General features: G+C 33.1%; 1 protein-coding gene across 2 annotated transcripts; it reads left to right on the top strand.

The window, feature by feature from the left end:
• Positions 1 to 9,226: 9,226 nt before the first annotated feature.
• Positions 9,227 to 50,827, top strand: LOC129231224 (protein SEC13 homolog). 2 transcript variants are annotated; one of them, XM_054865486.1, is made up of 10 exons: positions 9,227 to 9,455; positions 14,857 to 14,952; positions 15,137 to 15,181; positions 17,333 to 17,448; positions 25,864 to 26,015; positions 34,083 to 34,213; positions 39,999 to 40,135; positions 43,864 to 43,984; positions 44,145 to 44,285; positions 50,642 to 50,827. In XM_054865486.1, exons 3-10 carry the CDS (start codon positions 15,140 to 15,142, stop codon positions 50,723 to 50,725), a joined length of 924 nt encoding a protein of 307 aa, XP_054721461.1. In that variant the 5' UTR covers positions 9,227 to 9,455; positions 14,857 to 14,952; positions 15,137 to 15,139; the 3' UTR covers positions 50,726 to 50,827. The 2 variants fall into 2 exon arrangements, with proteins under 2 accessions (XP_054721461.1, XP_054721460.1); XM_054865485.1 differs by lacking the exon at positions 14,857 to 14,952.
• The last annotated feature ends 10,121 nt before the right edge of the window (positions 50,828 to 60,948 follow it).

A 60,948-nucleotide genomic window follows, 5' to 3' on the forward strand; every position in this document is an offset into this window, starting at 1 on the left:
GACATGAACTCCTCGTTATTACTGTCAACTTAAGAATTCACGGATATTCTTAAGCAATGATATGATACAAAAAAAAAAAAAAAATGTGAACGATTCAGCGCGTATCAAAAAACTACCCAATGGATAATGTTTAGTATTGGAAGCTAGTGAAGCTAATTCAAGTACGATAAACAGAGACATCAGCTCCTCGTTATTACCATCAGAAAAATTCAGAAAATATTTTCTTTTTAAAATTTCTTTTTCAAGTAAATTTCAAAGATATTTGGCACGAAAAAAACTTCCCTGAAGACTAATAACAGTTCCCAATATTACAGAAAATTCCAGAATTATTATGTCTAAACAAGTTTTTAACATCTTTTATTCCCTACTGATACGAAACGATAGTCTGAAAAGTTACTCCGTGCTGAATTTTATTCCTTTTCTCAAGTCTCCATTTTTAGTTCAAATTCGAGACCATTTCAAAATAATTCTCTAATTCATGCATGTATGTCACTTTATATTATTCGCCTAAGGTAAAGTGAAATTCTCGCTGCATTACATTTGGCGTTAACTATTCATTTCCTGAATTTGAGCGTACGATCGTTGGACAATATCATTTATTTGCCTTAAAAAAGTGTTCCTTATTTTTAAAATTATATGCAAATACTTCCGACTTTTCAATGCATCTTGGAAACGTTTTAGCAGGAAGTAATTTTTTTTTCCACCTAAAGTTAGTTGCTTTTCTATCCACTTTCGCATAAAAGTTCATGAAATTAAATTAAATCACAAAAAATAATGAAAGATTGATGCCTAGCTTATTTTTTCGTATAATCATTGAATGCAAAAAATTATTTATTTATCTTAATCTAATTACTTTATTTGCTTTTTTCATTTATATTTTTAGCGTTCTTCATCATTTTCTTTTAACTTAAAACTTAAATATTGAAAAATATAATATGGATATGGAAGGTTTTAATAGAATGGAGCGTAAATCTATACTATTAAAACATTTGCGCATCTGTGTATGTGTGTAACACTATCTACTCTGTTTACTGGATCAGTACTGGTAACGTTTTATACAGGACATCCAGGGAAAGCCATTACGCCGTGTTTTACATGTTCAAACCTTAACTGGTCAGAAATAAGGGTTCCGACGTCCAGGGGTAAAAGCGTTAAAATTGTTAATTGTCACATGTCGCAGATGGCATTGAGCTACCGCAGGGAGCAAACGGGGGTTGGTGAGCGAAGTGAGAAGGGGGTGTTGCCCCCTAATATCTAAATTAATGGCAAAAATATACTTATGTAATAGAAAAAAGCTAGATTGAGTACGTAGCAATAAAACTGCGATCTGATTCAAAGAAAAGAGCAATATCAGTTCTTAAGAAAGAAAGCCTTCAAAAACTTAAATACATAGTAAATTCACTGTTGGTGACTGGGAAGCATTAACATTTTAATCACACTACAGATAAAAACTTTATGATTGGAAATGCTATGGTGGGGGTGATCTTGAAAGACGATCTTTTGAGAATCCACCGACAGTGTTCCTAGAATACCAATTACAAACTTGATATTGACAATACAACAAACCTGCCCATTTCTGGTTAGGGGTCCAAAACTAACCATTTGCTTTATATCACTTGTGTCAGGATTTTAGGACAATTACTCAGCGAGAAATTTTCCTGCGATCGTTTTCAATCGTAATCATTTTATTTTACTCATCACAATTTTGCCGTAATCGAAAGCAAGCATTTGTTGTTTCTTTTACTATTGGTGCAGAATATTGTGCGCAAAAAGAAAGTAAAAGGTACGCCGGTAGTATAATACTCCTCGTTAAAAGTTAACTCCTTCTCATCTTTATCTCTTTTCTAAACTCTGTTCGAAACATGCCTGATGTACTTGCATACGCAAATATCGGATGGTTTTCACAACAGCAGAATATCTGGCACAAAGATATGGTGATCGAGCCGCATCACTGCCTTTTTAGCTATCAAGACAAATAAAAAGCAAATTTTAAATTGAGCTTTATAGCGAAATGGGCAGCTTTAAATACCTTTGCTCCCTTTGCTTTTCAATTGAAATATTTATAGTTTGTATTAATTATTCGTATTATAAAGAAAATAGTTTTAAATAACTAGTAATCTAGAGAGGCTACTGAGACACCTTACGACACAGCGATTATTTGCCCTTGTGTCTCCGTTATCGAGATATAAGGTCTTAAAGTCTGCCGAAATTTAGGAAAAGCCTCAATTTAAAGACAATGGCGAGAAACTGAAGCTACTAGATTTCACCGTCTGCATGTCACAGGACATTATCCTGCAAAACGCGTGAAAGAAGCATTCCATTATTTCATCGAAACTCAATAAGTTTGGCAAATTTTCTTGAAGTTTCGGCAGAAATTAAGGCCTCATATTTCAATAATGGAGATACGACAGTAAATAACTTGTGCGTCTAGAAATATGTTTTATTGCTCACCCCCGAATGAATGTTGATTTTTTTTTTTTTTTTCGACTCGACCACACGTGGATAAGTGCCTAAGAGCGCGTAGACACGCGAAATATCCATTTTGACGATTCCCGAGTTAGTTACAAAGAGTTTTCTCGTGACGTCTATATGTACGTATGTATGTATGTGCGTATATGCATACGTGCGTATGTGCGTATGTATGTCGCATAACTCAAGAACGGTATGTCCTAGAATGTTGAAATTTGGTACGTAGACTTCTAGTGGGATCTAGTTGTGCACTTTCTCTTTTGGTTGCATTCGGGTGTTTCTAAGAGGGGTCTTTTGCCCCTTTTTGGAAGGAAATCATTGTTAATTTCGATGTAAACTCAAGTGGTGTTACAATTTGTCGGACACTTGGCGATATATCGCCCGTCTTTTGGCTGCCAAGTTTTGTCGCCAACTTGGCGACAAATTTGGCTTTTTTTTAAAATCTGGTTTCAATTTGGCCAATGTTGATGATATTTAGAGAGTAAACTATTGAATCACATTAAAATTACCAATAATGGAAAATGGGAAAATGACATTAAACTGGAGTAAAAGGAAGTCACGTGAGGCGCACATCAGCTCGTTTACATTTTAAAAGGTTCAATTTGCCGCTCCTAAACAAGTGCCGCCCGGGGCGAATCGCCCTTTAGCTACGCTCCTAGCTCCCTATTGATATCCCCCCCTCCCCTAACGTAAGCAGACCAGGCAGCACTGTGAAGTCTACGCAGATCCTAATCACAGCATTAAGACGCTGCCATCAGGGTAGATTTTCCCGCCTTTTTAATCATAGTTAATGATTCAAATCCTAATACGTCATAAAAATACAGCTCATATGAAAAATCAACACACTTAAACTAGGCTAACATTGTTTTTTTCTCTAACTTCAAAAGCTCATTTTTATTAGTAAACTTGTAAAAATTTAATGATAACATTTTTGTTCTAAATAAAATTTCAAATAGAATTTTACTTCCAGAACTCAAAGTAATAATGTAAGAAATGAAAACCAAACAAGAGCTCTGAAAATATACAGAACAATGAATAAATAACTTTAAAGGAAAAAAGCTTAAAATATACAAGAAAAAAAATGATTTAACTGTGGCAAATCACTTTTTTGCACGGGCCAGGGGGTGGGGGTTGGGGGGTCACGAAGTTCGTAATTTTTCCGGAGGAGGTCCGCGGAGTTCTGAAGTTTGGGAATTTATGTTTTAATCTTTTTACTGTATGAACGTTGAAAATCATAAAAACTATTTTTAAAGAAAAAGAACTTTCAATTAATCAAGTAGAAAGGTAACGCATTTTAATGCTAAGTGTACTAACAAGTGCTGTTGCGGAGAGAAGGATAATAGCATGCGTCGATAGAATCCTTATTTTGCAAATCGCTGAAAGTGCAATCGCCTTAATTTTTTGCTCGAATTCTGAAAGCCTTTCGGATAGTTGTTGTAGAGTTCTACTGTATACTTTTATGTATGGCACAATAATAAGAAAAGCTTTGAATTTTTAAAAACCATTTATTCAATTTTTCAAGAGTACTTTTGTCATTTACTCATCATACGTGTACAGGTATCCCTAATTCGTACCGTGTAATACGAGACTTTTTATAAATAGTTTTTTTTAACTTATTTTTTTAATCATATACACATTATAAATAATGTTGCACGAATCTTTGAAATAATGTAAATCAAGAAATGTGTACCGTGTTACATCGAAACCTTAAGGTTCAAATTTTATAATAGCTGAAATTTCTGTTAAATAAAACATACAAACAAAACTGGCAGCCAGAACATACAACGGTTCGAGAAAAAATATTATCATCTTTCTTTACAAAGAACAAAACGCAGCTGAACGATGATAAACAAAAAAATCTGAGCTTTTCTATAGCAATAAAGTTCGTCTCAGCAACAACTACCAAACAAAAGAAAAAAAAAAATAGAATTAATCTGTTTATTTCATTTTATATATATATGTATTTTTTTGGACTACATTATTTATTAATCGTTTGTCAAATTTAGCTTATGTTTAATCTTAATGTTATTTTTTTACAATGCATTAGAAACAAAACAATGTCTTTTCGTTTTTAGAACACTGATGAGAAAGTAAAGTGTCTAAAAGTTAAAAGTTAGTGTCTTACAGGGAAACCAAACTTTCGAGCCGAAGACGGACAATTTTTCGTAAAAGTTTAATAAAAACAAAGTAAAAACTTATTAGTGTTATTATCACACATCTTTGAACAGTGTATTTAACAAAAATGAAATTCTATCTTTTAAAATTCGTGTTATATTAAAACTGTGTAGTATTAACTTCAAGATTTGTACCGTGTAATAGCGAAACCGTGTTATAATAAGTACAAATTTGGTACCGTTTAATATCGCAACCGTGTTGTAGAAGCACCGTGTGATATGAGGAACGCCTGTGTACACATTTGTTAGTCTCCGCTTTATGAGATTACTTCGAAAATAATTTTGATAACTAACTAAATTTGCAGAAAAATGTTCAGGGGTTGATCCAGGTTTTACTTTTTGAGTCCCCATTTTGTGAAAAAGCAAATTATTTTTGTGATTTTTTTTTTTTTTTTTTTTTTTTTTGAAAATGAAATTATTGTTAATTGCTAGGTTATATTTCAATTTGATAGATAAGGGCACAGCAAAATGATGCTTGTGCAGCCTTTTAATTACACAATATGAAGTAGAAAAAGGGAATGGTTAATCTCCAAGTGACAGAATCACAAAAACCGTTTTTTGAGGGTTGCCATTGCCACTTTGTCAAACTGGATCACCACGTGGCGAGGGGCGACCCTGAAATTGACTTTTATTTCATGATGCGAATGAATTGCATTTACGATGTGGAATTCTGTGAAGGGCTGCTTTTAAGATGTGAAATTTTGTGAAGGGGCCGCTTTTACAATGCAGTATTTTGTGAAGGAGTCACATAGCGGACATAATTTGGGTCTGGGTCGACTACTGTTTTATATTTTTAAAACCAATTCTATATAACTAGATATTTATTTTGGCAAGCGCAGGTTCGCATACAGCTAAAGCGGGGCCCCATCTTCGTTAGTTTGGTCGCCGAGTCTCGCCATTCTCCAAAACTTGTAACATATATGTGTCTCAGATTCCAAGCTCTAGTTCGCGACTAGGCTGACATGGCCTCTGGTCGGCTATGGGAGAGCAACAAATGTTGTTCTCTAATTTTGTGGTTATCCCAATTAATAATGTTGAAAAAAAAGCAAGCATAGTTTTAAAAAAAACATGCGGTATCATTGCGGTATATTTTTGCTGTCTCACTGACATTTATGCTGTTGGTCATGATGACACTTGAGACTCAGGAGACATTCAGCGGTTTTTTGCAGAAATTTTTAGATAGAATTTGAATTCACAGACAAATTTAAATTTTATCCAGATCCTGGTTGGTCTGATTTCAATGGAATCCATCAACTTTTAAACAGCAAAACACGCGAAAAAAATTAAAGTAACTTCAATTGTCAATGGAATTTTTTACCAAAACAGCGATCAATATAATATCTTCTGATTACATTATGCAAGCAAATGAAACTAACTTTGAAATAAGAACATCAAACCAACATAATTGAAATAACATTCTACCTGTCACAATTCCAAAAAGCGTAGCACACACAACAAAAAAGGTCAGCACCAGAGTACGTTAAATTTTAAAGTTACCAGCACTCTCTTTTGCTCCCTACTTGATTATCGATGTTTCCATAATAAAGTTCGCTTGATGCAGTAGCGTATTATGTTGACTAACTTTATATTCAAAAGAACAATGCTGGGATGAAAACAAAAAAGAATTGTAAACAATTTTTTTTTTAAACTTTATTTGATTCTTTATGGCTCGGCTATAATGCATATTCAATAAAATCAAAAATTAGAACTAAATAGAAGACTCACCCGACTGCCTTTTTATTTATTTATACAGAAGCTATTGCTTCACATACATTGAGGATGCGCCTTGTGCGCCTTGCCTCCGGACATACACAAGAAAGATTTACATCACTAGAGAAGGAAATAACACCCATGGCACCGGTGGGAATCGAACTTGCAACCTCCGGCTTAGAAGACGAAGCTTGTACGACATAAAGCCCTGTATCCGTCTCTTAAGTGGCGACACACTTTGATCTATGCACTGCGTGCCGCTTTCGACTGCGATTGGAGGTGAGCAATCACGTGGGCTCAGTCCGCCATTTTGTGTCGCTGCCTGTGTGATTTCACTGTGCGGAATACCAGATATTTTCTCTTTGCTATTAGTAATTTTCGTCAAAAGCTATTTTAAATGTGAAGATGCCTTGGTGTAGTGCATTTGGATGTTCAAACAGTTCAAAATCGGGTCACAAGTTGTATCGATTACCTTTGGGTAAATGAAATGAAGTGCCGCCTCATGGGTTATGTAAATATTTTATCATAAAGAACTGACATCTGTTTGGTATTTCAAATTAATTTTATTACATATACCTACTCCATGTATGTATCATGTACTTTTCGCACATTGCTTAACGTAAAAAATAGTTTGAGTGTAACATCATATCAAATTTCAAACACTTTTCCAATAATAGTGAAATACTGTTGCAAATACAGATATATACTGTTTTTCAATTCAATTCTGTGCAATTTCAGATACTTTTTGAAACTATTGTTGAAATTGTAATATTTTTTACTTTTCATGAAAATGTTTGATAGTTTGTTGATTTTTATGGTATGATAAGGATATTCACTAAAATCATATATAGTTCCTTCAAATATTGTAAAGCTTAACTATGTAACGGCACCTAATAAATTGCTAGCAGCGGTAAAATATTTGCCCTGTTTTTAAAACTGATAGTTCTGAGTTTAAGTGAACAAAGCCGTCAAAATTTAAATATGCTAATTATTTTTATTTATTTCTAGTGTAAATTTTCTATTGTTTAGTTAGTTTCAAAATGTATCAATAACTGTTGCAAAATTGTTTTAAGTAAACATAGTTTTGCTTTTAATTGTGTCATAGGCATGAGTTTCAGTGTGTTGCCAAGTTATTCATCTATTTTGTGCTAAAATCTCAAGATATTAAAACTGTGAAATTATTTATAAAAAAAAAAAGCTTCTTTGAGATTGCAGTAACATATAACTCAAGCCAATTTATACAATTATATGAAGATTTTTTTAATTTTTTTTTGTCCGGAAAAATGCTGTTTTCGTTTAATTATTACTTCGACATGAAATTTTTTCAATAAAAAAATATATATGATTTATTCTAGTGTCTGTTGATTTATTAAAATTCATTATTGCAATTTATAACAGTTCGTCAAAGATGTAATCTGCACCCTTTTATTTGAATTGCTATTGATATCAAATGATTCAATTAATATTATTTTTTTAATATTGATTTAAAACTGGTTAAAACACTTTATTATGATTTTGTTGATATTTTAAGAACTAGTAGTATCTTTAAAAATCTGGTTTAAATGAAAGGCATTTTTTAATGTAAAATCGTCATGAGAAACAAGCAAGTGTTGGTAAAATGCAAAACAAAAAAAAAAAAAAAAAAATTAAAGAGTCCTGCTGAAAATAAACCTTATTAGTTAAGGCAAAAAGAAATTTTGCGATTTTTTAGATGTGAATAATTTTCCATAAGAAAACTACACACAATAGTAATATAAATGATACTGCTTTACATGAATAAGTTCAAACTCTTGCCCAAGTTACAAACAATTCATAACATAGTTAATTTAGCTCACTACTTTTCTACTACACCAAATTTCTAATAATAAATCGCATATTCAAAACACTTCAGGTAATTTAACTCAGAAGGTCTTTATGGTGGGAAAAAAAAAGAAATTACTCTTAAAAATATCGAAAATTCCTTCGAAACACATTTTTACTGATATGCGGTTTAATAATAAAAAATACATTTTACTAAGATAAAATTCAACATTTTTGTACGTATATTGTCAGTTACATAAGTTACCCTTAAAAACCTGCAAACATTCGTTGTTAAAAAGATACTTTTCAATGAGTGAAACTCTGTATTTTTCTACTATTGAGATAGGAAGAAAGTTGCGGAACGACACAAAATGGCGGACGCTGGAGCGTGTCGCCACTTATATAGAGACGGATCGAGGGCTTTAGTACGACAGAGCCACGGAGGCCCCCGATTGCCTTTTTGCATGCCTTTCCTTTAGACTATGGATTGAGCAAATGACAGGCATGGAAGCTTCTGCATTTTACACTACAACATGATCTTCTTCCACTATTCGCACATTCGAATGCCAAACAGAAGCGTGGCATAATGAAATCTTTCTCTCAAGCTAAAAATATAGCATGAAAACAACAAAAACAAATCCTTAATTCTGAATTTTAAACTCGAACTTTCACAGTACTTAGCATTGATATTCGAAATGTAAACCCTCGGATCACGTGGTTACGGGCCTTATCCCCTAACCTCGAATCCAAATCGTGAATGGACCACCCCATTAGAATGCTTATGGATAGCAACCAGAGAACTAAAAGATCTTCTGGACGTTCTATACTAACACAGCCGACGTTAGTGAAGCGACTGTCCATAGAGTGTTTTCATTTTCAATATGGAACGCTTCTGTTTAGTCTCTGGTAATTCTGTTCGAACGCGACAAAGATTATGACGTCACCTGAATAGACTGAATAGACCTCCAGTTGTAACAGAACTTTGGGCCTCTAAGGAAATGTGCTCACTCCATATTTTATGTATCTCTGTTATTAAATGGCTACCCACCAATCGTAGCGTCTGTACTATCCTTAATTCTTGTTGTGAGCCAGTGTCTACGATTTGCCTAGAATTAAATGTGTACAAATTAATAATTATGAGTCGCTCGCGCTGCATGCTGCAGCAGCGTTGGTTTTCTGTACCGTTTATCGTCTGTTCATCAGCTGCCTGCCATGTGTTTCATTTTTCATTTCTTATCAATCCCGCCCAGCTCAGTTACTGACCTCCAAAAGTGAAGAGAAGCTAGATCTAGTCTCGAAATGGTATATTTATTTCAGATATGTTTCATAATTAGTTTTTATAATTTGAAGTTAAAAAATATTTGAATTCTGTTTTAAAACTCTTGTGTGCATGAAAGAATTGCGATTTTGAACAAAATTTATTCATATCCGGTAACTTTAAGGTGTTCGACATTATTTTATCTTTTGAAGTTGTGATTGTGTATTTTATAAAAGTTTTAAAAAATCGTTTAATTCATTTATTTAAACTTAAATTATATACATGTTTGCATGCTTTCTGAATTTTATAAATTTTAAGTCGTATGTTAGAAACTGTGCAAAATCGGTTCGCATCATTGCTTAGTTTTTGCACTAATTTGCTTCGTTTTATTTCAATTTTTTTTTTTTTTTTGCCTCAACTTATTAATGGTATCTTCAGTGAAGATCTTTAAGAAAATGAAATAATTTTCAGTGGGAAGTTTGGATATGTTCCATAGATGTTTTCCCAGCTTTGGTACTGGCATACTGTCATTATATCTTCCCTATGTACATTGGATATTTATTTTATTTCTTGAACAAAAGTTTTACCTTTTCGACAACAAAAAGTAAAGTGAGCTGAAAATTCAGCTTTAACTCTTCATAATTGCAGGGGTGCCTCCCCCTCCGCCCTTAAAGCAAGGGCGCATTCCCCTAAATATCGCAAAGATCACACCCTCCCCACCACCAAAAGTGAAAAAGACCTCTCAAAACAACCCCCTAAAAATTTCAATGGCACAGTCTGTGCCATGACCCTTCTGCCCCCCCCCCCTAGATATGCACCCCTGATATTTAAAAACTCACCAACCAAAAGGTACTGCATAGATTCAAATGGACTTTTTTCACAAGTAAGCCTTGCTACACAAGCTTTCAAATTATATATAGCGTAAGTGAAGTTCGGTGTGCAAAATACAGTGAAAGCCTCTTGTGCAAAATTAAGAGGTTTGTGATGAATTTTTCGAGTATATGTCTCAAAACGCAGCTTTTGGCAATCTTTGATCTTTTAATGTGAAAGGGGGGGGGGGGGCGCTGAAATCCCTCCGTTAATTCGGATCTGGTTACCAGCTACCAAAGCTGGTTCAAAAAAATTTTGATATTGAAAAGACATCTCGTTCTGAAAGGCCAGTTGAAGCTAATAAAGACATACATGTAGTAAAGAAAATGATTGTCGCAAAATGGTGAATAACAACACCAGTGTGTGTTGAAAGTTAAGTTTTTCGGCTCTCCTCTGATATGCCCCCCTCTTGGCGAGATTTTAATTTTTCGCTCGATACGAAAATCGCCAATAAGGCGATAACTTGGCAACCCTGGTTTTGCAACTTGAACGCTGGAAAGTAGTTTCTCGAAGTCTTTTTGCACGTGTGTGTGTGGTAGGAGGTAGGTGCTCATATGTTCCGCTCTTAGGGAGATTTTAAGTTGAATACTCTAAAATAAAGTTTCAATTCAAACTTTATTTTAGAGTATTCTTTTTCTTGTTGTTTTTTAATGTTAATTTAGTTGAATTTTCTATTTTAATTATGAGTTCGGTTTGTGATGTTGTCCAAATGTATCAATTGAAATTTTTGAATGAATCTTCTTTTTCTTTTTCGTCAGGTCGTCCAACGTTTGGACGTACCAGAGTCCTAAATAGATTTTTTATATATATATTTTATATTTAAATATTTTTGTAAAGTAATAACAAAAAATGGGATAATTTCCCTAAGAGCGGAACATATGTGCACTGCCTCACGTGAGGAAGTAAAAGAAAAGTAAATAAGGTAAGTGAACATATTTTGAATTATTGTGTTTTTAGTGTGTTTCTGGTAGTTTGTATTTTGGTCTGGTTGGCATTTTTGTAGCACAAAAATGGTGTTAATTTCACATAAAATCTGTGACTTTATTGTATACTGAACGGAGGAGATCTGTGACTTATATCCGACTGTGATGTATATTAAAAGTCGGAGGGATAACGGACCGAGCGGCAGCGAGGTCCTGGCGAGCCCGAGGTCTCATAGTACTTTCGTAATGAGACCGAGGCAGGGCGGGCGAGCCGAGGTCTCATTACGAAAGTACTATGAGACCGAGGGCTCGTATCCCGGAGAAACAACGGAAAAAAAATTAATGCATTAATTTCATTAAATAATTAATGACATAATTTGAATTTTTCCTGTTGGCGCTAAAAAAGCATCGCTAAGAACGATGTATGACATATGACGTCATACATAGTTTTCTTGGCGACGCTTTTTTGGCGCCAACAGGAAAAAGTCGCCAAGAGGGGGGTACGAAACAGGGAACCCCGCTCTGCTATGCCATCTAGGGCTTCCAGAGAACGGACCTTTCGGCCGGGGCCCCCTTACCCGTAAGGGAACGAGAACTAAACCACTTACGACTCTAGACACCGTGGACCCAGGTACGGACTTGACTCCGGTGGTGCCCATTGCCTACTCACTGTTCCACTCGATAGCCATTGGGCAGATACAAATCTGCTCAAACGCAAGTAAAGAGTGGTCGTTTTACATACGTGGATGCTACACCATCGTAAAACCCTCCCCATTTACCCGGGCTTGGGACCGGCATAGGGACGGGCCCGGTCCCCCAAAGACCAGACCCCACCTACGGCTGGGTTCGCCAAGAGGGGGGTATATCAGATTTGTTCCAGTTTTTCAATTGTTATAATTATTGGTTTGAATTATTTACGGCCATTTGAAAAGCTTAGGGTTAAAGTACTGTTGGGAAAAAACGAAATTACTTTCCAAAAAATCCAATAGTTTTCAGGGGATTCTTGATCTGATTAAGGATTGATAAGTGTGTGGGATCAGTCTAGAACCTGTTGCTGGTTGGAATTTTTATATTTGTACTTTATAAGTACTAGGGCTGAGCGATGCATCTCCAAAAGCTGGTATGCATCCTACATCATTAAACCGGTTTAGAATTTTTCCCTAAACCGATGCGTCAATACTGCTCCAATGTACAGACACCGGTCAGTGTTGCTGTCGTTTTAATCTCTAATTTTTTCTCACTTTAATGTTAAATAGCAGTGTGTCAGTTCAATATGGTTTAACAATGAATATGCGAAGAGTTAGACCTTCATTTTTCCCAAAACATGCAAGAGCTGCACATGTGTAGTTACAGACGAAAGATATGTTGGTGAACTAGTAAGTTTATTATATAGTCACTTGCCAGAAAAAAAGCAAAATTTAAAGAGCAAAATCGCAACAAAAAATGAAACACGTAAATGAAACACGTATTTTGGTGTTGCAGGAAGTGCAGTTCTTAACACAGAAGTCTCACGGCTCAGTAACTCGTAGTGTCACCGACTCCCCCCCCCCTAAAAAAAAGAAATTTGTAAATATAAAATTCATACAATTTTTAGAAACAACTCGCCTCTAATTTTGTGTCATAACTAAAGTTTGGAAAACAAATATAAACTGAATCCATTTTATGCAAAATTTGTCCTAGATGATATATGTAACCTCCACCCCCCCCCTGCAATATTGGGCACTCTATTTTTGTTAAATTTGTTAGATTAAACATAATTTAAGATATATTGGTGGAAATTTTCCGAAATAATTTATATTTTTTATAAACCATGAAATCCTCTTTGAGTCTCACCCGGTGCATCCCCATCTCCTGCTACTTATTACAAGGAACCTTTTATTGATGCAAAAATATGTGAGCTTTTGGATGACATGCATGGCTTTGTATCCATTTATGTACATCTTTTTGCATTGAAAAAATAGGTTCATTGTAATACAAATACAATACAAATACAAATGTGACGACCAGCAACGGGCACTGGGCCCAGCTAGGCTGGTCCTAGTCAATTAATTAGTCCCCAATGAAGATCAATGGCCCTCTTAAAGCTATCCACTCCTTTGCTCATTACCGCCTCTTCCGGTAAGCTATTCCAAGTGCCCACAACCCTGCTAAAGTAGTAGTTTTTCCTGATTTCCAAGTTAGCTTGAGATTTAAATAGCTTAAAACAATGACCCCTTGTCCTGCTTTCCCCGCAAAAATTTAATCCATTTACATCTTTCATTTTGATAAATTTAAATAACTGAATCATGTCCCCTCTGACTCTCCTTTGCTCCAGGCTATACATGTTAAGCCTATTAAGTCTGGTATCATAATCTAAATCAGAGAGTCCCCTTACTAATTTAGTTACCCTTCTTTGAACCCTTTCCAATACAAAAATATCTTTCTTCAGATAAGGCGACCAAAACTGAACAGCATACTCCAAATGAGGTCTTACTAAACTCCTATATAAAGGCAGAAGAACTTTCTTAGATTTGTTTGAAATAGATCTATTGATGAACCCAAGCATTTTGTTGGCTTTGTTACTAGCAATAAAAATGTATTTTCAAATGTTCTCAAACATCATATAACTGCGTGCTTCGAAAATACACTTCAATAAAAGACTTACCAACTACTTATTATTATCGCCTGTTGCACTTTTCGTCTGATGCGTAAAATATTATTATTATTAATATTATTATTATTTTTGAAAAATAATTTCAATTTTAAGAAGTATATTAATTATTAAGTCTTGTGTATGCTGCTCTAGTCGCCATGCTGATTATCTATGTTTTTGCGGGATGATTTGTTTACTGATAGTAAACAAATGCAGCCCTGCGCATGATGAATCACCGGAAAAATATAAATAAATATCTAAAATATTAATTGATTAATTAACAAAAATGTCAGTTCAGCGTTGCATATCCTCCATCAAATTGCAGAAGTATACCTTTTTCGACCATATATATATATATATATATATATATATATATACTAAAAATAGAACATTAAATTTTGTTGCAAATATTACCTCTCTTAGTGTGTTTAATCGTCTCACAGAGGTAAAGCATCTCTCGAGGTCCGGAAACACCGTAACGTGGACGCGAAAAGTGAAATTTCACTGTGCGGGATCTCAACTTTCTTGGAACCTAACATATTTGATTCAAAGAGAACCAATGTACTTGGAACATTAAATTTTGTTGCAAATATTACCTCTTAGTCTCTCAAAACTTCTCTCATATTTTTCAATAACTTGTGCTTTTAGCAGTGCTTTGAATTTCTTTCTGGTGCTTAAATCTGTTTAAAAAAATTAAACAGAAAAAAAAATTAACAGGTTGTTAAAAAAATTAAAAAAAAAAAAAAAAAACTCACATTATGATGCATTGCTACATTGCAATGTAAGGTTGGCAATGCAACACGGTGTAGAAATTCTTTCATCGCCCAGCCCTAATAAGTACATTTGTGAACCATGATTTAGACGGGCCAGTAAAGTGTCTTTCTAGTAATTAAAAAATTTTGTAAAAGAAAAAAAAAAGAATTATAAAAATGCAAAAAGAAATGTGTTAAAAAATATTTTTTGCAATTAAAAATTGAAAGCATCTGTCTGGGTCAAGCAATTCCTTTGTTATTCTTCCAGGACAAGATATTGTTTGATTTTTGGAGAATCACCCATACGTTTAACAGCATACTAGGATTGGCAGTATGACTCAAAAGCAAGGGTTCTAGGAAGGAGGTAATCTCCTCCCTGCTTCACCCTTCACTCTTTCCTTCCTTTTTTTAAATATTTGCATGAAGTTAAAAATTTTACTTTTGTTACCGTCTTATAGTATTTGCTCAGTTGGCAGATATGTTTCCTAATGTTGCATGTTTCTTTTTATCATCATGTAAAATTTAATGTACATAATTTTCTGTTTTAGGCAATGCTCATGCATGATGTTGATGCTGGTCATTCTGACATGATAGTAAGTTCTTGTTTACTTATGTCATGTTGTACTTAAAAAGTCATACAAGAATTTCTTGCGTAGTGTGGTTAATGAATCCTTGAGATGTGCTTAATAGTTCATAATGATTGTGAACGTATGATACCTGAATGATCAAAGGACTCAAGCATGAAACAAAGGATGAATGAAACGTTTATAAGGTTTTTCTTTAATTCAATAGCAGAAAATGTTTCTTTTCTTATGAGATTGATGATAATTAACTTGCAGATGAGTGTATGTCCATTGCTACTCTTGTGACTGTTAGAGGAAATTAAAAAAAAAAAAAATGCTGTTTCATGAAGTTGTGCTTAAGACAGAATTCCTGTGAATTATATGAAAACTATCAGGAGGACAGTCAAGTTTCAGCTGTGTAATTATTTACCTTCAAAAAAATTAGTAACTCAATTTGTTTGCTGACATATTTATTAATTGTAGTTGTTTTTTTTAAAAGGCTAACATATCACTGAACTGCTACGTGCTGTCGATTAATATTTTAGGGATGACAATGTTTTGTATATAGCACCCCATAACATCCCTCCACAGCTTTCGTTGTGTTGTACCACTGAAAAGTAAATGCACTCTTAGAGCATTCACACTGTCACCTCTACTTGGAGTAGTGTCAAGTTCCACAGGATTGGCCTGTAAACAAATGGATCCAGATGTTTTTTAGCCATGAATCCAGATGAAATTTGAAAATGATGCCAATTGTGCATGCTTGTTATCTGATTATGAATGATTTGATAGTGCATTTGCTTTTCAGGGGGACACCGCTCCTACAACTGGAGTGACGTTATGTGATGCTATGGTATACAAAACATGATTATCCCCTAATATTGATCCACAGCACCATGACAGCCAAACAGCACATTTTTTGTCATGCTTCAGTCACATTTTCAATGGCACTTGTAGCAGTGCTCCCAGGAACCATTCTTTAACAGAAAAATGCTGGGTCACACACAGCAAAGATGTAAGGGGACTTTCTTTTCCATATTATCACCTTCTCTGACCTGCACAATTCCCTGATTTAGCAAAAGTCAAGCATATCTGGGGTCACTTGGGACAGTAAGCTGGACATTCGATGAGTTTGATCGAGATGATGTAGGACATTGTACGAGACAGTTACGCTTCAGAGCTCATCTCTATTGCCTTGGACATTCATGATAGAAGTGGCTCAACAGGGTGCTCATTTGGAATTTTTCAGTAATAAATGATAAATTACTTTTTCGTAATCACTTTTTTTTAATGTATGTAAAATTTTGTCCCATTCTGACAATTCCTTGGTGTTGCAATTTCACTTCCAAGGAGGGTATAATCTAGTTACAAATGAAGTTGCACTAAAAAGTGAAGATTTGATAAAAAAGTAGTTCATGAGCAAAACATTGAAGTTCAGGAATCAACAAAGATCCAGCTTTGTGGGTGTTGAATAACAGAACTAGAAAAACTATTTGAAAACTCAACTTTGTTCAAAGTGCTACTCGTTATTTCGAAGTAAGATAATTTATTCAGGTTATTATATTTCATCAAAATGCCTTTTTGAGTAATAGATGACTAATGGTGGAGCAAGCAACCTAAAAATGCTGGTTTGAAAGTAAATGTGCTATCTTTTGTAAACAACATTAAGCATTCTGGAAAAAGTAGATTACTGCATTTTTTTTCTGTTTTATGTCATTATATTCTTACCTAATAGGTCTGTTTCATGTTTTCTTCTTGTGTGTTTTTACAATAAATTCATCTTTACTCAATAAACTAAATTTCATAAGACCATAAGGCTATAAGAAGATAATAAAAATAATCTAATCTACTAATTTACATGCAATTGTTTGTTGTATTTTTAAAGTTTTCTCATGAATTAGGGGGGGGGACCCTTTTAATCTAGTACTTTTTCTTTCAAACTCAAAATTTTAGAATTGATAGTTTGGTGTCAATTTGAAAATTTTTGCGCGTCCCTTGCCTATAATTTGTGTGCTAATGTTGCAATAATTTTCTGAACTCTTACTTTGTAAGAAGTTAGTTTTTCTAATGATTCCACAGTTTGAGTTATTGATAGTAGTAGGATTGTGTTGGTATATATAATTTTAGCTTTATCCTTTTTAAAAATATGTGATGCATTATTTATGAATTTAAATTTTGCAGCATGATGCACAAATGGACTATTGTGGTGCCAAACTTGCAACTTGCTCATCGGATAAAACAATAAAAGTCTTTGATGTTATCAATGGAGCGTATAAACCGCTTGCAACTTTAAGAGGGTGAGATAACAATATTTGAGCTTTTCTTAATTTGAACTAAGCAAATGGTTGTTAATGTTATGTAATGTGCCTTGATTTGTTTAAAATTAAATATATACCTGATAAGTTTTTTCTATTTGTTTCTGCAAAGACATTTAGTAGGTACATAGCTATTTTTTCATATAGCTTCTTATCCTTGAACTGAAGAATGGGTAGTTCTGACTTCGTATATCTTCTATATGTAATCAAATTTTGATAAAAATGTCACTCCTGGTTACTACATAGCAGTGACCTAATAAATGGGGTGACCATATATCCAAATACAAAAAATGTCTATTGAAAATAGTACATGCATGTTACAAGACTCCCAAATGGTCCGCTTTTCCCTCCAAAGTCTTTTTTATGGTAAAGTTCACTTTAAACCACTTTTTAACATTTTGATCTGATTAGTCGGCTTTTACATTGTTTTTACTTGAAAATCAGATTTTAAAAGTTTTTCAATTTGTTAAAAGATACTGTACACCCAAACACACTTCCGCGGCGTGTGTTAAGCAAGGTTCGTATGCTTTTGAAAAACCTTGAAAAATTCTTGAAGAAAAGAGGTCATTTTCAAGTGTTTGAAAACCTTGGAAAAGTGTGAAAAGTTTCTTCATTGCTTGAATTCTTTAAAAAAATCATTGGATTGTGCTTGTAATTCTTTTAAATATTTCATCAGTTCAATTTTCTGAACATATATTCGATATGCACGATCGCAAAAAATTGCTTTCGTGTTTGAGGTTTCAATCCTTTTGCATCTTGTAAATATTTTGATGTTTTCAACAATTGGAAGTTATTTTGACATATGATAATTTAGTTTAGCTTATTTTTCATTTAATTTCAATAATTAACAAAGGAAATATTTTGGAAACTATGGACTTCGCAAATATTGCTTTTACTGTTTGAAATTTCAATCTTTTTGCATCATGTAAATGTTAAAATATTTTGCCCAATCGAATGTTATTTTCCCATATACTAGCTTAGATTAACATGTTTTATGTTTAATTAAGTAGAAAATAAATTATTTTATTTTATGGGAAACATGACAACATTGAACTTGGTTCATGAAAATTTACTTCTGTGAGCTTTCCAATTCTTTTGCACCTTCTAAATATTTTTATATTTTTGGCAATTAAAAGTTATTTTGACATGTTACATTATATTAACTCGTTTTAATTTTTATGTAAATAACTAAAAAATTAATCATTTTTGTGTTTAATTCAAGTTTTTTTAGTTTTGCAAACATAACATTAATTATTATTAGCTTATTTTCAGTTATTACTGGGTTTTTGGGGGGGGGGGGGAGAGGAATATTAAAATTGAAAACAATTGAGCACATAACATTTTAACGTAGCATTTGTATTTGAAACAAAGTGGAATTATATGATTTTATAAAGTTGAATTTATGTACATCTTTTCATTGTCATAATGTCTGCTAAAGGGGCGAATTTTTTTTTTCCCCCATAAAAGTTCAAAGCACTCATGGCCCTGCAATCATGGAGTTTTTTTTTCAAATTTAAGCTTTATGATTCCTGAAAATATACTTTGAATATGAAAATTGCAAAACTATGCCTCATGTGATCTGCCTCTGTTTGTGATTGAGTATTTCAGACATTTCAATACAGTAGATCTGCTTAGTGTGTCGTAGATTCATATCAGTTGAGAAGGGATATAACGCTAGTAAGAAGCATTACAAGACAGAAAAACACAAATATTATTTTAAACTAAAGAAAGATGAAGCATAGCTTCATCTATCCTTCAGTGAGACCACCAGCATGCCTGGTTCAAGTCAAAATGTATCATTACGCCTATTTAGTTCTAAGGAGGCTGCCTTAAGTGCTGAGCTAAGTGCCCCCTCCCCCCCCCCATCCAAATGTTTGTGTAAATATAATTATTCAATGGATAAAAAGACTATAATGGTTAATTAACCAATTATCTTAACGGATTTATCAGCAGGCAGCTGATTTGCCTTTTGGTGCTTCCCTTTGTTTAACTATGAGTGGTCCTTCCAAGTCCTCTTTTTAATCCTAACTGATCCTCATTAGTCCCCTTTTTGATTAAAAGTGGTCCTCTTTTAACCTTTTCTAAAGCTAAATTGTGTTGGGAGCCCTGATGTTATTTTAAGTACAATTTCGGAGCGAAATAAAAGCTCAAAGTTTGTTTAAGAGATGTAGTATTACATTTAATGGACTTCTTTGTTTTATTTTATTGCATTTTTTGCCTACAATTAACTATGAAAGGGTTTGTATGTAGTATGACAGTTGTAGAAGAGCTAAAGCTTTTTTCATCAATTAGAGTAGAATCCTGAAATCTGAGGTAATTAGACCTCACACAACCTCAAATCAGTAGAGAAAGAGCAAATGTATGGACAAGAAAGAATATTTTTTTCATTCAGAATATTTTTTTCCTGGTGCAAAATGGAAAAGAAAGAAAATTATTATCATAAGCGAAATGTGGGGAAGGAAGGGGGGGGAGAAGAAGGAAGAATCTGGCTTTCCTGGAATTTTTCATCTGTGAATGGAGGAAAATCAGATCTGGAATCTGAAATCATTTTTTTCTGTAACTTTTTTTTCCTGTTGCTTATTGAGAATTCTGCTTGGTAGTTTAGTCCCAGAGTTTATTTTCAGTGAAATATGGCATCCGTAAAGAGAAATTTTTAAATGTTCTTGTGGAAAAGAGATAAACAATTCTGGATTTTCCTAAATCCTTTGAAGAAAAATTGCAACAGTGCTAAAAAAAAGTTAATATCCCACACAGGGTTGGTAATTTTGCTGGGAAAAAAGTTTTTTTGATGATACAGTGGGAAAAAAACCTAATTACAAATTAAGTTGCCTTGCATTCTGTTAATTAAGAGATAGTAATGATATAATATACTTTAAATAAATATTCCAAATATAACTCCTATTATTAATTATATTAATTTATAAATTGAGAAAAAAATCAAAAATAGTAAAAGTGATTTTAAATCTTCGCTACAACATATTGCAAATGGTTTTAATAAAATTATAAGTTCAATTGTTTGATTTTTAACCAAATTATATCTTTTAAATTAATAAATTGAAATTGTTTAGATTTTTTTCCTGATTCCATCAAGATGTTTAAACTATTTAGAAATTGTAGACTAATATTGAGAAATATAGGACCTTTTTTTCCTCACTAAAATCAAGTCCCCTATTGAAATTGAAATCACATAAATTAACTGGTCTTAAAATGTGTGTTAGGCTAACTTCATTTAAATATTCAATAAGCATGAGGAATCTAAAAAACGTCAGACAATTTTTTTTTTGTAATTACTGCCATGACCAAATAGTAAGCTGGGTATTGGTCCAAAGCCGAATAGCTGATAGTCAGCCCGAATATACAAAATATTTGTTGCATGATTTGTCTCCAGGGGTTTAACAAATCAAGCACCACCTTTATTGCTTTTTATATTGTGCAAATATATAAAACAGATCATAGCATCCAGGCCCGCGCCAAGCCTGATCGGTGCTGTCGTGCAAATGTCTTTTGAGCGCCTTTATGTAGTGTCGTTCGAGGAAAATGTAATTAACACCTAGAATGAGGTTTTGTTGACAAATATGGTGTGGAAAAAAATGCGTTTGGCATTTAATTTATTTAAAAAACAAAGAGTAAGTATTTAAGTTTGGACTATAGTGTACATTTTTACTTAATGTCTCGAAGTTAGTTCAAGTTCAGTAGCTCCTCTGATATTCTAATGTGTTTTGGAAAAAGAAAATATTCTAAATATCAAAGCTCTAAACATCTCTCTAATCTCAATCAAACGTTTATGCCTGTCGAAACATGACAACGAGATTCTGTTTTTGTATTCAAATTGAAGAGGATGTTCCACCTTAACATCCTTTCTGATAAAATCGTTAAAAAGGAAACGTATGGAATAGTTTACATTGCAATGGATTTAATATCTGAAACAAATACGTTGTCCAAAGCTCTTTTATAAAGGTGAGGGGGAATCAAGTTTTTATGGTCAATTCGGTACTTCTGAAACTAAAAAGTTTACTTAAATTATTGTCAACAATGCATAAATATAACGCAGAAGTTAAAAAAAGCAAGCTAGCTTACTGTATTTTTTTCATTCATGATAACATGAAGCAGTTGAATTGCCACGAACTATAGTTAAAAATCACACAAAGACATATTGCACGAATTATAATGTAAAGTGTTTACAGCGAGAACCAAAATGGGGAAACACTAATTTTTTTCGCCTCATATGCTCATGCTCAACATTGTTCGCTATAGACATACCAAAATAGCATTCATGGCTCCACATTAGGAAGAAAAATGCAAAACTATGCATCAATTAGCAAAAATATGCACATATTTTCAGGGTAAATGATTTAGCACTTTTGAATAGCATGATTTTAGACACAAAACACAATAAGTTTTCTTTTTAGGTAGGCGGTGAGATGGATAGCTAGTTTTAAGGAGCAGTGTAGTTTCACCATAAGAAAAAATGAAAAGTTCAATTTTATTTTTTTGGTTGGAGAGATTTCCCCCATTTGGAGCATTTTTGAATAGTAGATCTCAGCGCCTTTTTTACTCTGGTGCTGTCGTGCATCGCACAACTTTGCACATAGGGACGGCGTGGCCCTGATAGCATTACAAAAGTCATACATATTTGCCCATTTTAAGGAAAACAAATTTTCCTATTGTGATCAGAGGAATAGCTGACATGTTTTATATTATTTATGCATTTTCTTAAAATCAGCGGGTTAATTTCAGCATTTTCAAAAGTCAATTTGAATCAATCCAAATTTGAAATTTGATTGAATTTCTGTACTAGGAAAATGATTATCAAATAAAGGCCTAGTCGAAAAACAAATGGAAAGCAATGAAACAGTACACAATTTTCCTATCATGAGCCTCTCAAGCAGTGGCGTGCCGCCCATGTACCAGAGGGACTAGGCTGGTCCCTTAAATATTTGCCCCTTCAAAAAATTACCTTGCAGAATAATTTATTAAGAAAAACAAGTTTCTTAGAAAGCGCTACTTCTTTTACTGCTCCTCCCTCCCTTTCTCCCCTGTGTGCGACGTCTTAAATGGACTTGTCCGAGGGACTCGTTCTGAAGAACCTGTTCCCCAGATCTCATATAGTTTTGTTAGATCCTTGGCGTTCGCTCGCAAGCTTATTTGATTATTTCACGCATTTTTTAAACCAACGGATAAATTTTTGTTTCCGTACCTAGTGTACAGGTTTCTGTGTGAGCTTCAGGAAACAACAAATTCACTCGTCAAAGTTATTTTCCTGCGTGCATTGTGTTTTTTTTTTTTTTTTTTTTGCAATGGAAGGGGACTCGGTTGAAAAAACAAGTCCCCAACTGGAGGAGCATGCGCATCAGAACAGACTGCCCGGGAGCTCGGAAGAGAATTGCTGCGTGCTGGACGTTCTCGCTAAACTTTCGTTCGGAGCTTTGACTTTCCTAGAGAAAGCTCAAATAATTTCACAGAGCAGGCCTACTCCTGACCTAGCAATATCTACGAAGCTAAAAAATTACAATCGGCATTTTAAGAAAGATTACTTTGAGACTGTTAAATGGCTGACTGCTTGTAAGTCAAGAAAAAAATTATTTTGCTGGCCCTGCGTTCTTTTTGAAAAGGAAAAAGGCGTCTGGAATGCCAATGGATTTTCAGATATGAGCAATTTCCACAAGGCAACGATTCGTCACGAGAAAACCCAAGGACACTACCAAGCCATTACTCAGTTGAAAACTTTTGGTAAAACTTGAATAGATTTTCACCTTAGTGAGCAATGTCGCTCATCAACTTTGAAGTATAACACTGAAGTTGATAATAATAGGGAAATTATGAAACGCTTGATAGATGTAACATGCCTTCTGGCAAAACAGGAGTTATCGTTTAGAGGCCACAATGAACATCTAGAGTCTCTTAATCAAGGCAATTACGTTGAAGTTTTAAAACTGATATCTAAATATGATGCAAAACTGGAAGCCCACTTGCAGAATGCTAAGGTTTTCAAAGGCACCTCAAATCGCATTCAGAATGATCTGATTCAATGTATTGCAGATGTTATGTGGGACAAAATTAAGAAAGAAATGAACTCAGCGCCTTTTTTTTCAATAATGCTTGATGAAGCAACTGACGTTGCAAAAATATCTCAGCTCTCTACCATTGTACGATACGTGAGAAATGGGGAAATAAAAGAAAGGTTTATTGGTTTCAAAGATGTCAGTGATAACCGTACCTCAAGTGCGTTGAGTGAAATAGTATTTGAAATCTTATCTAATTACAAATGCGAAAAAAATAAGCTCGTTGCCCAATCATACGATGGAGCTTCAGTCTTTGCTGGACATTTGAATGGGCTGCAGTCAATTATGAAGGAAAAATTTCCCTCTGCACTATTTGTTTATTGCTATGCGCATAGACTAAATTTAGTGTTGTCAAAGTCGGTAAATTTTATTAAAGAGTGCAAAGTGTTTTTCACAATGTTAGAAGGATTCCCTTCATATTTTGCTCACTCATCAAAACGTGTACATGCGTTGCAAGAATCTGACGTAAAGAAGCGTTTTCCTTCTGTGGCAGCTACCCGGTGGAGTTACAATTCTAGAATTGTGCACATGGTTTACAAAAACAAAGTGGAACTAATAGCTTTTTTCCAGTATGTATCTAGTGACGTAGATAAATGGGATGCTAGCACAATTGCTTCTGCCACTGGTTATCTATCCTTCTTAAACACATTTGACTTTTCTTTTCTTCTTGAAGTATTTATTAAAATATTTTCTCTAACTGATACGTTGTTTAATGTCCTGCAAAATAAGTCTGTGGACATTCAATTTTGCTGTGAAAAAGTCAAAGAGACAATATCCATCCTAAAAGAATTTCGAAATGAATTCGATGAGATGTACCAGAAAGTTACTGAACTCAATGCGCCTCCAGAAAAACGATGCCGACGAGATGATTTTCAGGATCCGAAAATAAAATACTTGGGAGTATATAATGAAGTAATCGACACGATTGTTGGCCAGATGGAATCACGTTTTCGAGACCTGAACGAATTACAGTTTTTAGAGCTGCTGAATTCCAAAAAGTATCAGGCTTTCAAAGCCAAATTTCCCGAGGACAGTTTTAACTATCTAAAAAAGAATTACAGAGACATATTCTGCTATGACAAACTACGCAGTGAACTTGTAGCAGTCTACAGGTTAGCAGATTTTTCAGGTAAAGCAATCGTCGAAACCATGAATTTTTTAAGAGAGACTGATTTAGCAGATGAAGCCTATCCGGAAACTTACAAGTTATGCTGTCTTGCATCGACAATTCCAGTGAGCACTGCGAGTGCTGAGCGAAGTTTTTCAGCCCTAAAGCGGATAAAGACATACGTACGGAACTCTCAGGGTGAAGAAAGGTTGTCCAGATTATCTTTGTTATCGATTGAAAAAGGTCTTCTACAAGAGCTGCAGCAGGAAAACGACTTTTACAATGCTGTGATAGAAAAATTTATTGCTATTGGAGAGAGAAAAATTAACTTGATTTATAAATAGCTTAACAAAAAAAAAAAGATTGTTGGGATATTTATAGATTAACAAAGCAGAAAAAGGAAATTAATTTGTTGACTGTAAGTAATAAAGATTTTTTTTCTCTTATGTGTTCAGCTACTAATCCATAGCAAATAGTTTTAATTTTATCAAAGCTCAGCATAAGAAAATATTTATTATTATTTCGGGAAAACTTTAGGGGAGTATTTTTCAGGAGTTATTGTACATATTTTGTGTATATGTATTATCTGTCTATCTATATATCTTTTTACTTTTGTGTATCGTAATTTACCTTAACCAACTGGTCCCCTAAAAAATATCGATCCGCACGCCACTGCTCTCAAGCTTTGCTGTTCTGCAGATGTGCAACTGGTGCCAATTTCTTTTAGATCTCCCTTTAAAGAATTTCTATTAAGGTGGGACATTCTGCGAGTTGCTTATTAACTAGAAACAGGTCATCTTTGCACTTGACTTGCATATCAATTTTAACCTAGCAGTCTGAGTTATTTTTTAATATTCTATTAAAGAGTCTCAGTTTTAAATTAAAGAAGTAAACGTTTGTTGTCCTTTTTAAATCCGAAACTGAATGTTTATTTGTGTATTTTTTGGAAAACTCTTTCACAAATTCTGCAAAAATAATAGTTTGTTCTAGTATAATATCATGGTAAATACATAATGATGAATCATCCAGTGCATGTATACAAGTTTTTTTCTATTAGTATTTTAAAATAACAAATTTTGTCTGAAAATATTTCTATATCATACATTTTTTGTTGTACTGTATTCATATGTGGGTCTATAATCTTTCCACTTTTTTAAAAATAATTTATTTTTCATATTTGATGCATTACTCATTAGTTTTATTCAAATTATTCTTTTTTAAATTTAGCCATGAAGGTCCTGTCTGGCAAGTGTCTTGGGCACATCCTTCATTTGGAACAATTTTAGCATCATGTTCATATGACAAGAAAGTTATTATTTGGTCAGGATCTGATACAAGTTGGAAATCTATTCATGTATATGAGGATCATGAATCTTCTGGTATTTGTTTATATTTTACATCCTTTTAAACAAATTCTATGGTAATTTTATGATTTGTGTAGGTGTTTGAAACTAACATTTTAGCTTGAGAAAGGTTCTCCAGAAAGAAAAAAAAAAAAAAAAACTTCACTTTCCTTTATAACTTTGTTTAATAAGTATATTTAATAGATTTGTTTCATTGAAAGTAATTTTGATATCAACATAAAATCAAGTTCATCCAGAGATGTTTTGTGTGTTCCGTTAGATATGGCACTATTATATAAATCAACATTTGAGGGTTGTTATTAAAAAGGAGTGAAGTACCATAAATACATTTTTGCGTTAGAGAAAAAAAAAATTATTACACATCAAATCACTGCTAAAACCATACTAAAGAATTGTTTCTAACTTGAAAACAGTTTGTTTATGCAACCTGGAGCTTACTACTAAGTAGCTAAAGGCTGTTTTTTTTTTTGCTTATTTATGTTTTATAGTTTGAGAACAATTAAAGGTGACCCTAATTGCATTTTGCTGCTTTATTATGCAATTAAATATTACATCGAACCATTGTTTTCAGCTATTAACTTAATTAAGGAGTTTCCTAAGAGATTAGTAGTCTTAAATTATAATTATTCAATTGCAGATACAGCTATATAGCAAAATTTATAAACCATTTGTGGTATGAAAGCGGTGAACCGTTGGCCGCATGTGTATTTGGATGAACGAATCAACTTAAAAGGAGGAAGTTCCTAACAAATCAAGTGATAAAATTGATGTTGACAAATGTAGGATTTTCTAATGCTTCTCTACTCCACATATTGAAAAAAATAAAATCTGACTTTCGTTTGTCTTCAGTACATTGAAGAAATTTTTTCAAGAAAGATTAAGCTTAGCTGGAGGCAATAGAAATTTGATGAAACGTAAACACGTTGCTTCCTTTAGTTAGGCTTACTCGTTAAAAGCAAGTTAGACTCACAGACAACATTGTACCCCAACCAAATTTTCCAATTTCCTTGCTAAATCTAGGTTTTCGTTAAATTAGGGCTTGCTATAAGTATATGTTTGATTGTATTATGAAAATGGAAGCTGTTCTTGTATTGTGGATTCAAGAGACCAGGAAGAGAGGTGTAGCCATAAATGAAAACTTTATAATAGAAAAGACGAAGCAACTGTATTTAAAAGTTAGATAAGAATAACGAACTGATCATGGTGCGTAAATCATAATCGTCTTTTTCGTTTTCAGTTCATAAATATTATTACTGTATCTGCTGCACAGTACTATTATAGTGCAGCTTTTTATTACTACATACTGATGTTCCGTTCTGATTTATTTTATGTCTGTTTCTTCTATTAATCATTCATTTTGTGCATCTTCACAGTATTTTATATTCAATAAAGCAGACATTTTTTATTTTTAAAATACAGTAAAAGTTTGGTTCTTTATGTAAGAAATTGTAGTGTATATGAGGGTCAGTCAATAACTGAGTCAGAGGCTATAATTCAGACTTGATTCGACATTCTTCAAAAATACTGACCAAAATTGTTTAAACACTTATAATATATTAGTCTCATAATTCCAAGAGCATAAAAATCCTTTGGCTGTTGCTGGAACGAATTATGCAAGCACACCTTTCTTTCATCGTTCGAATGAAATTGTTGTCCCCAAAGTGCCTTCTTGAGTTCAAAGAAAAAATTAATTAATTAAATAATAATAAGCAATGTATTATCAAAGCGATGAAGCAAGCATTACAATAGTCAACTTAATATTATTTTAATCTTAGCAAAGCTGCTTAAATTACTATTAAGTTCAATAATACTTATTCAATATTACATTATTGCCATTATGTCCCTTCACAGGGGTCTGGTCAGAGGAAATTTGTGTCAGTTAACGCACCCTTCACAAAAATCTGATCAATGAAAATGGACCCTTCACAAAATTCTGATAAACCAAAAGGGATCTTTCACAAATTGTTAATTAAAAGAACAAATCTGAAATCAAAATAATGCATATGTCGGCGTATAAACCGATAATTTTGGGAACCTTTTTCAAAGTTAAATTAGAGGGATCAGCTTATACAGGATCTGCTATTAAAAAAAAAAAACTCTTGTGAGGGATAAATAACAAATGCTGGCAAATAAATATAGTGTATGTTGTTTTTTTCTTTGAAACGAATTAACAGCTGAAAATCAATTGTTTCAAAAAATTTTGCATGTTAGTTTTATCATAGTTGTTTTGCAGAGGCGCTGAATTAAACTTCTCTGAAAAGGCAGCGTTGGCACTTTTCTCCCCACTCATGATTTAAACAACATTAATTATAATATTTTTCAGCAAAATGAACTTCGAACTGTAAAAGGATAGTAGCAGTGGGGAGAAAATGATCGCTTCAGGTAGGGTTACTGTTTCAAAATTGCCACTTCGCGTCTGGCAATAAACCTTTATAGTGACTTGATTAGAAAATAATTCCCAGAACTTTACCAACTTGACAATATTTGCGTTTTTACAGTAGAAGGTTATTTAGTGGGAGACAATTATATGGGTTTGAATTTTCGATATGAACAAGAATGATTAAGGTTAATAAACTTTTTCATTTACCTTTTTTATACTTTTGATGAAGTACAAGATCCCACTAGGCTTAACCTACTCTCATAGAGTTTCCTAAAATTGTTACCGTAGATGAAGAGAAAAGGTTGTAAATAAAACCTTGAAAGTAAGAAGTTTTACCTATTTTACCTGACCTAATCAGGGTTGCCAGGGGTTGAAAGCTGCCTAAAATTGAGTAATTTACCCTCATCAAGTTTCCGAAAATCGTTATCATAATTGAAGAGTAATAGCTGTAAAGAAAACATCAAAGTAAGGCTTCCATCCGTTTTTCGGTCCTTAACCAGGGTTCCCAGGAGCTAAAAAGTGTCCAAAAATGAATAATTTACCCTCATCGAGTTTAAAAAAATTGTTGTCATTAATAAAAAGTAAAAGCTGTGAAGAAAACATTATAATAGGGTTGCCTATGTTTTTCTGGTCCTTAACTAAGGATGCCAGGGGCTAAAAAGTGCCAAAAAATGAGTAATTTACCCTCATCGGGTTTCCACATAAGTTACATAAAAAAGTGTAGGTAAAAATATTACAAAACTGATGGTATGGGGTTGCCTTAGCAAAAGTGGTGTGCCTTTTAGCCCCTGGCAACCCTGATTAGTTCAAATGCAACAGGTAGGCAACCTTACTTTAATGTTTTCTTTACAGCTTTTACTCTTCATCTATGACAGCAATTTTTGGAAACTCGATGAGGGTAAATTACTCATTTTTGGGCACTTTTTAGCCTCTGGTAACCCTGCTCAGGCTCCAGAAAAAGGTAGGCAACCTTACTTTAGTGTTTTATTTACAGCTTTTACTCTTCATTTATGATAACAATTTTTAGAAACTCGATGAGGGTAAATTACTCCTTTTTAGGCACGTGGCAACCCTGATTAGGTCACATGAAAGGGGTAGAAATTCTTACTTCCACGTTTTATTTTCAACTTTTACTCTTCATCTTCGTAACAATGTTAGGAAACTCGATGCAGGTAGGTCAAGCCCTAGTGTCTTAGAATAATGCTTTCATTTTGAAAAATGCAATCTGTTTACATCCGATGTGAGAATCATATTTTATTATTTTTTCAAGCTAACTTTGCTTTATTAGGATGCAAATGAATGAAGTCTCTTTATTTCTGCTACAACACTTATTTAAAGTTTTTTAAAGAGAAATTCCATTTTCTTACATGAGTCAAAAATTTAAATGCTGAATCAATGGTTTAACTTTCTTTTTGCTTCCACTTTGTCGATAAATATTAATGATACGTTTATCATAGGCGTCTAAAATGCAATTCTAAAATAATTTTACAAAAAATATTTTACATGCCTTTTTTACACTTTTGATGCCCTAACTTTGAGGATTGCAATCTCTTTGCATCTGCTATGGGAATCTGATTTTTCGAAATTTTTTATTTAGTACGCTTTGTCAATGGGTAAAAAAAAAACCCTTTATTGAAATTACGAAATTTACAAGTTTTAAACAAAGTTATGTGCTTTTTAAGAGTGTCTTGGGTCAAAAAGTTAAATGCAGAACCCCTGCCTGATTTTTTTTTTCAATTGTTTTAAATACTATATATATATAGCATTTCTAGCATAATTTTACACGATTTAGAATGGTAAATACAGACCTGCCAGCTCTCCCGTTTTTGACTCCATTCTCCCGGTTGTACGTTTGAGTATCCATTTCTCCCGTTTTATATATTTTTTTCGGGTTTTTTTTCTTTTTTTTTAAATTAAACTTAATTTTCTTCCTTAAAATAGTTACTCACAGCCCTAATAGATGGCGTGGCTAGCAGAGCAAACCCGCACTGCTCAGTGAGCTCACCTTCAACGAGCATGACCAGTTAGTTAATCACGTGACAGCTAATGATCACGTGCTCCAATCAACTGCTCAGAATGGTAACGGATGCGGTAACCGGTTGATCATAGAACGCTGCGGTTAGTAACCGGTTACTTACCGATCGACCGGTGTGGTTTGTCGAACGCAAGGTGAGCGGCAAACATCCGGCGGGTGCGTTCGGAGTGTCGACCGCAATGCTTACGGAGATGGTGTTTTGGTTTAACTCTACGTTCACACTTCCACTTCTATCTCACGCATGCACCGTTGCCGTTTTCACGATATCGTTCAGTTTTCAAACGCATGCTAACTGCGCCGCGTGTTTTCATCTTGATCTACAGTGTGCGTTGTAGTTTAACATTCATCTTTAGCGATGTCTGAAAAAAAAGAAATATCTACAAACAAAAAGAGCGATTATACGAGTGAATTCTCTTTCATGAAAAAATTAAATAAATACTTGTTATAACAGTGTTTTTTACTTATTATAGCATCATTTAAAATCTCCCTTTTTCTCCCTTAAAGCTTTGACTGGATCTCCCGTTTTTTCTTTTCATAAGGTTGGCAAGTCTGTAAATAGATATTGATACTTGAGGGGTGCCCATTTCCCAGAGAGCGATCCCTCCCCCCCCCCCTACATACTAGGAAAACACCCAGCTAAAAGATTCAGTGATGCAGTTTGTGCCTCATCTCAAAATTTTAAAATTTTGTTTTTACAAGATTTTTTTTTTTTTTTGCAAAATTATTTGATTTTTCACAAAAAGCAGTTTTGAACTCTGCTTTAACTTCGTTCTAATTAAGTGCACCAAGGAGCAATGATAAAAATCTCAAAATATACAGTGTTCCGTTTTAACCTGCAAGACCTTTGTTTTTGCAACCATTAGTCCTAGATGTATACTTCCAAATGCAAAAATGTTCAAAATCAGATGCAAAGTTAAGATATTGAAAGTTTGAAGTGAAAATAAAAATAAGTCAAAAAATACAAAACTTAAACTTTTATACGGGCCCCAGTTCCCCTAACTTAATTTTAGGGAAATAATCTCCATTGAAAAGTAATTCCAACAAAAAAAAGTTTTGAATTTGTATGACCAATGTTCATTGAGACATGAAACCCAGCGTTTTGTGACTTTCACCACTTTTCACTTGCCTTCAATAGCACCTTTTGGGGAGAAATATAGCGGTTAACAAGCGTTTAAAATTTTATGTGTGCATAGAGTGGTTTTTCAATTCGTTCGAGGTTTTGTAGTGTGTTTTTGCGTGCCAGGGCATAACATTTGCATTTATTTTTGAATAGCATTGAAAAATATATTAAGTGATTTCTCTTACACACGACCAAGGGGATTATGAAATTTTTGTGCACAAGTGAGATTCACGCATAAGTGAAAAACCCTAAAATAAGCTTAAATGCAATAATTTAACATCAGTTATAGTAATACTAATAGTGCTCTCTGTGGTGACCGGAGCAGAATAATCCCAACGTATTCCATGCGTGTCGTAAGAGGCGACTAAAATGGACACCAATCTAAGGTGTGAGGTACCATGCTGATGGATGGATGGCATCTGGGTTGTATGATGTCTTTAACGGTCCCCTTGAGGAACCGTGCGAAACCTCGTATTTAGCCTTACACTTGGTACAGGGTGGTTGTGCGGGTGTTTGCCTTTTACATCTCACAGTTTGCAGCTCCTGTGGAGTTGGAAGCTGGCTTGAAGGAGAAAACCAACAACCTTGCTGCTGGAGGGGGTGAGGGTGAAGGTCCACAACCCACCGACTCTGCAGTGGAGTACTCAATTTTGCACAAAAATGCAACAAATGCCTGCACAAACTGCTGCAGAAGGAGAGAACAAGCAACCTTGCTGCGGGAGCTGGTGAGGGTGCAAGTTTACAACCCACTGACTGAGAGGGTGTGGGTGCATGTCTGCAACTCACCGACTCTGTAGTAGGGGGGCAGGGAATACTCATTTGTGACCAAAAATGCAGCTGGTGCTGGCGCAAGCTGGAGAGGAATAGGCTGGTATGGGAGGCGAAAGCCACTGGGACAAACATTCCTGAGAAGGCAGGAGAAACCAAACGTCTTCAGTCGGAGGTTTCAACTCCTTCCCCTGCACAAACTGCTGTTTCTTAACGAGTGTGGACATGTCAGCCCCAGTCCTATCAATGCTCAAGCAGTGAGTATGTTTAAGATGGCTGTTGTGAAAGAAAACATCCCGTTGGAGAAGTTATTTGGCGATGACTTTAAGCATATGCAGCTTGTCATCGTAAAAAAGACAGACCTGATTCTCTATGGGGATCATATGCCAAAAATACTGGCTTCTTAAGAAAAATTGTATTGGAAAGGCTTTTGGTCTTTTTACTGGTATTTACACCTTAAAGCAGCACCATGCAATAATGGGTATCAGTAATGATCCAATTTGCGGAGGTTACCTCTTTAATAAGGAAACTATTACTCACACCCTGTGTGATTGCAAAGTGATTTCTGCCTACAGGTTTGAACACCTTGGTCATCGTTTGCTTGAATCATGGGAGATTCATGACATTCTTATTGGGTGTTTGCTGAATTTTACTTCAGCTGCTGGTCTGTTTTGAGATTTCTGTTTGGGGACTAATACAATAGACCTCTGGTCGCAGTGCTTAGTTCGGTTGAATCCCCCCTTTCTTTCATTTCATTTCAATACTAATAGTACACTACTAATACTAATGAATAAATACGCACATAATTTCCGTTTATGCAATGTAATTCGAGAAAAAGTGAAAATTTGAATTTGTATGTTTTGTCAATGACATCAATGATTTCCCCAAAAGATCTTTGATAGGGGCTTTGTGAATGCCTACCACTTGACCACGACTTTTAGACATCAAGCTTTTCGTATGCAACCTGTTCTCCCCTCTCGATGTCAATCACAAGACTAATTCCACTCCTGATTGCACACTTGGGCAAAAAAGAAGTTCTTGGAAGAATCCAAACTATGGAATAAAGACGTGTGAATGCATTCCAAGAGACAGAACAAGGAGAGTACAAATCTTCTGATAAGTAAAGCGTGGGTAGGAGATTGAACTAAAACTTGAAAAAAATTTATCTCGCATAAGTGAAAAGTGTATTTTAGGTTTCGTGTATAAATGAACAATAGTTAACATTGTTTTACTATGTAGCAGACTGGGCCTGTGAGAAAAATGCACATAAGTAAAGAAGGCATATAACCGAAGTCGCATATAAGATAGAGATCACTGTCCCTTGTTTTTCTTACTTTGACGACCTGTAAATTTCAATCTCATCTTCTGTGTGGTCTCTTAAAACTTTGAACTGGGATATCTCCTTGAGTTTTGGTCGCACAAATGTCAAGTTTTTTGTGTCAGTAATAGTTTTCAATGGAGATTATTTCTCTAAATATTAGTTAGGGAACCTAAGGCCCATATAAAAAGTTAAATTTTGTATTTTTTGATTTATTTTTATATTTGCTTCAAACTTTCAATATCTTAAACCTGCATCTGATTTTGAACATTTTTGCAATGGGAAGTATACATCTAGGACTAACGGTAGGTAAACGGAACACCCTGCGTATTAAAATATGTTGTTTATAGGATCAGTCAAAAATACATCACCTTCTTAATTTGTGTGCAGTAAAATTCAAGATAATCTTTTATGTCTTATCTACATGTCACCATATAAAATGTTTGCTCTCTCATTTGCAGTTAATTCATTGTCTTGGGCTCCACTTAATTATGGATTAATGCTTGCATGTGGGAGCTCAGATGGTTGCATTTCTGTTCTTACTGGCTCAGGAAATCAGTGGACTGCAAAAAAAATAATAAATGCTCATACTGTAAGTAAATGTAACAATACAGGAAAAAAGTTAACTTCATCTCCATTTTTATTCATTGTTTTCTACATACTCTATTTCTTTTTCTTCTTTTTTAAACCTACTTCTGTGTTTCTGTTTTTAATAATGCTCATACAAAATGCAAGAACTAATTTAAAAATTGAATTGCTTATTTATTCATTATGAAGTATAATGCATTTGCAGTCTGAGAAGTATTAGCTGAACCCATTCAGTATCATGATCTGGAACATACGATTTCCATGCCCCGTTTCCCTTCTGCTCCTGTGTTGTCACAAATAGAAGATTAGCCTTTCCCTCCCATAAAGTTCATTATCATACCTGTTTGATCTCAGTTTGCAATGTTACATTTGAATTTTTATGTGACACTAGATGTAATTGATTTTCTTTTCTTTTTCTTTTTTTTTTTTTTTTTTTAAGGGTCATTAACATTAAGGGCATACTAGTGGAGGGCCGTTTGCCTTAATATATAGCTGTTATTAAAAACTATTAAATATTTACATATTCGATTGAAACATTAAATCATTTTGCTAAATTTTGTTAGAGAGGAAAGAAATCTTTTTACTGAAAAAGTCTTGCATATAAATGGTGGTAAGAATTCTCATAGCTTTAGTAAGGGGAGTACCACTCTACCTAGGTCAAGGCTAGGTCCTAGAAGGTGTAACCCTCCCCGCCCCCCTCCCCTCTGTTTTTCAGACATGGGGCAGCCATGGATGGAATATTTGCATTTCCAATTTTTTAAATAAAAATATTATCAGGAAAGTCATAGCTAAGTAGAGAAACATATTTGGGCCGCCAAAATGTTTTAAATAGGAAAAAAAAGTCCAGATAGAGTAAGAGATTGATTTACTTTGTTGCAGTTTTGTTTCTAATCCACTAAAGAGCTGCCAGTGGATGCTCCATCAAAACATTTACATCAGCTTTGCATTTAATACTTGGACTTGCATTTAATGCTTAAATAATTTAGACCTAAAAATATCTAACCTCCATGTACAAGTACAGAAAAGAAATTGCTATTTAAAAAAAATAATTGGCTCTTTTTTCCATGCATTTGTTTTGTTTTCTTTAATGACTTTCTTTTAGTGTAATGATTATTATTTCCCCTCATATTTAGAGGAAATAAATATTCTCTCTTTTTTTAGACCTAAAAATATCCAACTGCCATGTGACAAGTACAGAAAAGAAATTGCTATTTAAGAAATAATAATTGGCTCTTTTTTCCATGCATTTGTTTTTTTTTTTTTTGTTTTTTTTTTTTTTTCTTTAATGACTTTCTTTTAGTGTAATGAATATTATTTCCTCTCATATTTTTCAGTATAAAATCTGTCAAGGAAATTTGCTTCAAAGAATTTTTTAACCCATGATTCATGAATAATATGTTCTGTGTCATTATAATGCATCATACAAAATTAACAATGATGTTATCAAAAACATTTATATTCTTAAAGATATGTTTGTATTCTTGCTCACTATGATTTACATTGTGTACTATTCTGAGTATAATAAGAAATGTCACAAAACAAAAGCCAATGCTAAAGGATTGCTGCATATAGCATTGCATGATGAAAAAAAAAAATAAATTAAATCAACCTTCAATAATTGGCTGAAAATTTTTAAAATCAAGAGCATTGATTGAATGAACATGGTACATTTTCACTAATAAAAGGTGCTCTAAATTTTCATGACCAGCTGCAGAACATTTCATATAAGAAATATTCACATCCACAGTTATATAAAAGTGGTCACCAGGAAGTCACTTGTCATGATGGCAAAAAGGATGCATTTCTGAGATTTTTGCTGTAAAAAAAATCCTTGATTCTAGGTATAAGGTTCAATATTTATGCTCCTTGTCAGCTTAAATTGCATTTAATTAAATAAACATTAAGTTGGTTCTTGTTATAAAACGTCAAAAACCTGCATTACATTCAATTAATTATGATTGGAATTCCTGAATGCCAAATTGCTTTTTCGTGCTAAAGGAGAGCTTAACTTAAAAGGAAGAAATTCTCTATCATGAAAGTTTGGTTGTTTGGATGTATAATCAATGAGATGAGTTCAAAAACTAGAAACATATCAATTTTTTTTGAAAGCAAAAAATAAAAGTTGATTGAACTCCATGTCCCTTGATTTGTTTTTTCTCCCCCTGAAATAGGGATGCGCTGATAAGCAGATTGGCCATTACCAATTAATTGGCTAAGCCGAATAATGATTATATTTAATAGTACAATTTCTCCATCATATTTTTTCTCTGACAATTTTGACTTTAGAAATTGTTAGTATATTTCTGAGATACGATTTATTTTTCTCCACTTATTTCAAAATTTCTTCCCATTTCTTTAAACCAATGTTCATATTATTGTTAATAAAATTACATTATGTTAAATAGACATGAAAATTTTAAAAGATTAGGGTGTAGTCTGTGGTCAGCAGGCTAATTTAGAACTTTTAATTAAACCTTTTTTTAGCTTTAGTAGCCATTTAATCCAAGACTTTTATTCTTTATAAAATTATAATGTTATCTAAAAGCACTATACTTAAGAAGAAGCGTATTCACACAGGAAAAATGTTGCAACGTTGTATACATTTAATACAACACTTATTCTTTATAAAAATTATAAGGCACTAAAAGCACTATACTAAAGGAGAAAAGTATTGACAGAGGGAAAATGTTGCAATATTGTATATTCATTCAAAGTATGTACATAGTTTTTTTATTAAAATATATTTAATAGTTATTAATGTTTTGTTGAATCAAAAATTAATAATGTAAAGAGTAAGTTGTAAAATGTATGATGTAACCATAAGTATAGTTAGAAGGAAAAAAATAGCTGAAAAAAAAATCATCAAAAGCTGGGGTGAGTGTCATAATATAAACTTAGGAAATGATCCTTTAATATTTCATTCAGTTTTATGCAGTTTCTTAATTATTTTTTTTTTGTTTTTATTCTGTACACTTTCATACTAAATTTTATGATAATGTTTGCTGAAAATTACATTTATTTCTTGTTCAGGAATGTATTCATTATAGTTTCTTCTTGAAGGTTTGCTTATAAAGTACCTTCGATTAATCAGCAAAACTTGGCCAATTATGGTCGATTAATTGCTGCATCCCTACCCTCGAATCATTATGTGAAAGTGGTAATGTGATAAAATCTAAAGTATTTCTGGTGTGTGTTCAAATGCCTCCTTCTTTTAAAATCAATATATGACTCAGCTGAACATAGGAGTTCTTAGCACATTTGAGGGAAATTTTTAACATTTTTGAAAATTACTTTTTGCTTTGAACCTGGTTCTAGTTGAAACCTAATTTTAAAGATTAAAGAGAAAGCTTATTAATACAAATGTTGAATTTAGCTATAGTGATACTCATGAGATACAGTAACACTACTGAGAAATGGACTCATGAAATAATTTATTGTGGAGTTTTGGCTGTAATTCCTCTAAAATATATAGTTATTTGAATACCAAATCCTAAGAATTCGAGTTTTTTCCTAAGCATGCAATGTATACAAATTTCATTTTTGCAAACATTAGCTTTGTGTCAGTGTTCACTCTTCAATTTTTAATAAATAGAATTTAGGTGTGAAAAAATATGTCTCTATGATAAAGGTATGAGTTAAAGTTAATACAAGATAACTGTATGGATCTACTCATTATTCGGGTCTCTCTTATCATGAGTGTGATTCCCTTCTCATGAATGTTACCTGTTCAAAGTAACTCTCCTGAGATTTATAGACGAATTCTTTGCTGGAATAAATTCTATCAGTGTTTTTGAAAATTTAAGTCAGTCTCTTGTTTCCTTAACAAAAAATGCATTACAAAATAAAGGGTTAGCACTCATCAGGAGAGATGATTAAAATACTCTTCACATTGAATTGTTCATTCCTTATATACAACACATGAGGGATAAATATATTAATTTTTAGACTTACACAATTAAGAATAAATAAATATGGTTTCCCTAACACTGTTGCTAGCTATGATAAAGAAATACAGTTTGCTCTCTCTTTAGCAATGCTCTACTTAATGATTCTCTCTATTTAAAGACTACTTTTCATGGTCTCGGATGCTTCACTGTAGTTCTTAAAGCCTTCTATTTAAGTACACATTCTACTTAAGGACGGTTTTCTGTGGTCCCTTGAAAGTCCTTAAACAGAGTGTCAACTGTATTTTGCACATTAAAAATATTTAGTTCCCTGCGATAACACTCATGAGTTGCACTAAAGGACACAAACTGCATTGAAATTTTAATATGGAAGATGAGAAGTTCAGTAAAACCTATTTCAGCTGTGTTTAACAAGCAAATATTACTTCTTTCTCTTATGCACAAAAAATAAAAAAGTTACTTGAAAGCATACAAAAAAGATAAAGTTTATGCGAACTTTCTAGTCAGGACAAGGAAATTTCCAGTACTAAGAACTAAAGTAACAGGAAAGGCTTATTAATTTACAACCATGAAAAAAGGCACTGAATGCATTGAATTTAATGCAAAACAATGCCTCACTACATGTTGATGCAATGTCAAAAATTAAATTTTATCAATATTAAATTGAACGAAAAAAGTCAGGACACTAAATTGTTAATTGTTTTCAAAATCCCCCCCCCCCCCCCGCTGCAACTGTATGATGTGATGGGTACCTTCCAGTAACTGGTAGTTTTAAGTAACTACCAGTATAATTTTGTCATAGAGATATGCAGTATGTCATTTAAATCATTAACAAATTTTTGCTTTATAATTCATCTGAGTGTTTCATAAGACTCTGTATATTTCTTAGAAATTTTAAACATTGACATTCAGTCTGTCACTTTTCTTACATCTGCACCAAAAAATTTGTATTGCATTTTGCTTTATATGCTTTGGCCATGAGTCTTAAGAACAGTCAAAAGAACTCTTATATGTGTCACAAAATAGGCTGTGTTGTTTATTTAAAGATTAACTCACCTTACCTGTTTCACTTAAATTAAAGTTTTATTAATGTGATTAATGTTAGCTTTCAAAATAACAAACATCTTTCTGAAAATCTGTACAATTGTCTTCCCTTTTCCCCCACTTAGTTGACAGTGGCTGGACTGAAATCGAGCAAAATGTATTTAAATTAAAATCTATTCCTGAAAACCTGGCTGACTTTCACCATTTGATGTATAAAAAGAACATTACTAAACTATTTGTTGCCACTGAATTTTTCTTGAATTAATGTGGTTTAACGAATTGTAAGTAGCAGACCTCTTTTAATTATTTATTTTTATTTTTTTGTTTTTGTTTTGTTTCTGTAATTCAAAAATTAATAGATTGCCTATTTCATCGCTTTTTATCCGTTTCACAGCACTGGATTTTTTGTCTTACATTTGACTCTACTGAAGCTGAATCATGTTTTCAGTAAGAGTTGAGCTCTGCTTTTTTGAGTTTGATATACTTTTTCAATGTTGTTATCTCTTAAGATTCTTAAAACCCATTCACTTCATTATACACTACATTTCACTGGCAAAATCCTGCCATCCATATTTTTTGAACACTACGTGAGATTGTTTTGCAGTAATGATGCACTTTTACAATTTTTTTAGATAAATAAAATATATGGCATAATCATTTTCTCGCCTTTTTTTATAGTTTTGGGATATATATTTGTTGTTTGCTCTTTTTGTAGTTGACCATATTTGGAACAAATTATAAAAAAAAGGGGTCAATTTGTGAAAAATATTAAACAGAAGGGTTGGTAGGATTTCTTTTGTAATTTTTTAAATTTTGTTTTAATTGGATTTTAATCCATAGATTGGTTGCAATGCTGTCAGTTGGGCACCTTTCAATGCTGAGCTTGGCTATGCATCATCTGCTGATGATACTGAACTATTTGCAAAACGATTTGTAACTGGTGGATGTGATAATCTCGTTAAGATATGGAAATATGTGTAAATATTTTAAAGTCTTTTCCTTATTTTTGAAACTAAAAGAATTGAAAAAAAGGGCTCGTAATGCTATTTGACTCTCATTCATATGTTTGTTTGATACATTTTTATAAAATTTTTAAGACAATAAAGTAAATGACTAGTTAAATGTATGGTTAAGGGTTTTTTTTTTTTTTTTTTTAAATTTTTATTTGGATTGTTGTTGTACTTTGATGCTGCAGTTCTAGTTCATGGAAAAACTATTTCTCACAGAATTATAACTTAGAAATTACATATTTATGCCTGTGAAAATTTAATTAATTTTCAACTATAGTTTATGTATATTTTTTTGGCAAATTGGAAACCACTGATTTGACCAGTTGTGATTACACCTACTTAGTTATTGGCATACTAAAAACTAGTACTGGTCATGCCACTAGCAATTCAGCTAGCAGTTGACTGACTTCAATTATCGTCAGGAAAAACTCAAAAAAAAAAAAGTATTCAACCACATAAAAACTGCTTACTTTTCTTCCAGATAATCAATTTCAACTTGCCAATTCAAGTAACATTAAAATATAAAAAATGACTGAAATATTCCACTGCACAATAACAACATAAACAAATAAATAATTAGATAATTAGAATTATTATACTTCTGCATGTTTTATTCATCATCTGTCAAATTTATCTTATATTTTATCATGAGTTCCAAATACTTTCGAGTAAGAATGCTAAAAAAATCAGTTATGTTCATGTGTGCCCATAACTGAAATGCTTAACTGTACTTAACTAGTTATGGGCACATCTTGAAATTAACTTCAGTATTTTAATTAATGGTGAAAATATACCTATAAGATTGAAACAAATCTAAGGAATGAGTGCATACTAATAAAACTGCTATCTGATGTAAAACAGCAATGTCAGGTGTTAAGGAAGTCTTCAAAAACTTAAGTGTGATGAATATTGCATTTTTTCTTTTTGAACATTTTTTCTAAATATATGTAAAACTTAAGTCTGAAAAAATGTGGTGGCAATGTTCTTGAAAGATGCTACATTGAAAATTCACAAATGGTGTTAATGGAATATGGGTTACAAACTTGATATTGAAAATACAAGGCAATCCTGCTCTTTACTTGTTGGGTATCTGTACATACTAATTTTAGCCCGGACAAAATTTTTAGTAATTCCTCATTCATCTGAACCCCATTAAACCAAACAATTGCTTTATCTGGACAGCCATTTGGATGTACAGATTGTATAAATAAATGGCGGGTAGGCACAATAATATATTTTTGTAGACCTGTGTTATGCTAGTGGCACGGCCATAGAAGTTACCGCTGTGCCAGCGACATCAAATGTCGTCAAAAGCAGCAAGCTGAACTGCTGTTGAGTGTTTTTACTGTTTACAGTAGTTTGTTTGTGTGAACCTGTTATTAGAAATATTTATAAAAGGCATACGAATAAAATCAGTGCACGTATATACAGAGAGTAATAGAACAATTTATTTCTGAAGCAAGGAATAGTTGACAAAAGAAAAATGGTACATTGAATTGCACCACTTGTATTTTTATTTTTTCTTAAAAATATGGATGTTTAAAAAATTTTTGGTATTATTATCGCTATCACTACTGTCATTTGATGGTTTTGAAGGATCAATGCAGTCAAATTTGTAACATAAGCAGAATCCAGGACATGGCATAGAGAATGTTCGGCAGGAGCATGAGCATTTGGATGGCCCTTATTTTTGAACTTAGTAAAAAGTTAGCTCCCCCCCCCTTCCCTATTTTGTTTCAATGGACGAAAAAAAAATTAAATGTACAAAATATTAGCTCAATTAGAAAGGTTTAAGGGATGCTTCAAATAGCATGAAATTATTCAATTTTCACCGAAAAAAAAAATTTTCTTTCAAGTTTTCAAACTGTTTTCTAGTAATTATCATTTCTTACAGTCTTCATTAATGTTACTCAAACTGCTCTTTCCAGTTACTTTTTATACCTTTCCCGCCTTTTCCTCTGGCGCCTTTTCGGGTGGCGGAGCATTTTTGCTAAAACGCCATTTGCAACTCATGACATTTTCTTTTCCTTCTGCTATCATTTCCACAGCAATCTTACGAAAGTTTCACTATTTATTTTAGAGTCAAGTTATTTTTGCTCGAACACATAAGTGATTTAAAAATTAGTTGGAAAAATAATTTAATTTGAATTTTATCAACTTTGTTAGCATGCAGTGTTTTCCATCACATGGTAATTGCTTTAGTTAAATGAATATGAGAAATTACTTCATATTTCTGGTTTGGATTATGATAAGTAATATATTAAGTATATTACAAATAAATCCATATTTTTATTCATATGATTTAATAAACTTAATTTGTAACTTTATTTTTAAAAATATGCTTCGTCTACTTATTTGATGGTTAGAAAACCAAGTATAACATTATCTTAGATCATAAAAATTCAAGAGTGGTTTGTACTGTACCACCACATGTAAGAATATCTTATTAGATTAAAATTGAAACATTGCATTTTCAGCTGCGGAAAATCAGAAGGGTTAGTTGGTATCTGAAGATGCACTTGCTTTGTTTCTCAGATATGCAAGTATTCTAATGCCCTCTCATTCCCAATAGACACTTTCATGCCCTCAATTTGTTAAATCTTAAAATTAAAAACAAACATATAATCCCTTTCTCTCCCTATCTTTCTTTTGTTCTTACATAATATGACTGAAATCTCAATTTGTTTATAGGATTTATTTATTGCTAACATGAAATAAAATTTTATAAGCGAAACTAGCTGTGATGCAGTGTCTGCCTGGAAACTAAAAGTTGTGTTAAGTGACAAATGATGTACAGTCGGGTGTAAATGAAAGAAAAAATAAGTAGTGTAAAATGTTCAGTCAATGTATAGAGAAAAGGAATTTTATGACTAAAAATTGAAATTTGACCTCTCGGAATTTTTTAAAATTCCAAGAAGTCAGTCATTGTTATTAAAAAGCTTTGACATTCCATATCACAGATTTTCTGCTGAGAACCTGATTTCTGAGCATCAAAATGCCTCTGTCAAATTTGGCGAGCATCCTACTTAAACTGCATTTAAGAAACAATAGACACACACTAACATACAGCCATTTATTTATATATACTGGGTTGTTATAAAATAAGCATATATGTTTGGAACTGTCTGTAGCTTGAAGAAGTAATCTGAAAGAAATAAAAATTGACTCTTTTACTAATCAGGAAGGGAAGAGGGGGAGATTGGAATAATAATAATAATTAAAAAAAATCCTACAATTGCCAACAGGTGGCTGTGCCGTCTGCAAAAGATGAGGCTGAGAGTTCAAAAACTTCTAATCTTGAGCAAATTCATGGAGCACTCACTTCTACTTGGTCCTTTTTCTATTCAGGAGTTGTGAACAACAGGATTTGTATATATTTACTGCACAACAATACCTGCACATGTTGCAAACAGTTGTTTTACTGTTTTAATAATTTTTCCAGAAGAATTTCAGTTGCAAAGCAAAATTTAATTCTTTTTGAACAGTTTTAAGCAACATTGTATAAAGAATTTTACTTATGAATTCTCATAGAATCCAGAATATTTAACTTCTAAAATTATGTGCTGTTCATTCAGGACTCTTGTAAAGTGAGATGACATCGTTATCAATACATTTGTTTTGATAACGATGTTTGACTAGATTTTCTATAGAATTAAGTTTCATACTTTCTTTTGATAAATTATGTTTTATTTCAGAGAGAAACAAGAAACATGGGTTGAAGAAGATAGGCTGGAAGCCCATTCTAATTGGGTCCGAGATGTTGTATGGGCACCATCTGCAATATTTGAACAGAGCGTAATTGCAAGCTGTTCTCAAGTAATTAAAAAAATTGTTTTAAATAGCCTCAGTGTCTACAAAAGTCTTATGACTTTCAGTTTAAAATTGTTTCTTTATTCAAAAATCTTTGACTTCCATTTTTGTTTTAGTATAAGCTGTATTTTACTTTATAATTGAACTGGGTGAATTGCATTTTTAGGATAAAAGAGTGATAATCTGGACCAAGAAAAAAGGATCTAATTGGACTCCAAAAGCCTTGCCTGCATTTGAGGATGTTGTTTGGCATGTCAGCTTTTCAGCTACTGGTGGCATGCTAGCAGTTTCTGGAGGAGATAATGAAGTAAGTTTTAGCGGTTAACCTAAATTTAATGACTTTGAATACAGAAACTTAGAAATGCCTATCTAACAAAAAGTGCAAGAGAGCATTTGCCCAACAGTTGTTGAGACCATCCAGGCCAAAGTAATGAAACTATTGTTGTCCTTACATTTTTCGTAATTTGTAGTGTAACGCGCTTAAGTAGCGCGTTACACTACAAATTACGAAATCGAATATACAAATAAAAAACGAATATCGAATAATCAAATATCGAATCTACTTAAGGACCTGGAGTCTGAAATATTTTTGATGAGGATATGCCCTGGCTTTGGCAAATTTACTATGCATTTATTCACACATTTGGAGTTTTGGAATTTTATTTGCAATTTTTATTATGAAAATGAATGTTACTAAAATAGCATACTGGATTTAAAGAAAAATGTTGGTTTTTCATTTTTTCTCATTTGATAAAACATTCTGCAAAATAGATTTTGTTTTTTAAATTAAATGAGCATGCTTTGCATTTTCTTTTACAAGGACCGACTGTTCAAGCAAGATTCATTTTTCCATTTCCTTTTTACTTCCTTTTGCAAAAAAGGAAGTATTGTAATCGTGAAAAAATTTTCACTCAAAAATCAACCTTAATTTCCATTTTACTCGGCCCGGAATGAATGTTGAGTTTTTTTTCGACTGGACCACACGTGGATAAGTGCCTAAGAACATATAGACAAGCGAAATATACATTTTGACGATTTCTGAGTTAATTATAACAAGTTTAATCGTGACGTCTGTATGTATGTATGTGCGTATGTATGTCACATAACTCAAGAACAGTATGTCCTAGACAGTTGAAATTTGGTACGTAGACTTTTAGTGGGGTCTAGTTGTGCACCTCCTCTTTTGGTTGCATTTGGATGTTTCTAAATTGGTCTTTTGCCTCTCTTTGGGTGGGAAATCATTGTTAATTTTGATGTAAACTCAAGTGGTGTTGGCGATTTTTTTTTTTTTTTTTTAAATTTGGTTTCATTTTGGCCACTGTTGGTGATATTTAGAGAGTAAACTATTGAATCACATTAAAAATGCCAATAATGGGGAAATGACATTAAATTGGAGTAAAAGGAAGTCATGTGATGCACACATCAGCTCGTTTCCATTTTGCAAAAGTATAAATAAATAGCATAGTAATAGTTCTCATATGCCAAACCATTTTCCCACACCCTACTTTTCAGATTTGGGGCTTAAGGTTGCATTGACCTTTTCGTTTAAAATGAAATTCCTTGGATAAAGTACTTATAATTAAAAAGAGGCTACTAAGTTAAAAGTTTCCTGTGGACCCGGCTACTCACTAAAATTTTTAATTTTCAATTCTGTTTAAGAAATTGAAAAATAAATAACATTTATAATAAACTAGAGGAGTAGGGGAAATTTTTGAAACCAGCTCCAATGGAAACACAGCTCCCCAGTTCTCCAGTGCTAGACTCCTGGTCTGCATCCCGGGCACTACTTATTTTTTTTTTTTTTTTAATAGCATATATAATTCTGAAAAAAAATCTAGTTACTAGCCATTCCTTTCAACTATGTTTAACATTATTAGAGAAGCAGGATTCAAACTCAACTAACTCTTTCAGGATGATTGGTAAAAATCTTATTTGAGTGTATTCTAACTTACTCAATGTCAGAATACTAATTAGCAAGCAAACTTTCAACAATTTGTTTTTGGAATCAGACAAGAATGTTAAGCAATATTTATTATTGAGTAAAAATATGGCAACGTGTATACATCTATACTAATAATATGAAGCTGTTTGTTTGAATGTGCTAATATCAGGAGCTTATGGTTTGATTTAAACATCTTTTTTTTTTGTGTGTGTGTTGAATAGACCCTTTTTGGAGGAAGGCTGTAGGCTATTTTTTTTTAATTTAGATTAACCGAAATATTTGTAATTGCAAATTAAATGTTCAATTAATTATTTAGTTCTATGAATGCCTAATAGATGGAAGGGTAAGTTAACTCATTGAGAGGGCGCTGGCTGACTGTCAATATCTGCAAGAAACCATGTTGTATGGCTCAGACGCGTGATCAGCTACGCTATCGTGGGACTGTTGTGGTCAGCAAACTGATTTTTGAATGCATTTTTTTTTCAATATTCAGGTACATAATTTGATTTTTTAGGATTTTTCTATTGGGTTTTCTTTTCTTTATTTCTTCAATCTTTGTTTTTGTTCTTATAGTTGAAAATAGTTACTTATCTAAGTAAAAAATTTGATTTGTCCTATTATTCAATTGTGATTATTCTTTATAACCTTTTTGTTATAGTACTGTTGATTTGGCAAAACATTTTAAATTGCAGAAAAAAACCCACTTCACTGGCTAAAGGGCAATGTTACAGTAATTTGACTGCTTGGTGCGTTAAGCAATTAACTATACAGTTGAAGAATTATTTTGAGTTTTTAAAACTAAAGTTAATCTTTTTATGTGTTTTGACAAATAGTTTTAAATTCTAAAGAAACTTTAATAGGTTTTTTGGAAAGGGATGTACGCATTTTAGTTGAAGAAAAATTATCATTACACATCAGAAATAGGGGCCTGGATTGTTTTAGTTCGGACTTCCTTTAGATTCTTAGCACAGGCATCACCGTGCGGGTACTGCTAGTAACCAAATAAAAAGCATTTAAAATGAGTTTTCTTGTTGGTGTGGATTGGCATACATAGAATAGACTAGATATGTTCTCATTCTGTATAAAAGAACATGAAAATTATGTCAAAAAACAGGATTTTAAGCATTCCTTCATCGTCCAACATTGTTGGTCCTGCAAGCATATTTTTGATTTTTCTTCTGCAAATAAATCAATGGTTGTTCTTCCACTTCATTAGTGAATGATTTCTCGAGCACGCCCCCTTTCCCCATAGTTTGGAAATCTTTCTTTAATAAAAATTTTTCAGTGTATGAAGTTTTTCCTAGGTACAGATGTCCTTGCTGTTTTTTGCTGACATAACCTTTCTGGTTCCGGTCACTTTCAGTCTATTTACTCATCCATGTCTTATTTTTTCTCGTTCACTTGTCCCTTGACAGACTTTGTGTTCTTTCGTTTTTCTATGCTCTGATGAAGAGGTTTGATTTTATAATCCCTAAACAGCCGAAGTTTTTTTAAACTCCTTTTAAATGCTTTTATTTGACTATGTATACACCTTGTCATATTTTTACTCATTTAATTGCATAAAGTTTTCGACTGTTTTTTTTACAAATACTTATTATGAAACACTTATGAAACTACACACTTATTTTAACAAAGTCTACTCATTTTTTTAATGAAGAATATAGCTATTGTTTTTTCTTTTCTATGACATGTCACAGATTTTATGATAGTAAAATCCATATATTATTGAACATTTCATTTCATCAATATTGTCTGCAGTTTTTCCATGGTTTTTTTTTTCCATTTTTTAATACTATTTTCCCATGCATTCTTAGAAATGTAATTCAACAGTAAAAAGCTACCTTTGTATTTAAAAAAAAGGAAAGAAGGTTGACTCAAAACTCAAGTTGTGTATGTGGGATACTGAAAAAGAGAATAAAAAAGGTTATACTTAAAATGATTGCTTAGATCATTTATCTCTTAGCTCATAACCTATCCATACCCTTTAATGCAAATATACACTCATGGTTAAAGTTCAAAAATATGTGCATGCTATTTCAATAGAGAGGGACATATTTTATTCTGTTACTCATGGTGAACTTTACTTCTTAGATATAATTAAAGTGCTTTAAACACTTAACAAAATCATAATTGTTTTTTTCTTTTTTTAATTTTAATATTTCCTGATTGTTAAATATTTACTGTCAAAAAAAGGCATAAAAATGGAAGCTTGAAATATAAAAATTATAAAAAAAAGAGGTTTAGAAAAGCAAGGTGACTAATTAAAAAATACAGAATAAATATTTCTTTAGTTTTTCATGTTGAATAAAGGCATTAATAAATTCTAAACAGTTTGTTCCAATTCCTTTTTTCTTTCAATCTTTAGTTTTTTTTTAAGTTTGAACAGAAGTGTAAATTGAATCCTCCAAAAAAAATAGACTCCTAAAAGTAGCTAAGTAGTGATTGCATTGCAATAGTACTTAGTAATCGCTACATTTTCAAAAAAGTATTCTTGGGAAACTACGAAAAAAAGTTTTTATGACGACTGGTAGAGACCACACAAATATAATTTCTGCTTTCCCTCCCAAAGGGCACACACGCTTTAGGCCATTACACAGATTGCCATGACGGTGGAGTGGCCCTCTGCTAAATGCTATGAATTTTCTTCCAAAAGACTCAACCAGTAAACGTTGTTGGATTTTAAATTGTTTTTTTTTCCTAATGAAATTAAAATACAGAATATCTTAAGATCTAACTGCTAGTCAAGATATAAAATACATTTGGTTTTGACTGACATTTACTGTAACTGCTAATTTCCTCTTTGAATTTAAAAGAAAAAAAGAGGATTTCTGAGAATTCTATGCAGTAAGATACAAATTAGTGAGAGTTGACTACATATAAATTGATTTGGTTTCATAAGAGGTAGCTCTTTTCCACAGCCATGAAATCCGAGAAAAGAAATGATTATCTCAAATTTAAAAAAAAAACTTTTTGACATATAAAAGTTTTCTTAACATTGGAATCTCAGTACTTTCAATATGCCTAGAACTGTGGAGTTGCTCTTTCCAACACTGGACTGTAACTTCCCATGGCAGAATTGATTCTTTCCTCTGTAAAATTTTAAAGAGACAAGCAGGATAAAAGTATATTTTAGCATTTTAGTGTAATTTAAGCAAATTTTACTTCAGTACTTTCAGTGTTAATTGCAATATTATTGATGTAATATATTTTAAGTATTTCTTAATATAGTTCTTATAAGTATTATGAGTATTTCTTTTAGGTTCTCAGTAAAGTTAATTTCTATACTTAAGGCAATATAAATTAAAAAAAAAAAAAAAAAAACTTATTATTCAGAAATTTAAATTAGCAGATTAATGTTAAATATAAATGAGACATACAGTAAAATAAAAATGAAAAAAGTCTGTCAAAAGGGCAAAAATATGCTACTAACTCTGACAAATATGATACTGCACAAAATAATGATTAAAATAGAGAAACTGTGGTATTAGAATTATTTCATGAATTTAAGTATCCCAGACTTGTACCAGGCATACTGTATCATGTCCAAATATTGTGGTTGTACTAATCTAGAAATTAATAAGTGATTGTAGTTTGATTAAAACATAACTTGTAAAAGTTGTTTTAGCATTTTTAAAAATGAATATATAACATGCAATATGTTGTGCATTTACGTTATAACCACTATTAGCTGTAGTGGAAGATTTTGTTTAGATGCCAGGGGGTGTTGTAACAAATGTCGACTGTATTATTGATTTTTAAGAATAAAAATAACTATTTCCCTCAATCCATGTTGTAATTTCCAATATCGTTAATTTTGAAGCGCATATTACACTTATTGTTCCTCTGGATAAAGCTTACTACTTTCCACTTCATAGGCATCACAGTGATTCTTTAATTTGTTGATGTTGTGCCAGCTCGGCTGGCAGTATGGGGTGTGCTGCTTCAATTTTCTGACTGTACCATAATTTGGTGTAAAGTCTGACTTCCACAGTACACACATACACCATTTACATTAAAACAACACATTAACACAAAGTAAAGACAAGAACAAGAGAAAGTACATCTATGCCTGAGCCGAGATTCAAACCCAGGCCCTCTCTGTCGAAGTCAGGCTCCTGTCCACTACCCAGTGCGAGCAGTGGGCAGTGGTTAACACACACAAGTAAAGGATTAATGCAAAACATCTTTTTCCATGCTTTGCAGATGACCCAAAATAAAAATGAGATGCCATGCAAAATGCTGCCTATGACATCATGCAGTGCTTTCAATTTCATGCCAAGTTTTTAAATTTGGCAAATTTTCTTGAGATTTTGGCAGACTTTAAGAACCTATATTTCGAAAACAAGGGGGCCAGGGCACACAATTTTTGGGTCAAAAAAAATGTGTAAATATGCTCTTTCAAATGCAAAGATTTTAATCCTTTTTCATTATTACTCAAGTCGTGTGGTTCGCTGGCAAGGACCACCCTAAGGCAATTTTTTCAAGTTTCTGAAATTACCTCTAAAGCATCTGATGTAGTTTGCTGAGCTACAACTAGGTTTCGAAATTGTTTTGCATCATTTGTTCTGGAATTAAAAAATAAATAAATAAAATAAACAGATATATTGATATAAAGTTTTAGTTTAGTTAATATATTTTTTTAAATAAACTAAAATAGCCTTTTTTAAGTGGTAATTATTAAATTTAATATGTAAATCACATTTTAAATATTTACATTTCAGGTCAGTTTATGGAAAGCTGTTAATAGCACAACTTGGGTAAGATTAGATGATGTTAAAAAAAGTAAAGAAGAAAAAAAGTCTTGATGCAAATATATTGTGATAAGAAAAACAAGAAAAAAAACCTTGCAATCTGTTAAATTTTTACTCTCATTTTTGAAAATAAAATTTCTTTATATTTTTTAATGATGCAGATTTTTTCTTTCATGAATGAAATGGCTTAATGCTATATAACAGGGTGGCAACAGATCAAGAAAAAGTCAGGGAACTTTATTGATCAGGGAATTTAGAAAAAATAATCAAAATTAAGAAAAAATTGATAAAATGAAGAAAATTTTTTTTTTTTGGGAAAATTAGGAACCTTAATTCCCTACGTATTTTCCGGCAATTATCTGTTTAAAAAACAAGTAAAATTAATGAGGTGTAATTATACTGCCGCAAATTTGTGCATCTTTTGTCCTCAACTTCTCAGTATTGAATCTTAACTTATTAACCACAGAATGAACTTCCTAAGATTGCTTCTGTGTCTGTAAAGGTGTTTAGTTTACATAGCTTGAATTTTCCTTGCACACATTCCATGTTGCATAAAATAAACAATCCTACAGACAAAGATGGAGACCTTATTAATGCCTTTGCTCCCTTGCCTTTACTCTTTGTCTTGAAGTAATTAATGTACTGTAATCACAATTTCTCAAGAAGAAATCATTTTTTAAATTAATACAAATAAAAGCTTAGAAGTTATTGCTTCTTTGCGATTTTAATTGAATGTTAAATCAAAATGTAAGAAGGCAAAACATAACATCTGATTTCCTTTCAAAAACGCTGATTCACAAAAAAAAAAACACCAGAATAAATAGAATGTAAATATAGCCACTTTTCAAAAATGACCCAAAAATAGTAAAAAAAGGATAAAACTGTACAAAATTGGTAAAATTATTTATTACAGGAGAAAAAATATTTAAAGAAATCACAAACATAACTGGCTCTTTTAGCTACAGCACAATCTAAGTGTGGCAACATTTGACACAATTCACCTTCACCACACCTATCCCTGAGTGTCTTCAGAGAGCTTTCCATCATGAACGATGCAATTTGCATCACTTGAGAAATATTTTTTGTTGTTTAAAAAAAGAGGTAGTATCGTTATGGGCAGGCACTCTTTGAATGCAGGCTCATATTTACACCAATTACACCGAAGAAAGATTGCCACCACCACATGTAACGTAAGAATGTGCATGACTAAAGGTGTGCTTCAAAAAGTAGGTTAAGATCACTTTCTGGATATCACTGTGAAGTTTTTTTAACTAAACGTTAAGAACACACAAAAAAAAAAAAAAAAAAAACAATTTCACACACCTCTTGAAAGTTTGTAGTTCAAAAAAACACCAATTTGCACAATGCAATTCATACTGCTTTCACACTACTTGAAAGAATGTTTCTAACAGCTCTCTGCTATCTTATATTAGAAAATGGTTTCATTTAAAATCCTTGTCGCCAATCTTCAGTATCTCCTACAGCCACTAAAAAGGGGTGAACTGATCGAGCAAATTGCCGAACAAACAAATTTATGTGCAGCACAGAAAATAGAAGCTGGATACACGCAGCGCTTGGCAAAGTGGACAGAAACAAGTACGTCTGAAATAAAGAGATTTTTTGGACTCGTCCTATGGATGGGATTAGTAAAATTGCCGGCCATACATCATTATTGGTCTAATGATCCTGCCTATTTGCAAACGTTTGCAAAAGCGGTCATGTCAAGGAACCGATTTGAATTATTACTAAGAATGCTACATTTTGTAGACAACAAAAAAGATAATGGTTCCAATCGTTTATATAAAATACAACCAATTATAGACATTTTGGAGACCAATTACAAAAAATATTACAATCCGACCGAGGACATATGTATTGACGAATCCTTGATTCCATTTCGTGGCCGCATTGTATTTAGGCAGTATTTAAAACAAAAGCGCCATAAATATGGAATTAAAATACAAATACAAATACAAAAGTGACGACCAGCAACAGGCTCTGGGCCCAGCTAGACTGGTCCTAGTCAATTTACAATCCCCAGTGAAGATCAATGGCCCTCTTAAAACTGTCTACTCCTTTGCTCATTACCACCTCTTCCCGTAAGCTGTTCCAAGGTTCCACTACCCTGCTAAAATAATAATTTTTCCTAATATCCATGTTAGCCTGAGATTTAAATAGCTTAAAACAATGACCCCGTGTCCTGTTTTCAGTGCTAAACTTTAGCCCCGTAACATCTTTCGTTTTAATAAATTTAAACAGCTGAATCATGTCCCCTCGGTCTCTTCTTTGCTCAAGACTGTACATTTTTAGCCTTCTAAGCCTGGAATCATAATCTAAGTGGAAAAGTCCACTTATTAGCCTTGTAGCCCGCCTTTGAACCCTTTCCAATACATTAATGTCTTTCTTAAGATAAGGAGACCAAAACTGAACAGCATACTCCAAATGGGGTCTTACCAAACTTCTATATAAGGGCAGAAGAACTTCTTTAGATTTATTTGAAATAGATCTATTGATAAACCCAAGCATCTTATTGGCTTTGTTGCTAGCAATGCTGCACTGTTGGCTAAACTTTAAGTCCTGACTTATTAGGACCCCCAGATCAGTAACTTTGAAATATTTAAGTTGTACTGTGGATCGGGATACACCTATGCTCTCCGCGTATACACAGGGAAAACTTTAGAAAAAGAAAAAACTACGCCCACTAATATTGTAATGTCTCTTTGCGAAGATTTGTTTGATAAGGGGCACACGCTCTATACGGACAACTGGTACACAAGTTTAGAATTAGCCAAAAAATTAATTAGTAAAAACACCCATTTAGTGGGAACATTACGTACAAATTGAAGAGGAAATTCGCACCAAGTGCTTTCAACAAAATTAAAACGAGGAGAAATAATAGCAAAGGAAAATAACCAGGGGATAACTATTTTGAAGTGGAAAGATAAGAAAGACATCCTAGTTCTATCGACAAAGCACTCGTCAGAAATGGTGAATGTTGAATGTCGATCAGGAGGCCAGATCAAGCCACAAATTATAGTAGACTACAACAGACAAAAGTCAGCTGTCGACTTATCCGACCAAATGAACGCCTACAACAATCCATTACGCAAGTCTCTAAAATGGTATAGAAAACTAGCTTTCGAATTGTTATTAAATACTACGGTTGTAAATAGTTACATTCTATATAAAAATATTACGAAGCAGAAAATTAGCATTACCGAATTTCGGAAAAAATTAGCAGTCCATCTTACAAGTTGTGACAAAAAAAAACTTTCCACCAAGCAGAATTGCAAGAAGATCCGGAAAAAAAAACACAAACTCGAAAGAAAATCGGGAAAAGTCTCTGAAGTTCGAAAGTACTGTAAATTATGTTATGACAAAAATGTAAGAAAAGATGGTAGAGTGATGGCAAGGAGAAAGCCCAAGCGTGTTGTAACATTTTGTGATACTTGTGAAGGAAAACCATTTTTATGTTTGCCATGTTACAATGAATCCCATTAATCCTGTAATGATACCAAATTAAGTAAATTTTAAATAAATTTTCTGTAATTCCGTAAAATAGTGCAAAATTTTATAGTTCTCATGTTACACGCTGTCAGCCACCGATGGGTGACGCGGCCTAAACGGAAAGTCTAGTGTCAGCCATCGATGGCTGACATGGCGCTCAACGTGTTAAAAATGTTAAGATACCAAGGATTAAGCGTGCCAAAAATGGGTTGTTATGGGTAAAAAGTGGCATAATGTAATGTTTTTCAATGATTAAAAATTTAATTAGGATGGACTAGATGGTTTTTGCTACTTCTGATACGATCTCTGTGAAGGACAAAAAATCTCAAAGCATACTTTTGGAGGGGGCTCAGTAATGGTTTGAGAAAGTTTTGCAATGGAAAGAAACTATACCAATACTTTTTGTGCAGGGCAGAATGAATTCTGAGAGTAATCCTCATGTACTATTTTTTTTTTTTTTTCAATCAAAATCACCGTTAGTTACGAGTGTTAATTATTTGTTTTAGCAGAATAATGGCTAATTACATGTTTCTCAAACCTTGAAATCATTGCTTGATGCTTATTTCATGAAATTACTGTAATAGCCCAATAAAAGGCTTGATCTAAGTTTAATTTAAACATAGAGAGCCCCCCCCCCCCCCTCCTTCCCCAACCTATAAGCTTAGAAATTCTGTCTGGGAAAAAAAGTTGTCAAAATATAACGAAATTTATTTATCACATGTTTTTCCTTTTGAAGAAACTCTTAGTTGTTGGGCTACTTGCCCTGCAAATCTTACATTGCGTTGTTTCACTGTGCAAAAAGTGTGTGTCCAAAAATTCAAGGTAAAATGCGTCACATAGTTCTTTAACAGCATTGTCCTGCAAGCTCCAATGCCTTCATTCTTTCTTGATCCCCGTCCACGAGTTGGGGGTCAATGGAGTAGACTGCACCATTGAACATTTTAGCAGGGGGAGGGTTAGTGTATTTTTTTAAAATGTATTTTGGTTGGGATTCTCTACCGGGAGGGGGGAGAGGATATTTCATAGCATTTGAGGAGCATTCGCCTTCGCTCTCTTGGTGGGGGGATGTACCATGTGCACCCCTGTTTAAGTAATCTGATTTCGAAAGGAGTTGGATCAGGTTGGAAAGACTTTTGCTACCTGTTCTTTCACGTACATTCGTCAAAACCGCAAGAAAAGAAAAGGTGATTCTGTTGCTTATATCTCTTTAGTTGGGTTTTCATTCATTAATGGGGGACGAGGCTATTTCTACTCTGATTAGTTGACCATTTGGAGAGGTTTCACAGTAATTCACGATGCATAGCAGTACACCAAAATTAAGTTTTGACTGTGTTTTGTAATTACTTGCACTTACTAATATATTGAAGATAGCACATTAAAATCAGAGGTGCTTCATCCCCTCTCTCGTGCTGAATGGCATTCCTGGCGGGGTGGTAAGTACTCTCGATATTTTATGTGTAGATGGCTAATAATAAGCTAATATAAATAATTCTCCCCACTTTTCTTCCCTTTTTTTCGTTCTTTTTAAATTGTTCGTAGGATTTTATGTACTTATTTTACTAATCATAAAAAGTTAATGATCGTGTTGCAGCAGTCAATGAAGTCGTTGAACTGTTATGTTGTAGAAAAGTTGGACTGAATTTCATAATCGACGTGTTAAATTTTAAACAGAGACTATAAAAGATCAAATGCTATAGTTTGCAATAAATTAAAGTAATACTGGAGTTACACTAACACTTTTTTTTTTTTTTTTGCATAGCATTTTTTTCACTTACTGAATAAATCATATGAAGTTCAAGTAAGTGCTCAATGAAGAGGAATGTTTTGATGAATGAGATTTTAGCACAAACACCAAATTTTGGGCAATTATCGTTTTTTTCCTGCAAGATTAGCAAAATGGTAGTGCCAAAAATATATTATGATTGTTGAATCCTGGCCTGCCAAACTATAATGACAGTCAATTTGGAGTGAAAAAGAGCGGCGAGGTACTATTGCAAAGTGAGCCGAATAACTGCTTGCAGTTCTAGGGGGTTGGTGAGCTATAACGAGGGAAGGGCGGTAGAACAAACTGACCAAAAATAGATTTTTTTTAATTTTAAATAAATTACATTTGTTTTCATTAAATCATACCTTTACTTTATGAACAAAAAACACTCATAAAAAAGTTTGATCTAGACTGAAGAGTTGAAAACTTTTATCTGGAATATAGTTTAAGCCTTAATTTGCACGGGTAATTTTCTTTGCTTGGTAAAATCAATGAAAAAAAGAGAAAAAAAAGAAGAAAATACATTCTTATATATACAGGGTGTTCCATTTAAACCTGCAAGACCTTTATTTTCGCAACCGTTAGCCCTAAAAGTATGCAGTCGGACCTCCATATATCAAAGTAGCAAATTGCCGGAAAAAAATTCGATACATAGAAACAATCTTATTTTATCATAAAAATTTCCTAAAACATTAAAATTAAAGCTAATTTCCGTGTATGAAACCAAATTTTTAATTTATACGAGCATCGGATTAAATGAAAATTAATAGTTAAAAAATTACAGAAATTATTTTTTTGCACCTTCATACATCATCATTCTTTGGTAATTCAACTTTATCCGCAAGATTAGTCGATTTTTGTTTTGACAATGTAATCAAGAGAAAAGTAAAAAATCAATCTACTTAACTTGAATGATTTTTGCTGAATCTAAAAAGACTAGGAATGATAATCAACAGACAAAAGGGATAACTTGAAACCGATTTTACAGTGTTACTGGTTACAACTAAGATTTGAAATGAACTTGGGGATAGAGACTCCTTTTGAGTTTCGTAGCAACCTTTAGTGAACATAATTTGATCCCTAACCTTCATTTTTCATGAGACAAACAGTCTAAAATGTAAAAAAAATCTACGAACGTCTCGAAAAAATTTTGATATATAGAGATTTTTTCAATATATAGAAACAATTTTTCTATGTAATGAACATAGAAATTTGCTAGGGTTTCGATATATAGAAAATTTCGATATGTGGAAGTTCGATATATGAAGGTTCGACTGTACTTCTAATTGCAAAAATGTTCAAAATCAGATACAGAGTTAAGATATTGAAAGTTTGAAGCAAAAATAAAAATGAGTCGAAAAATACGAAATTTAACTTTTTATACAGGCTCTAGGTTTCCTAACTAATCTTTTGAGAAATAATCTCCATTGAAAACTATTACTGACACAAAAAAAACTTGACATTTGTGCAACCAAAACTCAAGAAGATATTTCAATTCAAAATTTTAAGGGTCCATACTAAAGATGAGATTGGAGCTTATCGCTCCTTCAGGAGAATGACAGGCCGTCATAGTAAGAGAATAATGTATTCATATTTTTCATTGCTATTCTAAAATAAATGCAAATGTTATGCCAGTATATGCAAAAACGCAGTACAAAACCTCGAACAATTTAAAAAACCACTCTACGCACACATATAATTTTAAATACTTGTTAACTGCTTTTCCCTTCAAAAGGTGTTATTGATGGTGAGTGAAAAGTGGTGTAAGTCACAAAACGCTGCATTTCATTTCTCAGTGAATATTGGTCGTACTTACTTCAAACTTTTTGTGTTGAAGCCCGTATAAAAAGTTAATTTTTTTTTTTTTTTGACTAATTTTTATTTTGCCTTCAAACTTTTAATATGCTAACTCTGCATTTGATTTTGAACAATTTGGCAATTGGAAGTGTGCATCTAGGACTACGGTTGCGAAATTAAAGGTCTTGCGGGTTAAAACGGAACACCCTGTATAATAACGAACAATTGAGTAACGCTGAGGTCACCAACAATGAAACTTGCGCCAGGGCATGATAGTTTGATAATATTTTCGGCAACGTTTGACATGCAGGGAAATGCTTTAATTTTGACAAGGCTGAACTAGATCCGGTAACTTAACTTTTTTACTGGTAAGACAGTCTTTTTAAGGGAGTGAAGAATCGAAAAAGTAGGCGAAAATGAACGCTATCCACTGGGGAAATTAGGGTTAATTCACTAGAGTGAGGGTTGAAATTTCAACTATCAATATGTCACCAAACAGGCAATGGCTTCATTCAAGTGTAGAGGCAATTTTCACCCGTCATACTTTAACTGACTGGTGGTTTTCTAGTAAATATTTATTTAATAGACAAGGGTTTTTTTTATTAAAAAAATAAATCAAACCACTTAAAATTCCACTTTTAATTTCTTTAGATACGCCTTTTGTGAAAAGTTTACTGAAGTCCTCCGCAAAACTCACTGGCAAGGATGGTCACCTCCAGTTACATTCAAATAATCATCATCATAAAGATGCTGTAGAAGCAGAAGATTTTCTCTGCAACTATAATTGCAGTAACTCATATGTAGCAGATTTAATCTGCACTCGACGCACAAAGCAAGCAAAGGAAAACAGGACTAAATTGAGAAGTGTTTTGGAAACTATCGTTGTGTGTGGTCGTGAAAATATTTCGCTTGGAGGACACAGAGATGATGGGAGAATCGTTGATCATGAAACAAATGCTATTTCTTACGAAAATGAAGGCAACTTCAGAGCCTTGCTCAGATTTTGCATGTCAGCTGAGGAAAAATATTGGAAGACCATTTATGAAAAGCATCATCGAATGCCATGTACACCAGTAAGACAAATACAAAATGAAATTATCAACTGCTGTATGGAAGGAACAATTCAAGAAACATTAATTGATAGGATAAGTCAAATCAGGTATGTTTAGCATCATTTTTGGCGAGACCACTGATATGTCTCACGTATAGCAAATTAGTCTTTTTTTCCTTCGGTATTTACATGAGCAACAAATCAGAGAAAACCTTTTGTTTTGTCGATGCCTATGAATCTATTCGTAGTGAAGATACTGAAGACGGGGAAGAGCAACTTGCTGGTGTAGCTCTAGGTCATGTTATTGAAGATGTTTTGAAATCTACCTCTTTGGATGTATTGAAATGTGTCAGTATTGGCTCAGATAATTGCACTGTTATGACATCTAAGAATCCAGAAAAGCTTGGAGCTGTGGCAACGATTCAGCTCAATGCCACAAATGCTATGAAATGTCCGTGCTTCTGCTTTCTTGAACAATTCTCTTGAAAAAACTTGCAAAGTGGTACCGTGCAGAAACGCTGTAGGAACAATGAAAAAAGTTATTTCCTTTTCAAAAGCTTTAGCAAAAAGAACAGGAATATTTGATACATTTCTATATTCGGCATTCAAGATTTTTTTTTTTTTTGTACTAGATGTTATAAGTATGATGGCCCCTTGCAATTTCGGATCAAACTCAAGAAAACTGTCCGAGCACTTGAACAAATAACAACCTGGACAGATAAAAATGCAGCGTCAGAAGTTTTTTGTCTCAAAGTGGCTCTGCAAAATAGCGAGTTTATATTCGCAGTTATCGCCCAGGGACGTAACTAGAGGGGGGCAGACGGGGCGCGCGCCCCGGGCGCCAGATTTTGGGGGCGTAAACTGACTAAATAAATGCTTAAATTTTATTTTAAAAATAGGACAAGTTATTAGAAGCCACCCCGCCAAAAAAAAAAAAAAAAAAATACGCTGTGCAGATACTGGCAGAAAGTTTGCATGGTTTAATGTGGATAAAGAGTGGGAAGGATAGACAGAGAGAGAGAGAGTAGGAGGGCGCAGTTAATAGCATGAATGTGTTTTCTCAAAGTGAATACTTGTTATATCTTATCTAAGAATTTTCCTCTCGGAGGAGGAATATGGGAGCTAAGCTGAGGGAAGTACACGGCAATACAAAACAGTGGAAATGCTCAAATATCCTTTTCCTACGATTAAACATTATAAAGCTGTCAACATGATGTCTTCCTCTCAGCTTTTACAATGACGAGAACTTGTTTACCCCACCCCAAGGACCTAAGGGAAAATCGTTACACTGCTCCCTTGGCCGTAGCCCATGGCTTTGGAATTGGAGCCACTATCTTTATCCAACAGAACCATATTCTCTAAAGAGTATCTTTTCTAGCTCATACCACAAACTTTTTTTTCTGCTTTTTACTCCGTTCTCAGGATATTTTTTGCTCATCTTGTATAGTTTTAAATCAATTTTAAGATGTGTCGAAAAAAAAACTATTTGAAGCTGAATTCAGAAAGAGAGCGAAAGACCACGAAAAAGAGGCCCCTAACAATCTTCATCTTATTTATCATCGTGGTTAAATGCTAAAGAAGTTAGGAGAGTAGGTAAGGCATTGTCTACATAATTTGAATGATGTAATACAAATTTGTTGAATTTTATAATTTTTCTCATTCTTGGGGAAAAAAAATCTCGCAGTATAATAATGGAGATTCAATTTAAAGTTCGGGAGGCTGCCAATTTTTCTTTAGAAAATACTAGGGTTATTTTGAGGATAAATTGAACTAAAACGATAAATTTTCGACTTAGTTTCAATATATTTTTTCCACCCACACAATATTTTAAATATGCTCAAATCATCAACAACAATCAATGTGTCAGAAATCAGCTATTATTTACGGCTCTAAACTTGAATTTTTCTTTCGTATTTTTGATGCATATTTATGATTACAGTAGAACCTCGTTTATCTTGCCCCCGTTTATCCAGATCTCCGGCTTATCCAGATCAAATTTTTTAAGTTAAAAAATATATTCACTGAAAAGATATATAATTCTAAATTATGATAGCTGGAACGAAACTCTAAATGTACCAAATATTTGCTTTTTATTCTGATTAAATACACAACTCCTGCATAGGACGTGCAATAAATTATAGTCATCTAATAAACAAC

This window comes from Uloborus diversus, chromosome 10, assembly GCF_026930045.1.
Source record: "Uloborus diversus isolate 005 chromosome 10, Udiv.v.3.1, whole genome shotgun sequence".
In the NCBI taxonomy this organism is placed as follows: domain Eukaryota; kingdom Metazoa; phylum Arthropoda; class Arachnida; order Araneae; family Uloboridae; genus Uloborus; species Uloborus diversus.

What these genes read in the sequence shown, in the direction of transcription:
- LOC129231224 (XM_054865485.1), top strand. An exon ending in AAATAATAAATGCTCATACT is followed by an intron (nt 34,214 to 39,998) that starts GTAAGTAAATGT and finishes TTTAATCCATAG; the next exon opens with ATTGGTTGCAATGCTGTCAG. An exon ending in TTTCTGGAGGAGATAATGAA is followed by an intron (nt 44,286 to 50,641) that starts GTAAGTTTTAGC and finishes TTTACATTTCAG; the next exon opens with GTCAGTTTATGGAAAGCTGT.